Source organism: Trachypithecus francoisi, unplaced genomic scaffold, assembly GCF_009764315.1.
Source record: "Trachypithecus francoisi isolate TF-2019V2 unplaced genomic scaffold, Tfra_2.0 Lachesis_group8, whole genome shotgun sequence".
NCBI classification, from domain to species: domain Eukaryota; kingdom Metazoa; phylum Chordata; class Mammalia; order Primates; family Cercopithecidae; genus Trachypithecus; species Trachypithecus francoisi.
In genome coordinates this window covers 15,629,741-15,690,688 of record NW_022681473.1, presented here as the reverse complement: position 1 = coordinate 15,690,688, position 60,948 = coordinate 15,629,741, and the positions used below count along the sequence as shown (strand labels likewise).

Genomic DNA, 60,948 nt, shown 5'->3' with positions numbered 1-60,948 from the left:
ATGCTAGGTACTCTCCTAAGTGCTTTGGTTATTAACACGTTTAATTTTTGCAACTACCTAATGAGGTAGGTAACCTTACTGCCATTTTATGATGGGGTAATTGAGGCACAGAGTAGTTAAAATGCCTCACCCAAGATCACACTGCTAGAAAATTTCAGTAGAAACTCCAAGTTAAGCAGTCTGGCTTGAACCTGCACTCACAAGTCCCAAACTCACTGCCTCTATTCTATCTCCTTTACTCCAGTGATCTAGTTACACGCCGGACACTTCTACCAGGAAGCTCCACTTTGAAGGTACCACTGTCACAGTGGCACTGGTGTCAACCACAGTCCCATCTGGATACAGCAAACGCAGCAGTTGGGTCTGGCCTCCATGTTATTGCTCTGCTTGTGTGACCTCCAGCAAGCAACTTACTTTTTTTTTTTTTTTTTTTTGAGACGGAGGCTTGCTCTGTCGCCCAGGCTGGAGTGCAGTGGCCGGATCTCAGCTCACTGCAAGCTCCGCCTCCCAGGTTTACGCCATTCTCCTGCCTCAGCCTCCCGAGTAGCTGGGACTATAGGCGCCCGCCACCTCGCCCGGCTAGTTTTTTGTATTTTTTAGTAGAGACGGGGTTTCACTGTGTTAGCCAGGATGGTCTCGATCTCCTGACCTTGTGATCCGCCCATCTCGGCCTCCCAAAGTGCTGGGATTACAGGCTTGAGCCACGGCGCCCGGCCCGCAACTTACTTCTTAAATCCTCAGCTTCCTCATCTGTAAAACAGGATTAATCAGGGGGCTAACCCTATTTAACAGATCCGGAAGCTAAAGCACACAAAAGTGACAGGTGCAGGGCCACACAAAAAGCGGCAGACAGCAGGCATACCTAAGCTGTCTTACTTTTTTTTTGAGATGGAGTCTCGCTGTCACCCAGGCTGGAGTACAGTGGCACAATCCCGGCTTATGCAACCTCCGCCTCCTGGGTTCAAGCGATTCTCCTGCCTCAGCTTCCTGAGTAGCTGGGATTACAAGCACCCGCCACTACACCCAGCTAATTTTTGTATTTTTAGTAGAGACGGGGTTTTGCCATGTTGGCCAGGCTGGTCTTGAACTCCTGACCTCAAGTGATCCACCCACTTCAGCCTCCCAAAGTGCTGGGATTACAGGTGTGAGCCACTGTGACTGGCCTGTCTTACTCTTAAACACTACACTAGTCTCCCTCTGCTGGTAGGGGCTGTGTCTGTTTTCTTTACTCTCAAATGCCACGCACACTGCTTTGTACATAATAGGTGTCAACAAACTTGTTTTAATATATATATACATACATACACACACAGTCACATTCCAGTGTGACAAATACTCCTTCACCAGGAGAGAGCGCTACCACTCCAGGATCTTGAAGACTCGCAACAGAGAGCTTAGCCCTGGCAGTCTTCACAGATGACACCCAACAGAGAACACTTTTATTAAAGTGGGAAGGGGTGGGGTGTACCCCAGGGTGTATACTGACACGGACCTCATGCGGGCCCAGAGCTCTGCTGCACCCTCTTCATCAGCTCTTCATCCTGCATAGACAACTCTGTCAACTTTTTGCCCATTCGTTCATGGATGTCCAAGTACTTAGAGACACATCGGTCCAGGCACACAGACTCGCCCTTGGAGAGCTCTGCTTCCTTGTAGTGAGGAGGCACACACTTCCGGTGGCAGGCACTGGTCATTCTGGAGGGAGGGAGGGGCAAGGTCATGTCAGCAGCATCCTGTGACATCCCAGGAACCCTCAACCATTCCAGCCCTGCTATATTGATTTCACCTTCCCCAAGAAAGCAGTGTAAATTCTTAGTTTATACCTCAACCACTGGAAGGTCCTTGTAAGTAGGAAACTTGCCTGAGCCCATGTATATGACTAATTAAGTAGAAACAATTTGTTAAGGACTGGCTATGTGCCAGGCATCATGCTAAGTGCTTTACCTGCATTCTGTTATGCAATGCTTACAATAACCCCAAGAGATACTTATCCCCATTTTACAGATGAGAAAATTAAGGTAAACAGAAGCTCAGTAATTTTCTAAGAATCACATAGAGCTGGGATATGAACCCAGGTCATCTGACCTCACAGTCTACACTTAACAATCCTTCTAATTTATAGCCATCAGGATAAACCAACTAATCAAGAGAGCTTAAGCCAATAAAAAATAGCAGACATTTCACTGTTACTAAGTGTTGGGCTTGAGGCTAAGGACTTTCATATATTTTTAGATTTAATATTTATGATGCCCTATGAGGTAGGTATCATTATGTCTTTTTCATAATGAGGAAACCAATTGTCAAACAGTGCAAGTAACATGTCCAAGTATACTGCTGGTGACTGGTGGAGCCAGGATTTGTTCCCAAATGTGCCAAATGGTTATGAGCACTAGTTGCAGAACCAGACTGAGGTGCTGGTTCTGGCATTGTTACCCACCAGCTGTGGACCCTAAGGAAGTTACTTAACCTCTAGCAGCATCAATTTCCTCATTTTAAGATGGGACTAATAAAATTAACCCACTGGATTATTTTGAAGATTAACAAGAGCCTGACACAGAATAAAGGGTTTTAAAATGTTAACTACTAAATTGGCTGGCTATGAGCTATTTATCAAGAGGCAAATACTCAGCTTTTCTTGGAACCTAACCAGAGCCTGGACTGGAGTTTCTCTTCCTGCTTGGCTCCTGCACTCCCAGGTCCATCCCCATCTAAATGCCCAACTCATTCTAATGACTGCACCTACATTAGGATCAACCTTGGAGGTGGGTATGGGGAGGGTAAGCATGGGCCTCAGACTCCCCTACATTCAGGAAGGAATTTGTTGTAAGTCATTCACCTTCGATATGGGTGACCAAGACTTATTTTCCAAGACAGGGTAGCACATAGCCCTCTTTACCTGTTGTACATATCAGCCATCATCTCCACCTCCAGCTCCGCAGCCAGCTGTTGGGCCCTGAGAGGATCCATCTCAGCCTAGCACCGTGGAAGGTATCTCCTTCTGGCCTCCTAATCGTGGGAGCAGACATCACCATCAGCACCCACCGCCGCCGTTCACTCTCCTACCCCTGGGACTAGAGGATACAGAGGACTCACAGACCACCACGGGCCACTAACCTCAGTGAGCTTAACCACCCCATTTCACGGATGTGGAAACTGAGGCCTCGCCCAAGGTCGCACAGGACGTCCATGGCGAGCCTGGAAATCGAGCCCCGGATCTCTGATGCCCCAGTCCCTGGAGGTCACCTCTATTCAGAAGATCGAGGACCGAGGCAGAACGCTCTAACCCATGAGCCTGAACCTCCAGGGCCCTGGGAATGAGATCGTAGGCTGAACAGAGGCGCCCAGGACGCAGCCCAAAGGCCGCACCTCTGAAATGGCGACGCCATAATCAGGGCCACATTGAATTTAGAGGTCATGGGTCACTCACCACTGCCTGGGACGGATCACAATGCTCACGGAGACCCCAACTTCTGACAAAAACTATAACGTTACCCGCCTCCCGAGAAGGCGCCAGCGGAAGCACGTGGGTTACTTCCGGGAGGGAAGTCCAGCCTCTCCTCTGATTCAAACTCGCTTCCGGAACTAAATACCAACGAGACGGCGCCGGGAACTCGGCGATCATAGAGAGTTAGCTGCCGGCGCCGGACGAAGAGGAAGGCGACTTGTCAATGCTAGAGGGGACGCCAAAGTACCATTGGGGCTTGGGCGGGGTGCAGAGCGTCTACAGCCCGTTTATAATTCAAGTCCCTTGGGATGTCACAGAGCCGCTTCAGTTTATTGGTCTGCAGGAAGAGGCGTGGCGACAGATATCAGTGAACCTCATCCCGGTTCCGGACAGCCGACTCCTGAGCGCAAATCAGGCGTGGAGAAGGAAGAACGCCCCCAAACAGCGATTGTGTTTTTGTTTCGCGTTAAAATCCCCGGAACGTTTTTAAACGTCCCAGTGCCCAGGACTCACCTCATTTCAATTAAATCAGAATCTCTGGGAGTAGGACCCAGGCATCAATACAATTTAAAATTCCCCAGGTGATTGGTATGTACAGCCAAATTTGAGAAGCAGTGCTCCATGGGACGTTGTGCGATTACTACTGTGTGTAGGTCACACTAAGCCCCTTCTGGGGTTGCAACGATAAGCGAGATAGGCTTCCTGCTCGTAGAAAGACAAGACGTGTAAAATACGTTTTCTTCAACAGTCAGAGGTCCTGAGCCACAAAGAGATTAATAAAAGCAATTTCGGCTGCCACCGGGGCTAATCTTGGGTAAGGGAGAAGGAGGATACTGGTGAACTTTTCAACTTTCAAGAGTTAATGTGTTCTTCAAACTGTACCATTCACTCATTCCCCACTAAAAAGAAGGAAACAACACTCAGTCCCTTGATTTGTCACGCAATTTCCTAGTAAAATAAATTTACAAGATGTAAATTGATGACGCAAGGGCACATTGGCCATTGGAAAAGGTGGGCTAGACATTTGATATGTGTGGTCATCATACGCTTCCCTAATTGTCCAAGACCATCCTGATTTTAAACAATTGACCTTTCTGCTTTGAAGACTCATCTTTGTGAAACCTTGTGCCCTGAATTTTAAAGACTGAGGTATAATATTCATAAAGTGCATAAAATACACGTGAATCTCAAGCTTAATTAAATATATATGTGTATATATACATTTGTATAACCACCACCCAGATCAAGATATAAAATACTTCCTGCACCCCAAAAAGTCATCTCGTGTTCCTTCCCCATCAATACTCCCTCTTGAAGTTAACCACTATTCTGACCTCTATCACCATCAATTCGTTTTCCTTGTTCTTGAACTTCATGTAAATGGAATTACACATTATTTTCTATTTTGTGCCTGACTTCTTTAGCTCAATGTACCTGTAAGAGTTCCTCCATATTATTGTGTGCATCTGTTATTCCTTCTGTTTTATTGCTGTCTAGTGTTTGATTGTATGAGTATGCCACAATTCATTTATCCATTCTCCTGTTGATGGATGTTTGGATTGTTTCCAGTTTTTGCCTATTATGCAATAATGCTGCTATGATACTCTTGTACAGATGGACATATCTTGCCTTGGTTTGCTTTTGAAAATATAGTCAACATTTGTCAGGTGTGGTGGCGTCCCAGCACTTTGGAAGGCTGAGGCAGGTGGATGACCTGAGGTCAGGAGTTCGAGATCAGCCTGGCCAACATGGTGAAACCCCATCTCTACTAAAAATACAAAAGAAGTAGCCCAGTGTGGTGGCGGATGTTTGTAATCCCAGCTACTCAGGAGGCTAAGCAGGAGGCTAAGGCAGGAGAATCGCTTGAACCTGGGAGGCAGAGCTTACAGTGAGCCAAGATCACACCATTGCATTCTAGCCTGGGCAAACAAGAGTGAAACTCTGATCCCCCTGCAAAAAAGAAAAAATATAGGCAACGTTATGGAAAGTTAAGAAACTGCGTGGGAAAAGGAGATGGGTTCTTACAAGAGGAATCTTGCAATATGTACTGGACCTTATGAAAGGTTACATACTCAGAGAGGTTTTCCATGACCTTCAATTCCTCTCCATCATTTCAGCCAAATCTGCCTCCCAGGTTCATACGATTTCACTTAAGTAAGATTCTCAAAATCACAAAATTATAGAGATGCAGAAGAGATTTCTGATTGCCTAGTGTTAGGGTTGATGGGGAGATAGAAGTGTACCTATAAAGGGTAGCACAAGAGAGATCTTTGTGTTGCTGGATAATTCTGTATCCTGATTGTGGTGGTGGTTACAAGAATCTACACAGGTGATAAGATGTCATAGAACTGGCTGGGCGCAGTGGCTCATGCCTGTAATCTCAGCACTTTGGGAGGCCGAGGCGGGCGAATCACGAGGGTAGGAATTCGAGACCAGCCTGGCCAACATGGTGAAACTCCATCTCTACTAAAAATACAAAAAATTAGCTGGGTGTAGTGGCAGGCAACTGTAACCCCAGTGACTTGGGAGGCTGAGGCAGGAGAATCGCTTGAACCTGGGAGGTGGAGGCTGCAGTGAGCCGAGATTGTGCCACTGCACTCCAGCCCAGGCGACAGAGTGAGACTCTGTCTCAAAAAAAAAAAAAAAAAAAAAGTCATAGAACTACTACACACACACATTATACCAATGTTAATTACCTGGCTTTGATATTGAATATAGTTATGTGAGATTTAACCTTTAGTGGAAGTTGCTAAAGGGTGTACAGGACCTCTCTGTACTATTAATGCAACTTCCTGTGAACCTATAATTATTTCTAAATAAAAAGTTTTAAAAATCACTACAAAAAAGAAAACAAATCACTGTCTGCACTATTACTGTTTCCCATCACTTCTTCTCACCTCCATGGCTGACATTGTGGTCCAAGCCACCACCATCCTGCACCAGGGTCATTGAGTTTATCTCCTGACTGCTCTCCCCACTTCTATCTATGCTTCTTCACTTTTTTCTCAAAACAGCACCCATCCAGAGTGTATCTGCCCAAGACTGGTGAGTTCTTCTACATCTCTCTCTGGCTTACTGGTTTTTTGTTTAAATTCATTTCTCTTGTCCTACTGTCATTAAATATTGAAAAGAACAAAATACGCTGGGCGTGGTGGCCCATGCCTATAATCCCAGCCGGGTTTCAAGTATTACTAGAGCCAGCTGGCAACCATTCATATTGAACTATTTAATCACTAGTACCCAAACGCAGATGCACAAAAAGATCTCTCTTTCAGATCATCCGGGCAAGACCTCCAAGTTCCTGTCATATTTCTCTTAATTAGTTATTTCCTTCAATATGTATTTATCAAGTACCTACTATGAGCCAGGCAATTCTGCTAGGCTCTGGGCATACAGCCACGAGCATGGTAGATAAAATCCCTGCCCTCATGGAGCTTAAAGCCTAGTGAGAGAGACAGATAATAAGGAAATGAATAAGGTAATTTTAGATTTAGTATTATGAGGACAATACAAACAGTATTATGAGGACAATAAAAATAGCTGAAATGATGGAGAGGAATTGAAGGTCATGGAAAACCTCTCTGAGGGAATGAAATTTCAGCTGAGTCCAGAAGAGTGAGAGGGAGCCAGTCTTACAAAGAGTAGAAGGAAAACCGGTCCTGAGTCTGAAAAGGGATGGATTTATTTAAGGAATAGGAAGGAGGCCACTGTGGCCCAGTGGTGGGGCTTCGGTAGGAGGACTGGGGGGTCCCAAGCTTCGTAGTAGTAAGAGTGTCCCCTGCGCCCATTCTCCAAAAGCAGTGCCTTTCTTAGATCATAAAACACACAGAGAAAGTGAAGTCTTTTTTTTGAGATGGAGTCTCAGTCACCCAGGCTGGAGTGCAGTGTGACTTGCTGCAACCTCTGCCTCCCAGGTTCAAGTGATTCTTGTGCCTCAGCCTCCCAAATAGCTGAGATTACAGGCATGCGCCACCACGCCTGGCTAATTTTTGTATTTTTAGTAGAGACAGAGTTTCACCCTGTTGGCCATGCTGTTCTTGAACTCCTGGCTTCAAGTGATCCACTCGCCTCGGCCGCAAGTGATCCACCTGCCTCGGCCGCCCAAAGTGCTGGAATTACTGGCATGAGCCACCGAGCCCAGGCTTGTTTTGTTTTTTTCTTAGCAAAATGTGCTAAAATACTCAATTTTTTCTTAGTATAAAAATGTGTTCGGAGCCTAATGTGTACCTGTCACTTCAGCTCAAAATAGAACTCAGGAGTTTTGTATTTTCCAGGCTCCATCCAGTGATCTGTCAGCTTGTCCCATCACTTTTGCTCTCTCTGCCCCTCCCCCTCCAAATCTCTCAGTCAGCTGTGAGCCCCGAGACACATCCCCTGTGTTGGCAGCTGCCCCACTCATCCCCTCCTTAGCCCAGCCTTAAGCAGCTGCTTTTGTCTGAGGACGAGGGAAAGGGCCTATGTAAGGAACGTGGCAGGGGCGGGTGTGAAGAGAGCACAGGAGGCCTGGCATGGGCTCTGGCTGAGCAGCGGAGGCCAGGGCCATGTTCCAAATGGGTCCTGAAGATGGTTGTCAAGGTCCCTATGGTTAGGAGAGTACATAGGGAAGAAAGGTGACCACAGGACGGATGCTGCCAGGCTCAGGGCGGGAGGGACGTGCCGTGATTGAAAGGTGCCACCTGTCAGATCTTCCACGGGAAATCCGAGCCTCCCAGTCTAAGGGAAAGTGTTGTACCAACAGGCCAGTAAACAATGCTCTTCAGGCAGCCCAAGCCTCTTGAAGTGGGGGTGGGGTGGGGTGGAAGAGGGAGAGGAAGGGGGGAGGCGGGACCAAAGAGCTAGGGGCTAGAGGCCACTGGGGCTTAAAGGCAGCCTAGGAGTGAGGCCGCTCAGCTGGAAGAAAGACAGCTCCTGAGCCACAAGCAGAAGCCCCACAGGTAGGAGAAGCCCTGGGCCTCTTTCTAAGGGCCCCTCCCCCATCTGCCAATTCTCACTCCCACCTTTCAAGGGCCAGAGCCTCCCAGGAGGGCCTCCCAGCTGGAGAAATCCAGGCTCCTTTCTAATTCTCTCCACCACGATATCTACTCTCTTTAGATACCAAGGGTCTCAGCCCTGCACCAGAGCACCTACAGAGCAGACTGCCAGTGACCATCCATGAGGAGGCCTCAGAGCAGGGGAGGGGACCTTGGGAGTCTGGAGAGTCAAGCTGGGTTGGGGGGTAGACTGTCTAAGCCAAGCCGGTCCAGCCCATGGGCTACCTGCAGCCCAGGATGGCTTTGAATGTGGCCCAATATGAATTCCTAAACTGTCTTAAAACATTATGAGATTTTTGTTTTTTTTTTTTTTTTTTTTTTGCAATTTTTGTTTTAGCTCATCCGCTATCATTAGTGTTAACGTATTTTACATGTGGCCCAAGACACTTCTACTTCTACCAGTGTGGTCTAGGGAAGCCAAAAGATTGGGCACTCCTAGACTAAGCAATTGAGATCGGCCTCTCCAAGGGAGGGCCCCTGGCTGAGTGGGGAAGGTGGAAGCCTTAGGACAACGAGATGACAGAAGAGGCTGCAGTGGGTGGCGGACACATCACAGAACATCCAGCGTTTATTCTACTGGGGGCTTGGTTCTTGGGCTCCTGGGTCCCTTTCCTCCTGGTCTGCCAGAAGAAACAGGAAGAGAGAGGGAGGGGAGATATCTGCACTGCTGCTTTGGACACAAAACAGGGATGGTCTGGAGGCTTCCTGGGGAAGGAAGGAGGAAGGAAAGTAGAGAAAGATAGGAGGGGCGGAGAAACTTTCATGAAGGGCCTACTGTGCACCTAGAAGAAAGAGAGAGAAACTCCTCCGCTGAATCTGATTGCCCTTCCCAACTGGTGGGGTGCCCCAACTCTGGGCCGGGGCCTTTGGAGGGACACTGGGCTGAGGAGCTAGTGGGAGCATATATTTGGTGTGAGCTCTGGAGTGGAAGTTGGGACACTTGGATTCTAGATAGGGCCAGGCCATTGGTCCTATAACTTTAGCCACGGGACTTCAATTCCCTGAGCATCAAATTCCTATTGGCTCCCTAATGGGCCCAATAACCTATTCTGAAGGATCACAGCAAGAAACGACCAAGAGAAAGCAGGGGCTCTGCAGCGTAAGATGTAAACTACAGTAGGGCTATGAATGCTGGGGTTGGGTGGTGGCGTCCTGATTTCTCAGCACTCTGAGCATCTTCACTGCTTTTCTATTTGTGACAAGCCTGGAGGGTGGAAAGCTGAGGTGATAAACATGCAGGATAGCCGAGGTGTGTGTGCATATGTGTGTGCATGTGTGTGCATCTACCCTTCCCCTCTACCACCCTAAGTATGCAGCATGTAGACAGAAGGAAAGATGGTTAGAGCTGCCAGGCTCAGTGGCTCATGCCTATAAACCCAGCACTTTAGGAGGCCGAGGCAGGAGGATCGCTTGAGGCCAAGAGTTTGAGACCAGCCTGGGAAACATAGTGAGACCCCATCTCTATAAAAAAAAAAAAAAAAATTAGCCAGGTGTGATGACGCACACCTGTGGTCACAGCTCCTCGGGAGGCTGAGGTGGGAAGATTCCTTGAGTCCAGGGGGTCGAGGTCACAGGGAGCTATGATTGAACCACTGCACTCCAGCCTGGGCAGCAGAGTAAGACCCTGTCTCTTAAAAAAAAAAAAAAAAGCACTGGAGCACTTACCTATGTCTTAGCCAAATAGTGTCACACTTCGTGGTATAAAAAGGGCTTGTTATCATCCTACTGGCATTCAGGTCTCTCAGCCTTGACTCACTGATAAATGCCCTCGAGGCTGGGTCAGGACCTTGCCCTGGTCCAGGGCTGGTCACAGCCAACCTACACCATACGAGATGATGGGTGCTGAGTACTCATTCATGCCAAGCATGCCTCCGAATCCTGTTTTGTTTTGTTTTCTTAAGAGCTGAGGTCTCACTTTGTTGCCCAGGCCGGAGTGTAGTGGCTATTCACAGGCATCATTATAGTGCACTGCAGGCTTGACCTTCTGGCCTCAGGTGATCCTCCTGCCTCAGCCTCCCAATTAGCTGGACCACAGGCATGTGCCACCACGCCTGGCTCCAAATGTTTTCCAAGAACGGGCTGCCTTAATCCTCCAAATATTTTCTAAGCATGGGCTTCCTTAATCCTCCAAATATTTTCTAAGCATGGGCTTCCTTAATCCTCCACCATCCCTATGGGATGGGATCTACTGTTATCTGCAGAAATCAAAACACAGAGAGGATGGATAGCTTGCTCAAGGTTAACACAATTAGTAACCCATGGCAGCTGGGATCCCGTCACAGGAAGACACAAGAATCAATGATTTTCACCACTAGTCCATGTCACCTTCCAAACAAGAGCAGAGAGCAGGAGGGGAACGGATTGTGTTAGACCAGCATTTGCCATGCTTTCTTCTGCTGCTAGAGATGGCAGTAGATGCTCCTCAGGAAAAACAAAGCAAAAAGAAAAGAAAACAAAGGGAGGGGGAAAAAAGTCATGGTCAAATAGGTTTGGAGAAAAGTGAGTTAAATGAAATATAAGCAAGGTTAAGGTTTCTTGACTATCTGGTTTCTAAAATCTACTTAATTGCTAATGAAGTTGTGTATCTGTTTTTGTTTTATTTTGTTTAATTTTATTTTCTTTACTATAGAGACAGAATTTCGTATGTTGCCTAGGCTGGTCTTGAACTCTTGGGCTTAAGTACTCCTCCCACCTCGGCAGCCCAAAATGCTAACATTACAGGCGTGAGCTACTGCGCCTGGCTGAAACGGTGTATCTCTAAGAGGGTAAAGAGTAGGCTTTTCTGTGGAGCAACCTTAGCCAGAGAATACTCTTTCTCCCAACCCCACAGAAAACCCTCTCCATGTCACGGGAGACCCTAGTTTTCCACGGAACACAGTGGGGAGAACCTGACCCAAATGAACCCCATCATTGTCAGTTGAAACTGAGGCCCAGAGAGGGAAAAGGACTTGCTCAGGTCTCAGTCAGGACTGGAAGATGCAGGTCACAGCCAGTTCCACAACTTCCCGGCTCCCAGCATATCTGCTGATGTACATCCATCGCCCTGGCTCAACTTCCCTCTTTTTTTTCTTTAGACAGAGTCTCGCTCTGTCACCCAGGCAGGAATGCGGTGACGCGAACTCGGCTCACTGCAACCTCCGCCTCCCAAGTTCAAGCGATTCTCCTGCCTCAGCCTCCCAAGTAGCCAGGATTACAGGCGTCCGTCACCACACCCAGCTAATTTTTGTATTTTTAGTAGAGATGGGGTTTCACCATATTGGCCAGGCTGGTCTCGAACTCCTGACCTTGTAATCTGCCTGCCGCGGGCTCCCAAAGTGCTGAGATTACAGGCGTGAGCCACCATGCCTGGTGTCATCTTCTCTCTTACTTTAAGACATTGCTGGAGCCACTGAACCAGGAAGGGGGCTCTAGCAGGAGTCATAGGACAGTGTGAGCATCTTTACAAATCCCAGCCTACTTTTAGGAAACAGTGAGGGCATCGAATTCAGGAACCCCAGGACTCTAGGTAAGACCCAAGTGGGTAGTGGGAACAGAGCCCTGTCCGTCTTCTTGCCTCCTGTCCTCTGCCCATTTACCCAGGTGCCCTCGGTACTATCACTGAGAAAGATGGTACTGCCAAGGGCAAGGGGTATTTTTAGTGCGTGACAGGAGTGTCCACTTTTCTTACCGCCTGAGTCATGCCCTGAGCCCTATTTGGGGATTGTTTTCTTTGTAACTACACCCCCCAAGAAGGGCAGGGGCATGAAGGAGCTAACCCGAGGCCCCTACACACCTGTTTTGTAGATCCTCCAGTATATACAGTACTTAAATAGGAAACTCCGAGTTAAGATGTCATGATCTACCCCCATGCTTTCTGGGGGCAGTAGGAGGGTCAGGTTGCCAAGCAGAGGCCAGGGAGAGTACAGCTTCATTCTTCACTCAAGGAAACATTTCTTTGCCCAGGTCCACCTTTTCCGAAAACCATAGGCTGGCAGAGCTGGCAAGGCTCCAGAGCCCAGAACCCCTGGGGTTCCTAAATTTCAGCCATTTTTATATACCACCTTTATGATTTTGCTACATCTGCACCATCTATATTCCAGTTTCCTGAATGACTTCCTTTGAATCAACTTATTTTTAAATTCAGTAAATGTATTTTTGAAAGACACTGTATCACTGTTGGAAATGGAAACTCAATATCACTTACCAGAAATAGAAAGTAACTGTAAAAATAAATACAATGGAAACAAAATGGTGTTATTCAATTCTATCTAGATACTTCTGCTTGCCTAGGCTCTCAGGGGAGAGTAGCAATTGTTCCACAGGTGTTCTAGGATGCCAGTATAAAATTGTGACCAGGCGCTGCTCATGCCTGTAATCCCAGAACCTTGGGAGGCCGAGGCAGGTAGATCGCTTGAGCTCAGGAGTTCGAGACCAGCCTGGGCAACATGGCAAAACCCCGTCTCTACAAAAAAATACAAAAATTAGCCAAGTGTGGTGGTGAGCACCTGTAGTCCCAGCTACTTGGCAGGCTGAGGTTGGAGGATCACCTGACCCCAGGAGGCAGAGGTTGCAGTGACCTGAGATTGTACTCCTGTACTCCAGCCTGGATGACAGAGCAAGACTCCCTCTCAAAAAATAAATAATACAATAAAATTGTGACCACCTCAGTGGCTTCATCAAAAAGAGGCAACATGACTGAAAAGGCATTATGTAATTCAATGTTCTTTAAAGCCAAAGCCAGAACCTACAGAGGGGCATCAGGTGAACACCATCCAACATCATGTCAATGTAGCCCAACCATCCCAGCTTTGGGCAAGCACTTCTCTGTCCTTCATGCCTGGGTCTCATATCCAAGTAGGAGCCAAGACTGAACCACGGACTTCCTGACTCCCAGACCAGAGCTCTCTGAGGAGGGGGTCTTCACCTCATGCTGGCATGGGGCATGACCAGGTCTGTTTGTCTTCTCTTTCCAGAGATGGAGCAGAAGGAAGGGAAGCCCTCTGAGGATGGGAACACCGTCTCCCCAGTTGTAGACAACCCTGAGATGTCAGGAGGTGGAGCCCCTGCAGAGGAGACCAAAGGCACAGCTGGAAAGGCCATCAATGAGGGGCCTCCTGCCGAGGCAGGAAAGCAGGAAAAGGCACCAGCTGAGGATGGCATTTCAGCGGAACTCAATGGATTAGATGAGGTCAAGGTGGAATCTCAGAGGGAGGCTGGTGGGAAAGAGGACGCTGAGGCTGAACTTAAAGAGGAGAACGGTGAGAAGGAAGAGACCACTGCGGCTTCTCAGGAGATGACTGGCAGGAAAGAAGAGACCAAATCCGAACTCAAGGAGGCTGAGGAAAAGGAGGAGAGCGTGCTGGCCTCTGAGAAGCAGAAGGCGGAGGAGAAAGAGGCCAAACCTGAATCTGGGCAGAAAGCCGATGCCAACAACAGAGAAAAGCCTGAACCTAAGGCAACTGTTGAGGAGGAGGAGGCCAAGACAGCCTCTCAGGAGGAGACAGGCCAGAGGGAGGAGCGCAGCACTGAACCCAAGGAGAAGGCTACTGACGAAGAGGCCAAGGCTGAATCGCAGAAGAAGGCTGTTGTGGAGGATGAGGCTAAGGCTGAACCCAAGGAGTCCGATGGGAAAGAGGAGGCCAAACATGATACAACAAAGGAGGCTGATGCAAAGGAGGAGGTGGAGGAGGCGGAGGAGGCAGTGAGTGAGGCAGGAAAGGGGGAAGGAGGCTCTGTCATCTCCTGCTCCTGGAAACAAGTCCCCTCTGCTTCAGTCGGTTGGCAAAGTCTGGTCTTCCTCCCGATGATTTCCAGAGCCCAGGGCGGGGGAGGGGGGACAAGGGGTGCAGCACCGTAGTCCCAGACTGCCTTTCAGATCTTTCGGAAGTCCTCGAAGCCAGGGCAGGTGCTGTGTGGCCATGAGCTCACAGATCATGCTCATTCCAGGAGCCAGGCAGTCCCAGTGAAGAGCAGGAGCAGGACGTGGAAAAAGAGCCAGAGGGAGGGGCAGAGGTGCTTCCCAGCTCCCCAGAGGAGTGGCCTGAGAGCCCCACGGGGGAGGGGCACAACCTCAGCACAGGTGAGTGAGAACCCAGAGCCCACAGGATGCCGCAGGGGCACCTGCGGGAGGGAGCAAGGAACGTGTCATGGATAGCCCCAGCTTCCCTCCCTCCTTTCCCTTTCCTCCAGATGGGTTGGGTCCAGACTCGGTAGCTTCTGGAGAGACCAGTCCTTCAGCCAGGTAATGTCAAACTCTGGGGCTCCAGCTCCAATTTCCCCGACCTCCTGCTTCTCTCAGCATCCACTATCACCTCAGTCTGGGCTCCCCCAGCACCTGATTTCAAGATATTCCAGGATTCCTGGCATTCAGCTTCCTATCCCAGGGCAGAGCCCAGGAAACCAAAGAAGCCAGGGGCATAGCGGGGCACAGTGGCTCATGCCTGTAATCCTGGCACTTTTGGAGGTCAAGGTGGGCAGATCACCTGAGGTCAGGAGTTTGAGACCAGCCTGGCCAACATGGTGAAACCCTGTCTCTACCAAAAATACAAAAATTAGCTGAGCATGGTGTTGGGTGCCTGTAATCCCATCTACTTGGGAGGCTGAGGCAGGATAACTACTTGAACCCGGGAGGCGGAGGTTGCAGTGAGCCGAGATCGTGCCATTGCACTCCAGCCTGGGTGACAAAGCAAGATATTCTAAAAAAACAAAAAAAAAAAAAACCAAAAAACACCAGAGGCAGAAAGGAACATGAAGGATACCTGGTCCACTTCCCATGCCATGGCTGACGTCTGCCCTGCGTCATCCCTGACACTTCACAGGATCTCCTTATCTTTCAGCTGAACATGTTTCCATGGTGCCAGTCACCCAAAAAGCATGATCAGAAAGCCTGAGTTGGGACAGTGATTCTGCCATGTACCAGCTGTGTGACCTTGGCCATGTCACTGAACCTCTTCTCATCTGTGAAGTGGGCGTACCAATTGTATCTACCTCGTAGGATTCTTCTCAGGCATCAATGAGTAACAAGTGCAAAGCACTTTAGCCCAGTGACTGGTCCGTGGCAGGTGCTGGATACAATAAGGCTTATGCTTGCCATTGCACAACTTCAGTCATTAGAGGAATTATATGGAGCTGAAATCTGCCTCCTTGTCCTCCCTTTTTTTATTTTTATTTTTTGAGATAGAGTCTTGCTCTATAGCCAGGATGGAGTGCAATGGCGCGATCTCAGGTCACTGCAAACTCTGCCTCCTGGGTTCAAGCGATTCTCCTGCCTCAGCGTGCTGAGTAGCTGGGATTACATGCGCTTGCCACCACGCCCGGCTAATTTTTGTAGTTTTACTAGAGGCGGGGTTTCACCATGTTGGCCAGGTTGGTTTTGAACTCCTGACCTCAGGTGATCCACCCACCTTGGCCTCCCAAAGTGCTGGGATTACAGGCATGAGCCACCATGCCCGGCCTCCTTGTCCCTTTCTTAGAGAAAGATAACCAGTGAATAGTCACTGAGCAGGCACCACTGGATGCTTTACATTCACCTTCTTACATAGGACAGGTAGGTATTCTTGTCCTCATTTTACAGATGAGGAAGCTAAGGCTCAAACGATGTGACAGTCCCAAAATCACACAGCAAATAAGAGGCAAAGCTGTGCCGAGTGCGGTGGCGCTCACCTGTAATCCCAGCACTTTAGGAGGCTGAGGTGGGCAGATCACCTGAGGTCAGGAGTTTGAGACCAGCCTGGCCAACATGGCGCAATCCCATCTCTACTAATAATACAAAAATTAGCTGGGTGTGGTGGCGGGCACCTGTAATACCAGCTACTTGGGAGGTTGAGGGAGGAGAATTGCTTGAACCCGGAAGGCAGAGGTTGCAGTGAGCCAAGATCATGCCACTGCACTCCAGCCTGGGCAACAAGAGCAAAGCTCTGTATCAAAAAAAAAAAAAAAAAAAAAAGCAGCAAAGCCAGGTTCCACACTCAGGTCAGACCTCAGAGGTGTCCTAGCTCTACCCACATGTCCTCACCAGACCACATGCTCCTCCAGGTTAGACCGAGACTCACGATTCCTTCTCAATGTCCTCCCAGTGCTGGGCACAGAAAAAATGTGTGTAACAACTGCACACACCCCTTTAGACTGCAGTGCCGCCCACCCTCCAGCCCCACAGCCCCCTCCCTGCGTCCTGCAGTGCTGGTCCCAGCCTCTCTCATGCTTCTTTGGACTTCTCCATATAGTGAGTCTTCACCCAGCGATGTGCCCCAGAGTCCCCCCGAGTCCCCTCCCTCAGGGGAGAAGAAGGAGAAGGCACCAGAGCGCAGGGTATCAGCCCCTGCTCGGCCCCGGGGACCCCGAGCACAGAACCGCAAAGCCATCGTGGACAAGTTTGGCGGGTAGGACACAGGCCGGCGCTGAACTGGGTTTTCCCGTAGGAACCCTAGGTTGGTGGGAGGGTAGCCTCAGGGGCTGTGGGAACAGCCCAGACCAAGGCAGGAGGAATGACACCTGAGGGCTGGGGATCCTCCCAGTGGGGCCCTTCATGGCCTCCTGCCTCTCTGGCTTGGCACCCCTCTCCCCTCACAGGGCAGCGTCTGGCCCTACAGCCCTGTTCCGGAACACTAAGGCAGCCGGGGCAGCCATTGGTGGTGTCAAGAACATGCTCTTGGAGTGGTGCCGAGCCATGACAAAAAAATACGAGGTGGGCATGGGACAGAGCTGCATGGGTGAGGCAGGGGTCCGGGGAGGGTTCGAGTGGTGCAAACCCCAAAGGGTGGGAGGGTGGGAAGGGGGCCAAGTCCAGACCATCTGGCTGAGGCTCACTGAGGCCTCCTCTGTGCCCTGCCTGCCATAGCACGTGGACATCCAGAACTTCTCCTCCAGCTGGAGCAGCGGCATGGCCTTCTGTGCCCTCATCCACAAGTTCTTCCCCGACGCCTTTGACTACGCAGAGCTGGACCCCACGAAGCGCCGGCACAACTTCACCCTGGCCTTCTCCACAGCAGAGTAAGCCACAGCCATGGGCTGGCAGAGCTGGATGGGATCCTAGACGAGGACTGGATTCACAGGGGTTGAGTAGTGAGGCAGTTACACTGATGCTGGTGCCACACATTCATGTACCCAACAGACATTTTTTGAGGGCCAGGCACTGTTTCAGGCTCTGGGGATACAGCAGTGGGTGAAACAGACAAAAATCTCTGCTTGGGTCAAGCGCAGTGGCTTACTTGTATAATCCCAGCACTTTGGGAGGCTGAGGCAGGAGAATCGCTTGAGGCCAGGAGTTCAAGACCAGCCAGGGCAACATAGTGAGACCCCCATCTCTACAAAAAATCAAAGAATTAGCTGGGCATGGTAGTGGATACCTGTGGTCCCAGCTGCTCGGGAGACTGAGATGGGAGGATCACTTGGGCTCAGGAAGTCAAGGCTGCAGTGAGCCATGATTGAGTCACTGCACTCTAGCTTGGGTGACAGAGCAAGACCTTGTCTCAAAAAAAAACTACAATTTTAAAAAATGAAAGGGAAACTTGCAGTATGGATTTACAACTCTAAGTGAAGATCAGAAGGGCAGGCAGCTCTGCTCTGACCAAGTGCTCCTGAACTGCAGGCTGTGAACCACTGTCCTGCTCCTGTAGCTGCCTGGACTCTGGTTCTGAGCCAGGCAGAGCCGCTGGAAGGTGGGAGGAGTCATCAGATGACAATGACAGGCCGACAGGAGGCATCAGGCAGCTGAAAGCCCAGGAGGTCATGGGGATGTGTGGAGAAGGAGGGAGGAGAATAGAAGCTGAGGTGCCTGGGTTTGAATCCTGCCTCCTCCTCCCTAGCTCTGTGACTCTCACCAGCTGTCTTAACCTCTCTAGAGGCCCCACATCACAGGGCTTGCTGTAAAGATTCAGTGTGAAGAGGAAACAGTGTTTGCCACAGCCATCACACCCCACTGCCTGTTCCAGAACTCTCCTCCGATTCCCATGGAGTCCGGGGATGAGGGGAGGGAGTGGCCAATGCCGAAGCCCCCCGTGGCGGAGCCCTTCCCCACCCACTCCCCAGGCTCAGTGGGAATGAAGGTTTTGCCTCTCCCACACAGAGGGACAGCATCCTAACCCACAACCATGGGGCACTGCATTGGTTGCAGGGAGTTTGTCCCGTTGTCCAAAATCCTCCAGTGTGTGTCCTTCCCACGGCTCCCAGTCCAGCGTGGATTTTGGCCCTGCAGTCTCAGCCCCAAGGGAGGATTTCCACTGGGGCCCTGGTTTTCTCCTATGCCAGCACCTATGGCTGTTTGGTAGGCAGGGACTGCTGAGACCCAGCTTCACAGTAAGGATGCCAGAGGTGTCAGACAGGCCCCCGGGGTTGTGTTGCTCACTTTGGCCTGAGGCAAACCACCAAAACACTCTGAGTCTCCGCTTCCTCTTCTGCTGGCTGAGGATGGAGGGAAGGGGTCTATGAGAACGTTCAGGGGGAAGCGTCTGATAAAGCATGAGACTGGCGTGAGGCCTCAACACTGATTCGCTCAGATTATCGGACTCAGCAAAGCCAGTGGTGTCACAGAGCCCCAAAGGACAGCTGCGAAGTTAGAAAAAGAGGACTTGTTGCCAAGTGCCAGCAGCTCCTGAAACAACAGCTCCCAGAGCCCCTGCACCTGCTGTTTCCTCTGCCTGGACTCCCTTCCCCAGATGTGCATATGACTTACTCTAAGAGGCCTACCCTGAGCACCCTATTAAAAAATACCACAGCTGGGTGCGGTGGTTCACACCTGTAATCCCAGCACTTTAGGAGGCCGAGGCATGTGGATCACTTGAGGTCAGGAGTTTGAGATCAGCCTGGCCAACATGGTGAAACCTTGTCTCTACTAAAAATACAAAAATTCGCCGGGCGTGGTGGCTCACACCTGTAATCCCAGCTACTTGGGAGGCTGAGGCAGGAGAATCGCTTGAACCCGGGAAGCAGAGGTTGCAGTGAGCCGAAATCTCCCCACTGCACTCCAGCCTGGGCAACAGAGCAAGACTCCATCTGAAAAATAAATAAATACATTAAAAATAAATAAAAAATACCAGATCTCCTCCAACATAAGAACATACCCTGTGTCCCTTTCCTGCCTTATTTTCCTCCTTAGCACCTCTCACCATCTGATGTACCACCTTCTTTGTGTGTTGCTTACTGTCTCCCGCCACAAGAATTTCCACGCCATGACAGTGCGGAAGTTTTGGTTTTATTCACTGACGAATTCTCAGAGCCTGGAAGAGGGCCTGGCACATAATACGCTCCTGATAAATACATAGAGACTGAATGAATGATGCTCCTGGAGATGCTGCAGCTGCAAGCCAGGACTCTGGCTAGGATTTGGTTTCTGTCCTTTATCTTTTTTTTTTTTTCTTTTTCTTTTTTGAAACAGAGTGTCACTCGGTCGCCTAGGCTAGAGTGCAGTGGTATGATCTCAACTTACTGCAACCTCCACCTCCTGGGTTTGAGTGATTCTCATGCCTCAGCCTCCCGAGTAGCTGGGATTACAGGTGCCCACCACCATGCCCAGCTAATTTTTAATTTTTTTAGAGATGGACTTTCACCATGTTAGCCAGGCTGGTCTCGAACTCCTGACCTCAGGTGATCCACCTGCTTTAGCCTCCCAAAGTGCTGGGATTACAGGCATGGGCCCCCGCACCCGGCCCCTTTAAGTTCTTCCTGAGGGGCCTGGCCTAACAGAAGTTCCCCGGTTCCAGAGGACAGATACACACGCATGTGAAAGTGGTGGGTTAATGTAGAACTAGATACCAGAGGGTCCTGCTCCCAGGTGAGGACAAGAAGGGCAATGAAAATGTGGGTTTTGGAATCAGACCCAGCTGGGTTTGAGTTTTCTATTATTTTAATTTTGTTTTTTTTTTTTGAGAAGCTCCCATTCTCCAAAAAGGTCTCACTAGGTTGTCCAGGCTGGTCTCGAACTACTGAGCTCAAGGGATCCTCCCGCATTGGCCTCCCAAAGTGCTGGGATTACAGGTGTGAGCCACTATGCCTGGCCTCAAACTCATTATTGAAGTATTCACTGGGGTTGGCTTTGGCATTACCTGTCTACATCCTGTGACCCACCTATAGGAGTATCACAGCTAAAGGAAGCCACAGCATCTGGCCTGGGTTTGTCTTAACTCTGCTGTGGCCTCAGTTATCTCACCTATATAATGGGATGATTGGCGTAGATGATCTCCCAGCTCCAACATCCCAGCCCATTCTATGAGCTTCATCGTTGCTGGGCTGCCCGCATCCATCCCCTTAGCATCCATTTCCTTCACCTTTGACCTTCTGCTCCTCATTCTGCCCCAATCCTTAGGAAACTGGCTGACTGTGCTCAGCTGCTGGACGTGGATGACATGGTGCGGTTGGCTGTGCCTGACTCCAAGTGCGTCTACACCTACATCCAGGAGCTGTACCGCAGCCTCGTGCAGAAAGGACTGGTGAAGACCAAGAAGAAATGAGGAGGTGACTGGCTCTGTGGGCAGAGATGGGCAGGGTGCCCAGCTCACCAGCTGTGGCCCGGGGACTCCCTTCTGCTCCATGGAGGCACCAGAGCCAGGGGCTCAGGCAAGGGCATGTGGCGTTGGTTTTAACTGCATTAAAAGTACTTTTGTAAAATCCTCTCTGGCCCCTCAGTGCCCTCTCCATACTTGGCCCAGGAACGTCTGCACTCTGGGATGATAAACTCTGGACACAGGGGTTTCCTCACCTGCTGAGGTATCAATAACTGTGCAAGGTGTCTGAGAAAGGGCAATGGCCTGGGTCTCACCACTAACCAGCTGTGTGACACTGGGCCATACAGTTAACCTCTCTGGGCCTCAGTTTACAGGCTGAAAGGGGATAATGGGAGTTGCAACCTTATGAAGGTGTTGCGAGAGTCAAATGAGATAATGAAAAGGGCAAAAAGCTTTGCCCCGTCCTGCCACTCAAGTGTTCAGTAAGCGGTCGCCAAAAATAAAAAACAAACTTACATTTTGACTCTGGTGGCACTCCTGGTTCTATTCCCCTCTTTCCACACTTCTCAGGTAAGGGGACTGCAGGGCAAGAGCTGGAGAAGATTCTCTAGAAACAAGTGGGATCTGGGTGACTTCCTTGACTCAAATCACCCCATATTCTGTCTCTGGAAAGCCAGCAGTATTCCAGGAGCTTACAACAGTTACAACCAGAAAGTTCTTCCTCTGGGTTAAGTTAATCCCTCTATCTGGCTGAAGTGTTGGCTTGTTTTTGCTTTTCCATTGCTCATGAGATACAGACCCCTGAGCTGGTTACAATTTCCTGCTAACTATCCAGTCTGGTTTTATCAGCCATTTGGGGCATGTGTGCTGATAAAAGCAGCTCATGAAAAATACAGAAAACAAAATACATCCCAGCCACAACCCTGGCTCACCTGCAGGGGTATGGACTGGCAGAGTGGACCCCAGCAATCCACTGAAGTGCTCTGTGCCTCAATTGCCTCATCTTTAAAACGGGGATATTGGCTGGGCGTGGTGGCTCACACCTGTAATCCCAGCACTTTGGGAGGCCAAGACAGCTGGATCACCTGAGGTCAGGAGTTCGAGACCAGCCTGGCCAATATGGTGAAACCCTATCTTTACTAAAATTACAAAAATTAGCCAGTCGTGGTGGCAGGCATCTGTAATCCCAGCTACTCAAGAGACTGAGGCAGGAGAATCGCTTGAATTCAGGAGGCGGAGGTTGCAGTGAGCCGAGATCACACTGCTGCACTCTAGCCTGGGTGACAGAGTGAGACTCTCTCTCAAATAAAAAAAAATGAAATGGGGACGTCATCCCTGTGTACCTTCTGAAACCACCTCTGTCCAAGGATGGCCTATTTTTCCATGGCCAACATTCCTTATGATGTTTGGGGAACATCCAAGGGAAGCAAGGTCAGAAATGTATGCTTAAATCCCTAGTCCTCTCTGGTCCTGATGAAAGCACCCCATCGCCTCATCAAAGACTCAGCTGCACTCCAGAATTCATCTCTGACTTTAATGGCTTAAGCAAGAACACAGTTTCTGTGGCTCCCCCTGGACTGGATGCTGGAGGACACACACTTCACAGTCTGAGGCCTGGTCCCAGGAACTGGCAATCTAACAGGATGGCAAGTGGTTTTGAAACATACAGATTTTCAGGATGGAAGTTTGATTTTTCAGATTGTGACTCATCTGTGGAAAATAAACGGTTTCGCACCTAAATCTGTAGATTCCCATCAGTGGCTCCGCTGACTCAGGTGTAAATAGGGTACCCTCCATATGTCTCCCACCCATACGCTCCACTGTCCCCAGGCCCTCAGTGCCTGAGCCCTAGGGGAATTCGAGTTGGCTGCTGGGCTTATTTCCTGCAAGCGGGCCTGCAAGATGACCTGTCTCTCTAAGATGGAGAGCTGGAGAACCGGCCTGTAACTCTGCAAACTTAAACTCCCTTAGCTCTGGGGGATGCAAAGGCTGTGGGAAGGGTGTACCTGTGGCCAGGTGAACCCGGGAGTGAGTCCACACACAACACACACACTCACAGCTCCCTTCCCTCCACCACATACACACACAAACGAATGACTAACAACCTAAGAAAGAAAAAATGAGTGGGGAATCGGCCATAGGGGGCTCTGGCCTCAGTCCATGAGGTGTGTCCACCACCATGCCAAGGATCCAGTGCACAGAGGGTCAGAACATGAGTTAGGAGGGCCGGTCCACTCCATACTGGAGGGTGAACTCTTCAGCATTCTTTCTGAACAGCTCCGGATTCTCTGTCAGCAGGTCAGCGAGGTCCATCCGCAGGGGCTCCCTGATATTCGGTCTATTCACTAGCACATTCAGGGCCTCCAGGACTGGGGAGAGACAGGCCAGGACATCAGGGCAGAGGGAAGGGGGGCATGGCTGCCCACTCCCAATGCCTTGATACTCCACACCCACTCCTTGGAGGAAAGGTTCCATCTCTTAGGATGACTCTACGACCAGATCAAACACCCTGCTCATTCTTGGTTGGTGACACCCAAGACCTTGACTGATTACATCAGTGGTTTTCAAACAACTACATTCCATGGCTTCAGAGAAGCTCTTCATCATGGGAGCCACTGAAATAAGTGAGGTTTCTGGGTCTTATCCCCATTTCAACAAAAACTACTCTGTTTTCCTCCATTGTATGGATAGTCCAAATAAACTTTTCCTTGGGCAAAAGGGGTCTAAGGCTAAAGACTGAAAACCACCTTGGCCCCCTGGCTCTTCATCTTTCACAGATGCCTTTGGGAACCTGGTGAAGGTAGCAGCCCATCTCCTGAGACAGATGCACACTCCACGTGCAAAACAGACAGTTCCCAGACCCCTTGAAGCTCATCTAAGGACCACTCCTCTCCCTGCTCCCACTCCCACCAACCTAAGGACTTTTGTTTCCTGAGTTAAAAACTCCTGAGGTGGTCCAGGTGGAGGACTGCACACTGACTCAGTCACAGGCTCTAGAGCTGCGTCGTTCAATATGGTAACCATTAGCCACATGCAGGCATCTAAATTTAAATGAATCAAAATCAGGCTGGGCACGGTGGCTCACGCCTGTGGTCCCAGCACTTTGGGAGGCCAAGATGGGTGGATGGCTTGAACTCATGAGTTTGAGACCAGCCTGGGCAACATGGCAAAACCTGGTCTCTACAAAACATACAAAAATTAGCCAGGTGTAGTGGCATGCTCCTGTAGTCCCAGTTACTCGGGTGGCTGAGGTGGGAGGATGGCTTGAGCCCAGGAGGCAGAGGTTGCAGTGAGCCAAGATCGCACCATTGAACTAACTGCCTGGGCAGTAGAGACAGACTGTGTCTCAAAAGAAAAAAAAAAAAAATTAAAATTAAGTACAATTAAGAATTGAGTTCCAGCCAGGCGCAGTGACTCACACCTGTAATCCCAGAACTCTGGGAGGCCGAGATAGGCAGATCACCTGAGGTCAGGAGTTCGAGACCAGCCTGGCTAACATGGCAAAACCCCTCTCTACTAAAAGTACAAAATTAGCTGGATGTGGTGGCACACGCCTGTACTTCCAGCTACTCGAGAAGCTGAGGCCGGAGAATCGCCTGAACCCGGGAGGCAGAGGTTGCAGTGAGCCGAGATCGCACCACTGCACTCCAGCCTAGGTGACAGAGTGAGACTCCGTCTTAAAAAAGAAAAGAATTGAGTTCCTCAGTTGCAACAGTCACATGTGGCTCGCGACGCAGCCAAGTGCTGCCGTTTGCCACCTGTATGACCTTAGGCAACCACTTCGCCTCTCACATGCCTCAAATGTCCGGGTCTATTCAACAAGGCTAACGACAACATTACCTCACAGGGTTGTGGAGGAAATGAAAATGAAGTCCGCACGTGATGTTCTTAGCACAGCGCTGAAAGTGCTCAGTCAAGTGACAGCTATCGTCATTATGAGGCCAGTTCCCTCCACTGTCATTTAGGACACCGAGTCCCAGAAAGGAACGAAAACTTGCCCAAAGTCCACAGAGGGAACAGCGGGCTTTCTTATCCCGAGCCCTTCCCTGTACAACCAAGCTGCCTGTCTCGTGGACCACAGCAATGTCCCTCTGTCACAACTGCCCAGGTATAGGAACAGAGGCAGGAGGAGGTCAGTCTGTCCAGGAAGCATCCCTTCTATCTCATAGTAAAGTTCAGCCAAGACTCACAATTTTTACCTTCTCTCTTCAGGGCTTTTCAAGCTCAGAATAAGTCTGTGAACCCCCCTTCCAGTAATCTCTACCCAGTATCAGTCCCTCCCCCGGGCAAAGCCCAGCCCCACCTTGGCAAGTCTTGGTGCAAGGCTTCCAATTCTCACTGCTGATGATGGGCAGGCAAACATATCCGCTCTCGTCCACGTTGGGGTGGTAGATCTTGGTTGTGAATTTGATCGTGGGAGGCCTGAACGGATACTCAGGCGGGAAGCTGATGCACAGGTTGAAGGCTTTGAGGTGGTAGGGAGGTTGGTCCTGTGCAGAGAGAAAAGGGTTCAAGTTCTGGTCTGGTTTTCTTCCCTTCCTGCCCCCATCCCAGGGTCCTAGGCATCCTCTGCTTCACGCCCAGGGGGAAACACGAGCCAGGACACGCATAGCACCAGCATTCATTTGACAACTGAGTCATGGATTAGTGAAAATGTGAAATCACCAAAGGGCACTGGCCTGGGAGGCAGAGAAGTCTGATCCTGGCTCTTGCTGTGTGACCACGGTTGAGCCACTTCCCACCTCTAGGCCTCAGTTTCCTCATTTGTAAAGTGGATAAAGATGGACTAGATGAGCTCGAAGGACCATCTCAGCTTTCAAGAATTTCTGAGATTATGGCAGAAAAGGATGGAACATCCTTTCTTAGAACATTAGAATGGGGGTGAGGAAATGGAGAAAATGAGGAAATCCTAAGAACTCAGGAACTTCGGAAAATACAATGGTGCAGCTGCAGTGGAAAACAGTATGGCCATTTCTCCGAAGATTAGACACTGAATCACCATATGATCCGGCAGTTCTACTTCTGGGTAGATACCCAAAGAACTGAAAGCAAACAGGTATTTGTATACCAATGTTTCTAGCAGCCAAAAGGTGAAAGCAAACCAAGTGGATCAATCAACAAAATGTGGCATATACACACAATGGAGTATTATTTAGCCTTAAAAGGAAAGAAATTCTGATATATGCTACAACCTGGATGAACCTTGAAGACACTATGCTAAGGGAAATAAGCTAGACAAAAAAGGACAGAAATTGCAAGATATCACTGAAGTGCAGCACCTAGAATAGTCAGATTCACAGAAACGAAATAGTAAAGTGGTCACCAGGTGCTGGGGAAAGAAAGGAATGGGGAGTTACTGAAGGGCACAGAGTTTCAGTACAGGTAGACAAAAAGTTCTAGAGATGAACGGTGGTGATGGTTGTGCAACCATGGTGGCTTGTTTGTTTCCTAAGCAGGGCCTCGCTCTGTCATCCAGGCTGGAGTGCAGTGGCATTATCACTGCTCACTGTAATCTCAAACTTCTGGGCTCCAGTGATCCTCCCACCTCAGCCTCCTGAGTAGCTGGTACTGCAGGAGCCCACCACTACACCTGGATAATTTTAAAAATTTTTTGATAGGGTCTCACTATGTTGCCAGGGCTGGTCTTGAACTCCTGGCCTCAAGCGATCCTTCCACCTTGGCCTCCCAAAGTGCTGGAATTACAGGCATGAGTCCCCATGCCCAGCTGTCATCCTATTTAATGACACTGAACTATATACTTAAAAACGGTTAAGATAGTAAATTGTGTTATGTGTATTTTACCACGATTAAAAAGAAACAAACTCAGGGGCTGGAGTGACCGAGGGGTTGGGAGCTGCAAGGAGCCAAGAGAAGACCCTCTAGACTTTGAGCGACCTGAACACTTTTCTGAGCGCCTATCTGTGCTGTCCTGTGCTAAGGACTTGACGTGCATTCGCCTGGGCAACAGAGTATGGGGGTCACACAGACTCCGGAGCCACCGTGCCTGGGTGTGACTCGGCTCTGACACTCACTAGCAATGTGATCTTGAGCAAGTAACTTCACCTCTCCATGCTTCCATATGACAATAATAATAAACTTCTTCATAAGGCATATGGGAGGATGAGATGATTTAATTTATGCCAAGGATTTAGAACAGCGCCTGGCACATGGCAAGTACTACATAGGTGTCAGTTACTACAATAGGTATAAAAACTCACAATTATTGGCGTCTCTATTTACAGAGGAGAAAACTCAAGTTCAGTGTATGTAAGTAACTCACCTAGGACCACAGCAGCCTTGCAGGGATGGGAACCCGGCACTGTCAACCCTACACCTTTACACAAGATGACTACTCACAGCCCTAGGAGGGAGAAACCCCAGAGCCTGGGTGACCCCAGTGCAGAACAAAGGGGCCTTCTGGTTGGTTCCAAATTACCAAATCTTTTCAGAGCCTTTGTTATTGAAAAGACAGAGCAAAGACAGCAAGAATGGCATACGTGGTTAAGCAGAGAGTCAAGATTTTCAGAGCTCCTCCTCCTTAATGGGCAAAACAGAAATCATGGTGACCTTGAGCGCACTGAGGTAAGAGATGGAGTAACTAGGCTGGGCGCGGTGGCTCATGCTCATAATCCCAGCACTTTGGGAGTGCAAGGTGGGTGGATCACCTGAGGTCGGCAGTTCGAGACCAGCCTGACCAACATGGAGAAACCCTGTCTCTACTAAAAATACAAAATTAGCTGCGCATGGTGGCGTGTGCCTATAATACCTGCTACACAGGAGGCGGAGGCAGGAACCAAGAAGTGGAAGTTGAACCTGGGAGGCTGACGTTGTGGTGAGCAGAGATCACAGCCTTGCACTCCAGCCTGGGTAATAAGAGTAAAACTCCGTCTCAAAAAAAAAAAAAAAAAAAGATGGAGTATAAAAGAGTAGGAAGATAAAGAGAAAATATCTCATCTTTTATGGTCTCAAGAAGAAAAGGCTGGGCCTATCAGTCAGAGAAGGCCAATGGCTGAGGCCTCAGAGCAGGATGGGAGGGTGCTGTGGTTGGATGTTTGTCTCCTCAAATCTCAGGTTGAAATTTTATCCCCAAGACTGGCACGGTGGTGGCTCATGCCTGTAATCCTAGCACTTTGGGAAGCTGAGGCAGGTGGACTGCCTGGGCTCAGGAGTTTGAGATCAGCCTGGGCAACATGATGAAATCCCATCTCCACTAAAATACAAAAAAGTAGCTGGGCGTGGTAGCGTGCACCTGTAGTCCCAGCTGCTCAGGAGGCTGAGGCATGAGAATTGCTTGAACCTGGGAGGCAGAGGTTGCAGTGAGTCTCACTCTGCACTCCAGAGTGATCTCCAGTGTTGGAGGTGGGGCCTAGTAGGAGGTGTATAGGTCCTGGGGGCAGATCCCTCATGAATGGCTCAGTGCCATCCTCACAGTAATAAGAGAGTTCTTACTCTATTACTTACTGAAAAAGCTGGTTGTTTAGAAGATCCTGGCACCCCTCTCTCTCTCTCTCTCTCTCTCTCTCACTCACTCTTGCCATGTGATCTGTACATGTGGCTCCCATTTGCCATCCACCATGAGTGGAAGCTTCCTGAGGCCTCACCAGAAGCAGATGCTGGTGCCATGCTTCCTTTTTTTTTTTTTTTTTTTTTTTTGAGATGGAGTTTCACTCTCGTTGCCCAGGTTGGAGTGCAATGGCATGATCTCGGCTCACCGCAACCTCTGCCTCCAGGTGCAAGCGATTCTCCTGCCTCAGCCTCCTAACTAGGTGGGATTACAGGCATGCACCACTACAGCTGGCTAATTTTCTATTTTTAGTACAGACGGGGTTTCTCCCTGTTGGTCAGGCTGGTCTTGAACTCCCGACCTCAGGTGATCCGCCTGCCTCGGCCTCCCAAAGTGCTGGGATTATAGGGATGAGCCACTGCGCCTGGCGCCATGCTTCTTATACAGCCTGCAGAAGCTTGAGCCAAATAAACCTTTCTCTATATATTATGCAGCCTCAGGTATTCCTTTACAGCAACACAAATGGACTAAGACAGGGGTATCAGTGTGTCCTGCCTGAAAGGGCTTCTTTCTGGGCTTAACAGAGGAAGGAGGTAGCAGAGTCATGGAGCTGAGAGCTCTGAGGACCTGTCCCAGCTCTGCCTCAGGCTTGCTGTGTGACTAAGCTTTCTCTGAGGATAAGTTTCCGTGTTTGTAAAATGGAGAAGTTGGACCAGAGGATTCCATACTGTATCTTACAGTCAATTGAGAAAGTCCTACTACCTTCTAAGTTCTAGGTTAAATAAAGTATTTTGCTACTTTTTGTTGTTGCTTTTTTGAGACAGAGTTTCACTCTTGTCATCCAGGCTGGAGTGCGATGGCCCATTCTCAGCTCACTGCAACCTCCGCCTCCCAGGTTCAAGAGATCCTCGTGCCTCAGCCTCCTGAGTAGCTGGGATTATAGGTGCCCACAACCATGCCCAGCTAATTTTTGTATTTTTACTAGAGACAAGGTTTAACCATGTTGGCCAGGCTGGTCTCAAACTTCTGACCCCTGGTGATCCACCCACCTCAGCCTCTCAAAGTGCTGGGATTACAGGTGTGAGCCACCGTGCCCAGCCTGCTACTTTTTAAAAAATTTTGAAAACTATTCATTTTTCATGGAGTGGTTAAAAGGGAAGACCCTGGAGTCTGCTGAACTCCACTCCTGCTACCTTACTCTGAGTGACCACAGACCAGTTACTTAACCTCCTTGGTTTCTATCTCCGCAATTTTAAGAGGAAGACAACCTTCCTCACTGGATGGTTGAGAAGATGCAATATGACCTCATATGTCGTGTGCTTAAAACAGCACTTGGTCTACAGGAGACTCTCAAGGAATGACAATTCTTACTATTAGCTTCAAAAGGCTGATCGAGCTGAAACCTTCCGTGACCAAGATGTGACACGTGGGGCCACTTTGGTGAACACATAAACTGAGACCGAGTCTTTGAGGAGGAATTTGTCTGCTATTCCAAAAGACCTTTCCTGGTTCTCCTTCCTCTGCCAGTCAACCATCCCCTCCTTTATGGCCTCACCAGGAACCTTCAGGCCTCCTTAGCTGATGACTTACATCAAGCTTTGGTCCTCCAGTTCTGGGATTCCTCCCAAGTATCATGTTTCTTCAGGACACCTATATGGGTGGAAGGTCTGTGGCCAGTTCCTGGGGCCCACTTAACCACCTTGGTCTTGCCAACCATTGAGGTCCTCTGACTTCATTTTAGTATTCTGCTAAACGAGACCTTTCCTAGGTTTTCCTATCACCCCCGCTTTACTTTCATCATCTCAAAGTTGGTCTCCTTGGAGATATAATCAGTCCCTGGAGCTCCTTTGAGCATCTTCTCCTGGCACCCGAGGCCTAGAACAGGTGTCCTCACTCTAAGCCAGGTAAGTGGATCACTTCAACACAGTAACCCAAGGGACTTGACAGATTCCTATGGTGACCTGACTCAGGCCTTTCCCTACTTTTCTGGACTACAGCAGAGTTTAAAGAGAAGACGACACAACCCAGGCCACTGCATTGTCAATAAAAAGTAAACTCTGTCGAGTGCGGTGGCTCCCAACTGTAATCCCAGCACTTTGGGAGGCCGAGGGGGGCAAACCACTTGAGGCCAGGGGTTTGAGACCAGCCTGGCCAACATGGCAAAACCCTGTCTCCACTAAAAATACAAAAATTAGCCAGGCATAGTGACACATGCCTGTAGTCGCAGCTACTCAGGAGGCTGAGGCAGGAGAATCGCTTGAACCCGGGAAGTGGAGGTTGCAAGGAACTGACATCGTACCACTGCACTCCAGCCTGGGCAACACAGTGAGACTCTGTCTCAAAAAAAAAAAAAAAAAAGTCCAAATCCTAAATAATAAGATGAATTATTCCCTTGACATTCCAAAGAGCTGTGACTAACCAAAAGTTCAATGCCTTCAATTTTATTTCCAAGTAACGAAAAGCGTAGATTAATTTCTCAAAGTATCTTTAGTCACTAATAATCGGATGAAAAAAAGAGACATCTGCACTCTGATAACTGTTTTGGAATACGGCTTTCAGAGAGACTTTATCAAAAAAATACCAAATAATAAACAGAGAAAAATAAGAACAGTAGAAATGAGCATTTATGTTTTCATATGTAACAATTTTCTGAAATAAGACTAAAGAAAAACAAACTATAATTTAAGTTTGCGGGAGCAAATTCTACCAACGGTGGGAGCCTGGAAGTTTATCCCTACCCCTTGACAAAGGTCCAAGAGATCTTTATTTCTTCTTCTTTTTGATGCTGTTTGTCTCCTGAAGTTCTGTGGTGGGCTTGGTGGCTACTGATTTAAGGAAGGAGTCTCCTACTAAGTCCAAAAGTCCTTTGGCATCTTTATTGGAAGATGAACCTCAGAAGTATCTGGATCTCAGAAGCAATCAGTTCAGAGAGAGGACCCCTCCAGCAATGAAACCTCCAGTAAAAGGATCCCCAAGGCAGGGAAAATTCTTACCTAGTCCTAACCCTCCCTGCCCATGTCCCTGGCCTAAGGTGTCCCCAATCCAAAGCCATGGTCCCCATGGATACTCACAGGTAGGAGGAGAGCGTGCCACACCAGGACATTGGCATCACTGCTGGACAGGTTCCGCAGGTACGGGGGAGGCTTCTTCTGAAGATCCTCCAGCTCCTGCAGGGGACACAAGTGAGTGGGCAGTTTGCTTAGTCCTCTCTATTTCAGCCCCCTCCCCCTGTCCCAGCAGCAAGCTGTCCCAAGTCCAAAACTGGCCATCTTAGGGGCAGAAGCCGGTCAAGTCAGAACCTGCCTTTACTGAGCACTGAGTATGTATCAGGCACAGTGTTGGTACTTTTTCTTTTTTCTTTTTTCTTTTTTTTTGAGATGGAGTCTCGCTCTATCGCCCAGGCTGGAGTGCAGTGGCACCATCTCGGCTCACTGCAAGCTCCGCCTCCCGGGTTCATGCCATTCTCCTGCCTCAGCCTCCCGAGTAGCTGGGACTACAGGCGCCGCCACCACGCCCGGCTAATTTTTTGTATTTTTAGTAGCGACGGGGTTTCACCATGTTAGCCAGGATGGTCTCCATCTCCTGACCTCGTGATCCACCGCCTCGGCCTCCCAAAGTGCTGGGATTACAGGCGTGAGCCACCGCGCCCGGCCGGTGCTGGTGTTTAAGTGAATTTTCTGACTGTGGCCTCACCACAACTCTGGTACACCTAGATACTAGGTGCAGGGAAAAATAGATCACTTCTCCCAGATATTAAAACTTGGGAGTAAGTGCTCTTAGGAGGCTTTTCTCTTGAAAGCAGGGTACTTAACCTCTGCTCTCTAGCCTTCTTCCTAGAAAGTCACTAGGTTCTAATTCCCTGCCTCTCTTCCTTTCTTCCTTCCATCAGCATCTACTGAGCATCTACAGCAAAGACATAACCCCACCGCTTCAAACTCTGCCACAGCAGGGCTGGAGAAAGCAAATGACTCCAGAAGACCACAGCAGAGAAGAACTCCAAGCAGGGAAACAAAGGAGCAAGGAGTGACTCACCTTCCCAGCACTGTGGCCCAAGCACCTGAATAGCCCTTTTGAATTCTCCCAACAGCTATTACTGAGCATTCTCTACTGGCATGTAACTGAGACAGGACTCAGTCCTCAAGAATTTCAGTAGAGTCATGGACAAAACATGGATGTGATTATGTGAATGTGTATGGATATACAGTAGGGAAGGAGATGAGAGGGGAGAAAGAAGGCTTCATAGAGGGTACACTCTGTGAGCTGGGCCTTGCAGAATGAGCAGGAAACCATGCAGAGAAGGGGAGAAGCACCAGGGTAGAGGGCCCAGATGGGGCAAATGTGTGCAGTATGTCCTGCAGAAGGTAAATAGGGAGTACAGGAAAAGCGTTCCAAGGTCAAGTACATTTGGGAAATCTAGGCTAAAGAGATTTCTTCACTGTAGAACTTCTCCGAGCCTTTAATATGCTATTGTGTATGGTGATTGACCAAGATATGGGCCCACAGCATGCAGTACTTCTCAAATGTATTTGACAAAGCAATGCTGCCCCTCTTTTAGGGTCCGTCTTGTGGGACTACAGGCCTTTTCTTGTTGGAGAAGATAAAAAGACACTCAAGGGCAGGTCACATTTCTCTGGAATAATGAATTGGTACAAACCAGTGGTTCTCAACCAGGGGCAATTTTATCTAACTAGGGACATTTGGTAGTATCTGGGAACATTTTTCCATTTGCACCAATTGGGAGAGTGGGTAGAGGCCAGAGATGCTGATAAACATCCTAACAAAGCATTATTAGGCCCAACAAGAGGGGAGACTGCTGCCCTGCAGGGTGAGTCTCAGACCTGATCACATTCACCACAAGCTGACTGAAGGGCCTTCGGACCTTAGGCGAACATCAGCAGTAGTACCCTGGCAGTACTCCTCATAGACCCGTGGTGGTGGTGGACAAGGGGAGAGACTCCCATATCTGGGGAAAGGGGAGGGAAGAGTGGGAAGGACTGTGTCCTGTGGTTTCGGTGCCAGCTTAATTGCAGTAGAACAGAGCACCAGGTAAATTTCTAAGGTTTCCGACTGCAGGCCCTGGCCCGTGGACAGCAACTGTGGACCTGTCTGGGGCCCAGCAGCGAGCTAACTGCCCTAAAGGGAAGGACACAACCCTGACTGGCTTCACCACCTGCTGATTGTAGAGCCCTAGGGCCTTGAGCGAACATAGGGCATAGCCAGGTAGTGATTACAGCGGGCCTTGGGCAAAACCAAGTGTTATGTTGGCTTCAGGCCTGACCTAGTGCAGTCCCAGTTCTAGTGACCATGGGGATGCTTGTGTCACACCTCGCCCAGCTCCAGGGAGCTCAGCACAGAGAGTAAGATTCCATTTGTTTGGGAGAAAGTAAGGGAAGAAAATGAGAGTCTCTACCTGGTAATCCAGAGAATTCTTCCTGATGTTATCCAAAACCACCAAGGTAGTGCCCTCTAAGAGGCTGCAAGAGCTACAGTGTTACTAGGCTTAGAGTGCCCCCTAATGTAGACATGGCTGCAGTGACCAAAAATTAGATCACATCTAATTAAACTAAAGAGCTTTTGCACAGCTAAAGAAACTACATCAGAGTGAACAGACAACCTACAGAATGGGAGAACATTTTTGCAACCTACTCATCTGACAAAGGGCTAATATCCAGAATCTACAAAGAACTCAAACAAATATACAAAAAAAAACAAACAACCCCATCAAAAAGTGGGGAAAGGATATGAACAGACATTTCTCAAAAGAAGACATCCATACAGCCAACAGACACATGAAAAAATGCTCATCATCACTCGCTATCAGAGAAATGCAAATCAAAACCACAATGAGATACCATCTCACACCAGTTAGAATGGCAATCATTAAGAAGTCAGGAAACAACAGCTGTTGGAGAAGATGTGGAGAAATAGGAACACTTTTACACTGTTGGTGGGATTGTAAACTAGTTCAACCATTATGGAAAACAGTATGGCGATTCCTCAAGGATCTAGAACTAGATGTACCATATGACCCAGCCATCCCACTACTGGGTATATACCCAAAGGATTATAAATTACTCTACTACAAAGACACATGCACACGTATGTTTATTGCGGCACTATTCACAATAGCAAAGACTTGGAATCAACCCAAATGTCCATCTGTGACAGACTGGATTAAGAAAATGTGGCACATATACACCATGGAATACTATGCAGCCATAAAAAAGGATGAGTTTGCGTCCTTTGTAGGGACATGGATGCAGCTGGAAACCATCATTCTTAGCAAACTATCACAAGAAGAGAAAACCAAACACCGCATGTTCTCACTCATAGGTGGGAACTGAACAATGAGATCACTTGGACTCGGGAAGGGGAACATCACACACTGGGGCCTATCATGGGGAGGGGGGAGGAGGGAGGGATTGCTTTGGGGAGTTATACATGATATAAACGTCATGCACATGTACCCTAGAACTTAAAGTATAATAAAAAAAAAAAAAAATTAGATCACAACAGCCAAGCCCTTCGAATACCTAGAAAGCCTTCCCAAGAATGATGAGTACAAATGAGCCCAGACTACAAAGACTATAAAAAATACCTAACTCCTCAGTGCCCAGACACCAACAAACATCCACAAGCTTCAAGACGATCCAGGAAAATACAGCCTCACCAAACGAACTAAATAAGGCACAAGGGGCCAAGTCCAGAGAAACAGAGATATGTGACCTTTCAGACAGAGAAATCAAAATAGCTGTTTTGAGGAAACTCAAAGAAATTAAATATTTCCTCCACAGAGAAGGAATTCAGAATCCCGTCAACAAATTTAACCAAAAAAAATTGAAATAATTAAAAAGAATCAAGCAGAAATCCCGGAGTCAAAAAATGCAATTGAGGCCGCATGCAGTGGCTCACGCCTGTAATCCCAGCACTTTAGGAGGCCAAGGCGGGCAGATCACCTGAGGTCAGGAGTTCAAGACCAGCCTGGCCAACATGGTGAAACCCCCGTTTCTACTAAAAATACAAAAATTAGCCAGGCATGGTGGCACATGCCTGTAATCCCAGATATTTGGGAGGCTGAGGCAGGAGAATTGGAGAGGCAGAGGTTGCAGTGAGCCGAGATCACACCATTGCACTCTAATCTGCGCAATAAGAGCGAAACTCTGTCTCAAAAAAAAAAGAAAAGAAAAAATGCAATTAACATACTAAAATGCATCAGAGCCTTTTAATAGCAGAATTGATCAAGCAGAAGAATTAGAGTGTTTAAAGACAGGGTATTTGAAAATACAGTCAGATGAAGCAAAAGAATAAAAGAATAAACAAAGACTTTGGGAGGCCGAGGTTGGCGGATCACGAGGTCAGGAGATCGAGACCATCCTGGCTAACACAGTGAAACCCCATCTCTACTAAAAATACTAAAAGAAAAAAAAATTAGCTGGGCGTGGTAGTGGTCCCAGCTACCCGGGAGGCTGAGGCAGGAGAATGGCTTGAACCCAGGAGGTGGAGCTTGCAGTGAGCCAAGATCGCTCCACTGCACTCCAGCCTGGGTGACAGAGCGAGACTACGTCTCAAAAAAAAAAAGAAGAATAAACAAAGAATGAAGTATGCCTGCAGGATCTAGACAAGGGCCTCAAAAGGACAAATCTAAGAGTTACTGGCCTTCAATAGCAGGTAGGGAGAGAGACAGGGCTAGAAAGTTTATTGAAACGGATAGTAACAGAGAACTTCCCAAATCTAGAGAAAGATATCAATATCCAAATATGAGAAGGTTATAGAACACCATGCAGACTTAACCCAAAGAAGACCACCTCAAAGACATTTAATAATCAATCTTCCAGAGGTCAGGGATAAAGAAAGGGTCCTGGCCGGGCGCGGTGGCTCAAGCCTGTAATCCCAGCACTTTGGGAGGCCGAGACGGGCGGATCACGAGGTCAGGAGATCGAGACCATCCTGGCTAACACAGTGAAACCTCGTCTCTACTAAAAATACAAAAAAAACTAGCCAGGCGAGGTGGCCGGCGCCTGTAGTCCCAGCTACTCGGGAGGCTGAGGCAGGAGAATGACGTAAACCCGGGAGGCGGAGCTTGCAGTGAGCTGAGATCCGGCCACCGCACTCCAGCCCGGGCGACAGAGCCAGACTCCGTCTCAAAAAAAAAAAAAAAAAAAAAAAAGGGGTCCTAACAGCAGCAAGAGAAAATAAACAACACACAATGGAGTTCCAAGATGTCTGGCAGCAGACTTTTCAGTGGAAATCTTACAGGCCAAGGGAGAATGGTATGACATATTTAAATAAAATATGACTGAGGGAAAAAACTTTTACCATAGAATAGTATATCCAGTGAAAATATCCTTCAAACATGAAGGAGAAATAAAGACTTTCCCAGACAAACAAAAGCTGAGAGATGTCATCAACACGAGATCTGTCCTACAAGAAATGCTAAAAAGGAGTTCTTCAATCAGAAATTTTAAAAAAAATTTAATGAGCAATAAAAAATCATCTGGGCTGGGCCCGGTGGCTCACGTCTGTAATCCCAGCACTTTAGGAGGGTGAGGTGGGTGGATCACCTGAGGTCAGGAATTCAAGATCAGCCTGGACAACATGGCGAAACCCCGTCTCTACTAAAAATACAAAATTAGCGAGGCGTGGTGGTACATGCCTATAATCCCAGCTACTTGGGAAGCTGAGGCAGGAGAATTACCTGAACCCTGGAGGTTGAGGTTATAGTGAGGCGAGATTACACTATTGCACCCCAGCCTAGGCAACAAGAGGGAAACTCTGAAGAAAGGAAAGAAGAAAGAAAGAAAAGAAAGAAAAAAAGAAAAAGAAAGAAAGAAAGGAAAAGAAAGAAGAAAGCAAGCAAGCAGGGAGGGAGGGAGGGAAGAAAGAAAGAAGGAAGGAAAGAAAGAAAGAAGGAAGGAAGGAAGGAAGGAAGGGAGGAAGGAAAGAAAGAACAAAAGAAAAGAAATCAGCTGAAGGTACAAAACTCACTGGTTATAGTAAGTGCACAGAAAAACAGATTAGGGCTGGGCACAGTGGCTACGCCTGTAATCCCAGCACTTTGGGAGGCTGAAGCCGGTGGATTACCTAAGGTCAAGAGTTCAAGACCAGCCTGGCTAACATGGTGAAACCCCACCGCTACTAAAATACAAAAATTAGCTGGACGTGGTGGCGGGCGCCTATAATCCCAGCTACTCGGGAGGCTGAGGTAGGCGAATTGAACTCGGGAGGCGGAGGTTGCGGTGAGCCAAGATTGCACCATTGCACTCCAGCCTGGGCAACAAGAGCAAAACTCTGAAGAAAAGAAAAGAGAAGAGAAGAGAAAGAGAAAGAGAAAGAGAAAGGAGGAGAGAGAGGAGAGAAAGAAAGAGAAAGAAAGAAAGAAGGAAGAAAGAAAGAGAGAGAAAGAAAGAAAGAAAGGAAAGAAAGAAAAGAAAGAAAGAAAGAAAGAAGAAAGAAAGAGAAAAGAAAGAAAGAAAGAAGTTAAAAAGTGGAAAGATGAAGTTAAAGTGTACAGTTTGTATTAGGTTTTTGTTTTGTTTTTTGGTTTTTGGTTTTTTTTTTTTTGAGACAGTGCCTCACTCTGTCACCCAGACTAGAGTGCAGTGGCACAATCACAGCTCACTGCAAGCCTCAACCTCCCGGGCTCAGGTGATCCTGCCACCTCAGCCTCCCAAGTAGCTGGGACTACAGCAGTGTGCTACTATGCCCGGCTAATTTTGGTACTTTTTGTAGAGACAAGGTTTGGCTATGTTACCCAAGCTGGAACTCCTGGGCTCATGCAATGCGCCCGTGTTACCCAGGCTGGTCTCAAACTCCTGGGCTCAAGCAATCCGCCAACCTCAGCCTCTCAAAGTGCTGATATTACAGGAGTGAGACACCACGCCTGGCCTTTATTAGTTTTCATTTTGCTTGTTTGTTTGTTTATGCAATCAGTATTAACTTGTCATTAGTTTAAAATAACAAGTTATAAGATATTATTTACAAACCTTGCAGTAACCTTAAATCTAAAAACATACAATGGATACATAAGAGTTATCTGACCCAAAATGTCAGCAGTGATGAGGTTGAGAAACAGAAGCTCTCCAAACCCAGTCCACAGTTGAGGAGGGGTCCTTTAACACTGGGGACCATTTGAACTTTCTCTGCCTTCTTCCCACCCCCAACATATAATATAAACACATCCCATGCCCCCCTCCTATCTCTCAGTCTACCTTCCATCTCTGTTCAACCAATAAGCTGTTTCTGGTGCCTCTCACCCAGAGTCAATAGCCCCTCATTTATCTTTACCCCAAACTAGAAGCATCTGCACTCCTAAGAGTTTCTCTATCATCTGTGACTCTTTGGCAAGAACAAAGCCCAAGGCTGACCAGAGAAGAACTGGAATAAACATTTCTCTGACTTTACTATAACTGGGCACACTTGGACTTTATCTATTTAGGGTGAGTCCTGCCAAAACTTTCCCAAAGCCTGAGGAAGCTGAAACCCAACTTAAAACACACAGTTCTTTCCTACTGCCTAATAGGAAATCACCTGACTAACAGGAACAGAAAATGAAAGTAGAAAGACCATTGAAAGAGCCTGCAGGCTGGAGGCCTGTGGACCTGGCTTCCTATTCCTGTCCCATTGCTCCTTACTGAAAGACTCTGGACAAGCAAGTTATTTTCTCTGTGCCTCAATTTCCTCATTTGTAAAATGCAGGTATATATTACTCATCTTACAGAACTGCTGTGAGAATTAGATGAAATAACCATGTAAACTGTTTGGCATGTAATGGTTCCAGTGCAGTAAATTCTGGCTCCCATCTCTCTTCCACTTGGCTGGAAAGACCCTCTTCCTCATTTTGCTGCCAACCTCCAGATTTAGGATCTAGGCCAAGCCTGCTCTGGGCGTCCCGGTCTGAGGCCATTTTCTTCTCAGAGGCTGCGGGTAGCAGGCACCCTCTTCCTCCCCTAGAGCCTGCCCCTCCACCCTGCAGACTGGAAGGGGCACTTCTGAGAGACTTGCGGTGCCATACTCACTTCACCAGGATCACCTTCCTCCCTAATCCATCTCCAACACCCTGGGTTTTCCCACCTTCTGGAGGGAACTGCCCCCTCCCCATCCTTCCAGATCTTATTGTGTCCCTGATAGGAATAAAATTCAACAAGGGCCGGATTTGTGTTCATCTCTGCCCGCCCCACCCCGCCACCTCCTAGAACAGGGCCAGCACATGTAGGCATTCAACACTTGTAGAACTCACGAATGCAAGCCACCTACTCCAGGAGGCCTTCCAGGTCCACCTCCGCATCTTTTCTCCAGAGAATACCCAGGGAACTTTGCCCCAAATTCTAATCAGCATTCCGTGTTTCTCAGGACTCTAGTAATACAGGCATCAAATTATGGGATGGGCCATGGGCTTATTCCAAGGCAAGGACTTCATCCTGGTCATCTGTGTTCATAACCCACCACCAGCAGTAGCAGAATGCCTGGCACCAAGATGCCAAGGACGTTTCCTGCACTGGAGATGCACCAGTTATTATCCCAAGTCTCAGGCAGGAAAAGCGAAATTGAAGCCAGTTTTGGGGGAGCTAGCTCATCTTCACCACGCAAACGGCTCAAGCAGAGGTCCCCAAAGCCCCAAAACTCCAACTCTGGCCACTCTTGCAGGTCAGTCCTCCTCTGAGTAGAGGGCGGGAAGGACAGGGATTCAGCCAGCCCTGGTGCCCAGACAAATAAATGAATGTGCTCGGAGAGCCGAGGAGGGGATGGAGAGAGGAGGGAATGCCGGGGGCTAGGGGAGCCAAGAGAAAGGGGTCATCCTATATGCGGTTACCTTCGCCACTCGCACGCTCGCCATCTCGGGACCGAGTGTGTGCCAGTGGCAGCCTCCAGCAGGACCGAGCACCGACCCGCGACACAGCGCGCCCCGCCCCGGGGGCCCCACCCCCCGGCAGCTCCGCCCACCCCTCCTGCCGTGGTCCCTGCGTGGACCTCCGGGCATCCGCTCCGGCGGGGCCAGAAGGCCGCCGAGGGACAATGCGCCGGGCAACCGCCCGGTCCCTGCGCGGAGGGCTCGGACCCAGGGCTCACGGTCTTTGTGGGGAGACCTGCCTCCCGCGGGGGGCGTCGTGCACCGGCAGGGAGCGCTCAGGGGCGCTGGGGGGCGCTCATAGGGGTTCTAGCCTTCGGTCCGCCGGCGGCGGCGGAAGCTCTCCGGTCTTGGTCAGCACCCCCGCGCGCCGCCCCAAATACACACTCGCCCTGAATGAAGAAGGGATGCTCGCTGTGCGGACGCGGCTCCGTGACAGTTGTCGGTGGCCTCCACCATCAGACTTCCGCCCTGAGCCCCTGCCCCAGCGAGCTTCCGGAGCCGCCGAGCCTGCCGCCTTCCCTCCATGGACCCAGCGCTCCTTCTCCGAAACTGCGTGAGGGACGGCGTAGACCTGTGTGCCCTCCGAGCACCGCTGCCCGGCAGTCGGGAATCCTTTATGCTATCCAGCGTTCGGCGCGGGCTGCAACGTTTCTCCCCGTGGCTTGGGGCAGAGCACCTCAAGGAGGCGCTGTTGGACCCTTTCTCTTTTGCTTTGGGGGTTCGGTCTACCATCATTCAGTCCTTTACTAGGCTTAGTATTTACCAAGTGCCTACTGTATACTAATTTGGGAAACAGTTGGCTGGGGGAAGCCCTAAGACGGACTCAGGCGCCTCCTTTCCAAGAGAGCGTCTGCTTCGCCTCCCTTACTTTACATCTGGTCCATTACAAGCTATGGGCCTAGTGTGCGCCCCCATGCACAGCTGGAGTCCCCACCCCTCTGTGCAAAGACAGAGTACTTGCAGCCCCTGAGCCCCGAGCCGCATCTGGGGAAGATGAGACTTGTTGGGAGGGCCGATCCCCTCCTTCTCACCCTTCCCTACCCTCCTTTAGTCCAGACAAGAAAGGAAATCGGTATATTTTGAGCACTAGTTTGTGATCTCAGTACCTCACAGGTTTTTTGTTTCCTGTTTTTCTGACACAGTTTCGCTGTCACCCTGGCTGGAGTTCAGTGGCGATATCGGCTCACTGCAACCTCTGCCTCTCGGTTCAAGCTGTTCTCGTGCCTCAGCCTCCTGAGTAGCTGAGATTTACAGGCGCGCGCCACCACGACCGGCTCATTTCTGTATTTTTAGTAGTCAGGGTCTCGAGCCCCTGGTTTCAAGTAATTTGCCTGCCTCGGCCTCCCAAAGTGTTGGAATTACAGGCGTGAGCCACCTTAATGTTTTTATCTAAGTATTTTGAAACCAAATGACTTCTCTGCTCAGATTTTGCAGAATGATTGTTACATTCAATTCAATACACTTTAACAGCATCTTCTATATGCCCGAAATGAGTAGGACACTCCATAATCCCTTAACAGGGGTAGAGATGAGGGAACAAAGACATTCGAACCTGTCTGTGATCAATAGTCTCAGTCAACAAGCACCTACTACTGAGTGGCAGGCATTGCCAATAGGAAACACCAGGATGAAAAAGGGGAGTCCTCACCCCTGAGGAGCTCCCAGACTACTGGGACAGAGGGAGAGAATGCAGCCCCTGATTTTTAATGATAATGCTATAGAGAATCACCTGGTACTCTGGGAGTATGAGGAGGGTCACTTTTTCCCTCTTCAGAGAGGGGCAGAGGTTTCCTGGAAGAGAGAAAAATCCAAGTGTATTGTGAAACATGATGAGTCAGCGAGAGTAAGAGCGTGGGATGAAGATGTTCTAACAGGAGGGAACAGCAGGAGCAAATGGGGCAGTGTCTATGGAAACTGGAGCAAAAGCATCTGTCCACGCATCGTAGCTCTCCTTTTCTTTTCTTTTCTTTTCTTACAGGAACGCTGCATCCCGAGATGAATTCACAGCCATGGATTTAGCTGGGTCCCAAGTCCCCACAGGTGTGACTTTCATGTCCTTTCACAATGCAGACCTTTGTGTGTCAGAACAAGCCCCAGGGAGACCTGGGCTCTACTTCCACATCTGCTCCTACGTGCAGTATGGCCTAGGGTGGTCCGTGGAAACTCCTGTCTGCTTCCCAGGACCATTGTGAAGCTAAGCTGAGGGAAGTGGAGGAACTTTGAAAATTGTTAAGTCCAAGGTCGGGCGTGGTGGCTCGCGCCTATAATCCCGGCACTTCGGGAGGCCGAGGTGGGCGGATTACCTGAGGTCAGGAGCTGGAGACGGGCCTGGCTAACATGGCGATACCTCGTCTCTAATAAAAATACAAAAATTACCCGGGCGTAGTGGCGGGCGCCTGTAATCCCAGCTACTGGGGAGGCTGAGGCAGGAGAATCACTTGAACCCGGAAGGCGTGAGCCGAGACCGCGCCATTGCACTCCAGCCTGGGCAACAAGAGCGAAACTCCATCTCAAAAAGATAAAAAGAGAAAATTGTAAGGGCAGGATATAAATAATCAGGTTTGAATCCCAGCTCCACTATTTTTGGCTAAATAACCTTGGGCAAATTACTTAACTAGTCTGTACCTCCATTTCCTCATCTGTTAAATGAAACTCATAATAGTGGATGTGAGGAACAATGATTTGATATTTGCAAAGAACTTTAACTTTGAACGGTGGACAATAAGTGACAGTTATAATAATGATAACATAATAAATATTAAAATGATGTCAGGTGCCTGCGCAGGAGTGGATGTACCAGGCTGTAGGAACAGATACCTGAGCTTGCTCCCTTAGAACAATGGCAACACTATCCTCTCCAGTAGGCCACCCTGTTTTACTTCTCTCTGATCTGGTCACTGGCATTATTCATCCATCTACAAAATTTATTGAGCACCTACTTACACAAGGCCCTGTATGGGGTACTCTATGGGACTCAGGCATGGGTTAGGCTGGCTTGTCTTCACCACTGAGAGGAAAAGACACCCATCTGTGTGATGACAAAAGGTGGTGGGAGAAAGGCCTCTTAAGTGACATGCACATATAAGGTACATCTCTTCCAAGACTGAGCTCTGCCAACTGTAAGGCTTGCCAGTCTCTTATGAGGATAAAATGAGATGGTATATGTTAGGAGACACCTTGGAGGTGCGAAAGTATGTTATCTGTTTATAATGCCTCTAGAGTTCTGGGCAAGAGGTTCAGGTTTTCAAATGCCTCCAAGAACCTTCAGTGCATCTTCAAGGGAGGAATTTGGGTCAGGAAGGATCAGTTGATTTCCTTCCATGCCCATTTCTTGGGCTTGTTCCTATTTGGACTAGGGATGGTTAATCTCAGAACTACCCCGGCAATCCCTATCTTCCTAGAGCTTAAAGAAGTTCCCGGGCTGGGCGCGATGGCTCATGCCTATAATCCCAGCTGTTTGGGAGGCCAAGGCAGGTGGATCACCTGAAGTCGGGAGTTCAAGACCAGCCTGACCAACATGGAGAAACCGCCGTCTCTACTAAAAATACAAAATTAACCAGGTGTAGTGGCGCATGCCTGTGATCCCAGCTACTCGGGAGACTGAGGCAGGAGAATCACTTGAACCTGGGAGGCAGAGAGGTTGCAGTGAGCCGAGATCGAATCATTACACTCCAGCCTGGGCAACAAGAGTGAAACTCTGTCTCCAAAAAAAAAAATAAAATAAATAAAAGAAAAGAAAAAGAAGAAGAAGTTCCCAGGAACCAGAGACAGAAGAGAATTTCCTGCTTCTTTTGATCAGGGAAGGAACCTCCTCCTGCTTACCCCACAGCTCCCCTTCCTCTGGGTTAGTCTCACACACACACACACACACACACACACACACACACCCCTCCTGTACCATAAGCCCTGCCCTTGTGGTTGAGGTGGAGGGATGGATAGAGGCAATCATGGAGACAGGGAGTCCCAGGAGGGGACTAGAGGGATTCCTGCCTCAAGAGCAGGAAGGTGGCCTGATGAGTGAAGGACCTGCTTCCTCAGCTGGGCTCAGCCACTCACTGACTTCCTTGTTGTGGGACTTTGGACATGAGAAGTAACAGTAACAACAGATAACAACAATAACTAATGTATATTGGATGTGCAAGGATGTATTAGCACCTTGGGCTGCTATCACAAAATACCACAGGTCAAATGGCTTTAACAACAGGTTTTATTTTCTCACAGTTCTGGAGGCTGGAAGTCCAAGATTAAGATTCCAACTGAATTGATTTCTGATGAGGGCTCTCTTCCCAGCTTACGGACGGCTGCCTTCTTGCTATGTCCTCACATGGCCTTTCCTCAGGTGCTTGTGCAGGCAATGTGGGTATTAGAGAAAGTGAGCTCTCCAGTGTCTCCTCTCACATGGACACGAATTCTGTCCGATCAGGGCCCCACCCTGATTACTTTATTTAATCTGAATTACTCTTTAGAGGCCCCATGTCCAAATACAACCACACTGGAGGTTACAGCTTCAACATGTGAATTTTGAGGGACACAAACATTTAGTCCATAACATAGGTTTGTGCTAAGTGCTTGACATGCAGTATCATAATTGATCCATTCAGTAATGCTTGCTTAATTTTCTCTCTAACTTCCTAAAATAGGTTATTTTAGGCCGGGCGCGGTGGCTCAAGCCTGTAATCCCAGCACTTTGGGAGGCCGAGACGGGCGGATCACGAGGTCAGGAGATCCAGACCATCCTGGCTAACACGGTGAAACCCCGTCTCTACTAAAAAAAATACAAAAAACTAGCCGGGCAAGGTAGCGGGCGCCTGTAGTCCCAGCTACTCAGGAGGCTGAGGCAGGAGAATGGTGTGAACCCGGGAGGCGGAGCTTCTCCAGCCTGGGCCACAGAGCGAGACTCCGTCTCAAAAAAAAAAAAAAAAAAAATAGGTTATTTTATTGTTACCAGATTTTTTTTTTTTTGAAACAGAATCTCACTCTCACCCAGGCTGGAGGGCAGTGACATGATCATTACTCTCCACAGCCTCAACCTCGCAGGCTTAAGTGATCCTTCCAGCTCAGTCCCCCAAGTAGCTGGGACTACAGGCATGTACCACCATGCCTGGCTAATTTTTGTATTTTTGTAGAGACAGAGTTTCACCGTGTTGCTCAGGCTGATCTCAAACCCCTGGACTTGATTGATCCTCCTGCCTTGGCCTCCCAAAGTGCTGGGATTATAGGCATGAGCCACTGTACCCAGCCTTGTCTCCATTTTATAGGTAAAGAAACGGAGGTTAGGTGACTACTGGCCCAAGGTCACACAGCTGTTCACTCTCTAAGCTGGAACTTAAACCCGGAACTACTGACTTTGTGCTTATTAACTGCCACGTCTGTCTGGGCCTTAAGTTTTTCATGTTAAAAATGAGGATGAGAAGGCCAGGCATGGTGGCTCACACCTGTAATCCCAGCACTTTGGGAGGCCAAGGCAGGCAGATCATCTGAGGGCAAGAGTTTGAGACCAGCCTGGCCAACATAGTGAAACCCTGTTTCTACTAAAAATACAAAAACATGAGCCTGGTATGGGAGCATGTACCTGTAGTCCTAGTTACTTGGGAGGCTGAGGCAGGAGAATCGCTTGAACCCAGGCGGTGGAGGTTGCAGCGAGCCAATATTGCGCCATTTCACTCACACTTGGGCAACAAGAGTAAAACTCTGTCTCAAAAAAAAAAAAGGGGGGGGGGCGGTGAGAATCTCTGCCCTGTCTACTTCATGTGGTTTTACCTGGAAGACTTTGATTCCAGGAAAGTGATGTGCACGTATAAGTTGTTTTCCTTAAGCAGAAAATATCCAGTGATAGAAGTGTTCTAAAATGTGGCTGTCCCAGGTCATTAAAATTAGCCCCCCTTAATCTCAGAACCGGAAGGGAACTTTGAGATCATCTACACTTGATGCTTGAATAATGCGGGGGTTAGGGGCATTGACCCCCGTGCTCAGTTGAAAATCCACAGATAACTTTTCACACCCCCAGAACTTAACTACTAATAGTCTACTGTTGAACAGAAGCCTTACTGAGAACATAAAGTTGATTGACATATATTTTGTATGTTACAGAGATTATATACTGCGTTCTTAAAGTAAGCTGGAGAAAAGAAAATGTTATTAAGGAAATCGTAGGGAAGAGGAAATATATTTACTATTCATGAAGTGGAAGTGGATCATCATAATGTTTTTCCATGTTTGTTGTCTTCATGCTGACAAGGCTCAGGAGGAGGAGGAAGAGGAGGGGTTGGTCTTGCAGTCTCAGGAGTGGCAGAGGCAGAACGAAATCTACCTGTAATTGGACCTGCGCAGTTCGAGCTCATGTTCAAGGGTCAACTGCAGTGTTATATAACCACTCCCCACCACATCCCACCGGGTGGGATAAGAACCCAGATAGGGGAAATGCCTTGCCCCAGGCCACGGATTAGAACTCAGGGAAACAGTCCTGGTCTACTTACTGCTCCACAGGTTCTTCTCAACAGGCTCAGCCTCAGTCTCATCCATGAATTCTTCCAAACTGGGCCATTTGGTGGGAGCAGCGGGGTTCCACCTCACTGCTGGATTGCCATAAGGGACAGTTGGTATTCAGGAAGCATCCCCTTGTCCTGAACCAGGATATGGTGAGCGCCATGGTCACAGCTGCATGAGTCTGGCCCATGCAATTTATAGCCTCCCTACCTTGGTTTTCCAATCCATTTTCCTATGACTACTAGCAAGTACAGGTGGCAAACTGTTGGCTCAGAAACAAGTTTGATTTTGCAGGCTTTTTGTGGCTTATACATGTTTTAAAATATGATGTCATAGGGGAACAAAAATACCTTCTTCACTACCCTTCATCGTTCTTAGTTGGGGCAGACCCCTGTAACAAAAGACAGATTAAGAGAAAAACAAGTTTGTTAACATATACACTTTATGGATACATGGGAGATACTGAGGGAAATGAGTAAATCTCCAAGAGGTGCCCTAAATACCCTTGCCTGCTGAAGCAAAGAAGAAAAGTGAGGTGGCCAGGAAAAACACCATAAACAAGGGTAAGATTTGTTATGCAGATTTGAGTCCCTGCTTTTTGCCTTCATGAGAGTTTCTAGTGATAGAAGCGTATTTTGGGATGACATATTCTGGTCATATTAGAGTAGCATATCCTGAACCCCATCAATGCAACATTTTTAGAAATGAGGGAACTGGTCAGGTATGGTGGCTCATGCTTGTAATCCCAGCACTTTGGGAGGGCGAGGTGGGTGGATCTCTTGAGGTTAGGAGTTCAAGACCAGCCTGGGCCACACGGTGAAACCCCGTCGCTACTAAAAATACAAAAATTAGCCGGGCGTGCTGGCACATGCCTGTAACATGCCTGTAATCCCAGCTACTCAAGAGGCTGAGGCACGAGACTTGCTTGAACCCAGGAGGCAAAGGTTGCAGTGAGCCGAGATCATGCCTCTGCATTCCAGTCTTGGCAACAGAGTGAGACTCCATCTCAAAAAAAAAAAAAAATTAGCCATGAGCAGTGGTGCATGCCTGTAGTCCTAACTATTCTGGAGGCTGACATGGGAAGATTGCTTGAGCCTGGGAGGTTGAGACTGCAGTGAGCCATGATTATGCCATCTAACTCTAGCCTCAGTGCAAAGTGAAACCATATCTCAAAAAATCATAATAATAATAATAAAAAAGCAACCGAAGTACCAATCTAGGAAACTTATTCCAAGCAGCAAAGGATTAATCTCCCTAATATGTAAAGAGCACCTACAAATGAATAAAAATATCAACAGCTCTTGGGAGGCCAAGGTGGGGGGATCATCTGAGGTCAGGAGTTTGAGACCAGCCTGGCCAACATGGTAAAACCCCATCTCTACTAAAAATACAAAAGTTAACTGGGTGTGGTGGTGCATGCCTATAGTCCCACCTACTCAGGAAACTGAGGCAGGGGAATTGCTTGAACCCGGAAGGCAGAGGTCGCAGTGAGCCGAAATCATACCACTGCACTCCAGCCTGGAGACAGAGCGAGACTCTGTCTCAAAAAAAAAAAAAAAAAAGAAGAAGAAGAAGGGCCAGGTGTGTTGGCTCATGCCTGTAATCCCAGCACTTTGGGAGGCCGAGGTGGGCAGATCACCTGAGGTCAGGAGTTCAAGACCAGCCTGGTCAACATGGTGAAACTCTATCTCTACTAAAAATACAAAAATTAGCCGGGTGTGGTAGCACATGCTTGTAGTCCCAGCTACTTGGGAGGCTGAGGCAGGAGAATTGCTTGAACCCAGGGGGCAGAGGTTGCATTGAGCTGAGATCAAGCCACTGCACTCCAGCCTGGACAAGAAAGCAAGACTCCATCTCAAAAAAAAAAAAAAAAAAAGAAAACAAAGCATGTAAAAGATAATTCAATGAAAAGAACATATGAATTGTTCTTAAACGTGTGAAAAGATCATCAGGCCGGGCGCAGTGGCTCAAGACTGTAATCCCAGCACTTTGGGAGGCTGAGACGGGCGGATCACGAGGTCAGGAGATCGAGACCATCCTGGCTAACATGGTGAAACCCCGTCTCTACTAAAAAAAAAAAATACAAAAAACTAGCCGGGCAAGGTGGCAGGCGCCTGTAGTCCCAGCTACTTGGGAGGCTGAGGCAGGAGCCTGACCAACATGGTGAAACCCTGTCTGTACTAAAAATACAAAAGTTAGCCAGGCAATAGTGGCACATGACTGTAATTCCAACTACTCGGGAGGCTGAGGCAGGAGAGTTGTTTAAGCCTAGGAGGCGGAGGTTGCAGTGAGCAGAAATCGTGTTGAGCGAGACAGTGAGACTCTGTCTCAAAAAAAAAAAAAGATAACATTTCAATTAAATATAAAGATTCTCTTTTTAACCCAAAAAATGTTTGCATTAAAATGTCTATTTCTTTGCTATCCTAAAAAGAAAAACGTTTTTTAAAAGAAAGTAAAATATTTATTTCTGGTTTCTCTTGAAAAATTAAGTCCAGGCGTGGTGGTTCATGCCAATCTATATTCCCAGTGCTTTGGGAGGCCAAGGCGGGAAGATGACTTGAGGCTAGGAGTTTGAGATCTGCCTGGGTAATATAGGGAGACCTGTCTCTATAAAACTAAAAAAAAAAAAATTAGCCAGGCATGGAGGCACATGCCTATATTTCTAGCTACTTGGGAGGCTGAGGTAGGAGGATTGCTTGAGCCCAGGAGTTGGAGGCTGCAGTGAGCCATGATTGTGCCACTGCACACCATCCTGGAGGACAGATCAAAATTCTGTCTCAAAAAAAATAAAAGAAAAGAAAACCATGAGGCTCTTAGCAATACAGGGCCAACATTCTCTCAGGGCAGTCCTTGGCTGGAGCTTAGCAGGGCTGCCACTCTACACCAGGAATGCATACCCCTGTGTGCTACAGCCTTCATCACCTCCTGTTTTTTCTGGCCTAGCCAGCATCACCTGTTTTTTCTTTTTTCTTTTTTCTTTTTTTTTTTTTTTTTTTTGCCATTTGGCCTTGTAAGGTAACAGGTGTTCTGGAGTCTCTTTTCACTTGTTTACCTCCTACCTCTGATTCTTTCCTTTCCTTAGGGTCAGGGTTTCTTCTGCTCCACGACATCTGTGGCCTTTGCAGGCACAGTTGTGCACCTGTCCTAGAAGGTGTGGCAGTGGCTGGTTGCTGCTCAGGTCTCTCTCAGGTACTTCATGGGGGAGAATTATTGTCATCTACCACTTCTGAATGAGACAAACTTTTTTTTTTTTTGAGGTGGGGTCTCACTGTGTTGCCCAGGTTGGCGTGCAGCAGCTATTCACAGGCACACAGGCATAACCAGAGCACCCTACAGCCTTGAACTCTTGACCTCAAGCAATCTTCCTACCTTAGCCTCCAGGATAACTGGGACTACAAATGCAGGCCACCATGCCTGGCTACAAACATCTTTTTTCACAGCTCTGTCTGGACTGGAGGAGGCTCAATTACAGAGTTGGAGAGAATCTTAGAGACTTTCTAAAAAAAGTCAAGAAATATATTAATAAATTGGGGGGGGAGGGAGGCTTTTCAGACACTGTAGATGGCATGGCACCATACCTGTGTGTTCAAAGATAACAGCATAGGCTGGGCACAATGGGTCGTACCTATAATCCCAGCACTTTGAGAGGTCGAGGTACGAGGATTGCTTGAGACCAGGAGTTCCAGACCAGCCTAGGCTACACAGTGAGACCCTGTCTCTAAAAAAATTTTTTTAATTAGCCAGGTATAGTGGCCTATAATCCCAGCTATAATCCCAGCTATTTGAGAGGCTGAGGTGAGAGGATCACTTGATCCTGGCAGGTCGAGGCTGCAGTCTGCCGTAATCGTGTCACTGTACTCCAGCCTGGGTGACAGAGCAGGACCTTGTTTAAAAAACTAAGCAAGGCCAGGTGCGGTGGCTCACGCTTGTAATCTCAGCACTTTGGGAGGCCAAGGCGGGCAGATCATGAGTTCAGGAGTTCAAGACCAGCCTGGCCAACATGGTGAAACCCCCATCTCTACCAAAAATACAAAAATTAGCTGGGTGTGGTGGCACGCGCCTGTAATCCCAGCTACTCAGGAGGCTGAGGCAGGAGAATTGCTTGAACTGGGACCCAGGAGGTAGAGGTTGCAGTGAGGCGAGATTGCCCCACTGCACTCCAGCCTGGCGACAGAGCAAGAGTCCATCTCAGAAAAACAAACAACAACAACAAAATAAAAAACTCCTACAATATATTTATGTTTGCATGTTAGAAACTAACCTGGAAAGATACCTAAATACCTGATAGAGTGGTTATCGATTTGGGAGGAAAACAATTTTGTCTACATACAGCATATCCTTTCATGTCTGCCTTTCACTGTCTCTAAGTTATTACAGAGGCTTCATTGACTTACTTCCCCTCACCCCATGGAAGAACCAATTTGCCTTTATTTATGTATTCATCTCAATGCTCTTGATCTATAAATGTGTCTGTTTTCAGAATCTCTTTTGATTCTAACATCTCTTTGATTCTAACATTTGTCTGGTTCTCTCATTGATAAAAGAGTAGAATGAAATCTTTAACAAGTGTCCGTATTGTATCTATATGAGAGTCATTATTTTACCTTTTTCTGAAACTTATCTTTGAACAATTATAGTCTAACTTGCAAAGATGCTTAAGAAATGGATGAGTGATTTATCAGTTTGAAGAGGGAAACCAGGTGGTCTAGGGATGGAGTAGAAAGGAGACTTACTTTCCACTGTTTTGCACATTAAATTTTTCATACTACAAAATTTAAATAGAAATTTTCTTTTCTTTTCTTTTCTTTTTTTTTTTTTGAGAAGGAGTCTCGCTCTGTCGCCTAGGCTGGAAGGCAGTGGCGCCATCTCAGCTCACTGCAACCTCCGCCTCCCAGATTTAAGCAATTCAAGTAATTCTCCTACCTTAGCGTCCCGAGTAGCTGGGACTACAGGTTCATGCCACTACGCCCAGCTAATTTTTGTATTTTTAGTAGAGACAGGGTTTCACCACGTTGGCCAGGCTGGTCTCAAACTCCTGACCTCAAGTGGTCCACCTGCCTCGGCCTCCCAAAGTGCTGGGATTACAGGTGTAAGCCACCGTGCCCAGCAAAAATTTGAATATAAATTTTCAATAGAGGCCGGGCGCGGTGGCTCAAGCCTGTAATCCCAGCACTTTGGGAGGCCGAGGCAGGGGGATCACGAAGTCAGGAGATCGAGACCATCCTGGCTAACCCGGTGAAACCCCGTCTCTACTAAAAAATACACACAAAAAAACTAGCCGGGCATGGCGGTGGGCGCCTGTAGACCCAGCTACTCCGGAGGCTGAGGCAGGAGAATGCCGTGAACCCAGGGGAGGCGGAGCTTGCAGTGAGCTGAGATCCAGCCACTGCACTTCAGCCTGGGCAACAGAGCGAGACTCCGTCTCAAAAAAAAAAAAAAGAAATTTTCAATAGAATAAGTATCCATTCAAAACTATAAACAAGTACAATTTTTATATTTTTTTCAAAGAAGTAATTAAAAATAAAACTAATTGAATGGAGGAAACTAAAAATAGGAACCATAACCTCGTGAGTAAAAATATGGGATTTAAGGTCAGCCAAAGTTGGATTTAAGGCTCTGACATTTTCTTTCTTTTTTGGTGGGAGACAGTTTCCCTCTTGTTGCCCAGGCTGGAGTGCAGTGGGGCAATCTCGGCTCACTGCAACCTCTGCCTCCCGGGTTCAAGGGATTCTACTGCCTCAGCCTCCCCAATAGCTGGGATTACAGGCACCCACCACACACCCAGCTAATTTTTGTATTTTTAGCAGAGACGGGGTTTCACCATGTTGTCCAGGCTGGTCTCGAACTCCTAACCTCAGGTGTTCCACCTCCCAAAGTGCTGGGATTACAAGCGTGAGCCATCACACCGAGCCCTAAAGGTCTGACATTTTCTAAGTGACTTTGGGCAAATTGCTTAACCTCTTTAAGCTGTAGTTTATTCGTTAAATGGAGATAATGATACCTTGTTTCCAATGTCACTGTAAGGAAAAAATGAGATTTGCATATTAAATTTTTCAGCCCAGGGGCTGGCATATAGTAAACACATCAAACCTGGACCACAATCATATAATAGACATAACTGTCATTGTCATCATCATCAAATCCAGTGTCTCCCAAGCACAGGATGGATCCACCAAAGGGGTGTCAAGCAATTTTAGGTGATATTAAATAACAACAACAACAACAAAATCACAGATTGAGAACGTTTTTTCTTTTTCAGTTTCTTTTGATCCTCTTTGATTTCTCAAGGACTAAGTGTCAGTTTAATGCTCTTCATTCTTTAATACCTAACACATGCTAACTCCATTTTTAACACGAAGGAGGAGGCTTTACTACAGAGATGTCAGCAGGCAGAATTAGCTAGAATTTAGTAATATCATTCTGTTTTCACTGCGTTTATTTTACAGTTTCATTCATTCCAGGGCTGCATTTGGACTTTCATGGGCCCTAAGCATTTTTGCCTTGGTGAATCTTTTTCTCCATAGTGAGACCCCATCTCTAAAAATAATTAATTATTAATTAATTAATTAATTAAAAATTAACTATATGTCGTGGCATGTACCTGTAGTCCCAGCTACTCAGGAGACTGAGGCAAGAGGATTGCTTGAGCCCAGGAGGTCGAGAGTGCAGTAAGCTGTGATTATGCTATTGCACTCCAGCCTGGGCAACAGAGTGAGACTCCTGCCTAAAAGTTTTTTTTTGTGATGGAGTCTCACTCTGTCACCCAAGCTGGAGTGCAGTGGCGTGATCTCGGCTTGCTGTAACCTCCGCCTCCTGGGTTCAAGCGATTTTCCTGCCTTGGCCTCCTACACTGAGTAGCTGAGGTTACAGGTGCGTATCACCACGCTCAGCTAATTTTTATATTTATAGTAGAGACGAGGTTACACCACGTCAGGTTACACCTGACCTCAGGTGATCGGCCCGCCTTGGCCTCCCAAAGTGCTGGGATTACAGGTATAAGCCACTGTGCCCAGCCAAAAAAATTGTTTAAAATTATATCTTATGATTGCATTGGTATAAATAGAATATAATCCTGGCTACATTCATTATTATTATTATTATTATTATTTTAGAGAGAGTTTCACTCTGTCACCCAGGCTGGAGTGCAGTGGTGCAATCTCAGCTCACTGCAACCTCCGCCTCCTGGGTTCAAGCTATTCTCCTGCCTCAGCCTCCCGAGTAGCTGGGATTACAGGTGTCCACTACCACGCCCGGCTAATTTTTTGTATTTTTAGTAGCGACGGGGCTTCACCATGTTGGCCAGGCTGGTTTTGAACTCCTGACTTCAAGTGATCCACCCGCCTCAGCCTCCCAAAGTGCTAGGATTACAGGCGTAAGCCACCATGCCCAGCCTTATTTTTATTTTATTTTATTATTTATTTATTTTTTTTGAGACAAGGTCTCACTCTGTTGCCCAGGCTGGAGTGCAGCGGCGCGATCTTGGCTCATTGCAACCTTCACCTCCCAGGTTCAAGCAATTCTCGTGCCTCAGCCTCCTGACTAGCTGGGATTACAGGCGCCCACCACAACATCTGGCTAATTTTTGTATTTTTAGTAGAGACACGGTTTCACCATGTTGGCCAGGCTGAACTCAAACTCCTGAGCTCAAGTGATCCATGCTCTTGGTCTCCCAAAGTGCTGGGATTACAGGTGTGAGCCACCGCACCAGGCCTTATTATTTATGCATTGCTATTATATTTATTTTTTTCCTCCTAATTTGAAAGGAAATTACAATGAAAACATTTCCATTGGTCCCCGAAAAGCCAATAGACTCAAGGTCCTGTGCCTGGTTGGCCCTGATCCATTCTATTTATGAAGAGTGCTGCCAGTTCTCCATTTACAGGGAGACATCGTTTCCTTTGTATGTGTATTCAAGTAAACAAAAATGAGTCCATTAAACAACATGAAACTCAATAATAGTACAAGGGGTGGTAATAATATGGCAAAAATGAAAGCCCTTGGTTTTACAGAGAAGAGACTGAGGTCTAGGGATATAACACCTTGTGGAGGCGGGACAGAAATTCCTAGGCTGTCCGGACCCTTCAGGACACTTTGCAGCTCCCCGAGCACATTCCTGGGAATGAGACGATCCCTCCCTAGCAGGCAGGGACCAACCCCACAGTGATGCGGGAAGCTCCCATGTTACCCCACAGCCTGCCCTTGCCAAGACCTAGGGCCTAGGCAGTCAGCTTCCTGGAGGACCCTCGGAGAAAACTACTTCAGAATTGGGTTTTGCTCCCATCAGAACACGCTTTAAAACCATTCGAAGGCCAACAAAGGACAAAGTTCCTTTAAATCCAAGCGGACTCACCTTGTTAAAAAAAAGAAAAAGAAAAAGAAAAAAATGAGGGAGCTTTGAAGAAGCGTAAATTAGCATTCAAACTAGGGGGCTTCTTCAAAGGCCTGAAGACTGACTCCTGTCACCCAGGTAACCACGTCCTGATCAGAGGACACATCTCCGAGGTAGAAAGCAGGGCCTGTGACTTCCCCATCCCCGCCCCGGGGTTTTCCTTCTCGCCTACTCTTCTATTTTAACCTCACGGAGAAGAGGCTGAAGAAAAAGTCCAGAGGCCTAGCGGGAGAGCTGGAATCCACCAATGGGTGCGCTTTCCGGGTCAGCTTTCCAGGTCAGCTATCTGGATGGCAAATTAGAATGGCAGTGGGAGATGAAAGTGTCCTCTTTGAAAATGCGGACAGAGGAAAAAGTCCTGTGAGTGAAGAGCTTTGCCACTAGTCTAAGCTGCTCTGTAGCCTGAAGCAGAACCCAGAAAGGTCCTACGAAGCTTCTGACTACATGAAAAGACCCAGCCAGGTTGGAATCCTAAATGAACACTAAACTGAGCAAGTAAACCTGGGATGAAGTTAAGCAATGACGGAATACAACTGGGGGCTGGAGAGAGAGCATCGGTCTGGCTCTGTGTGTCAAGGTGGTTTTTAAAGCAATTTTTGCCAAAAGATCATTCTGTTGTAGCACTCACATAAATGTAGGCAACTCATGTGTTTACATTTTCTGTATCTATTTGATAAACTGGTGTGGAAAATGAAAATAACCCAAGACGAGAAGTTATAATGATCAGATGACTGAAGTACACTGGGGTGGGGGCCGTGGAGTCCAAAACATGCCTTCAATCTGAAGTGTTAATATTCTCCTGGCGCAGCTGTTTCTCTGGAATTTGGGGGAGGTCCTGCTCTCCCTGCTCCATCCCCATCTCCCCGCAATATCTTTGTGTCTCTTCTCTCTTTTTCTTTTTCTTATCAGTTACCTAGAGGAGGTAACAAGCACCATCAGTCTCCTGGCAGCAGCTGCTAGAAGAGGCTGTAGAAATGCGTAGTGTATAGGAGAAAATAACTGCTAGAAGGCACAGTTGGACCATTTAATCTGTGTCCTTGATAGCCAATATCAAAGGACCTTGCTCATTCAATCATTCAACAAATATCTATTGAGTTTCTGCTGTGTGCCAGCTGGTGGGCTGAAAGGAAGTTGCACAGACCAGAAATGGAATCTGAGCCTCCCACAAGGCAGGCAAGAATTCTGACCCTGAACCACAATGCACATCCCCATGAGTGCCACACAGTAGCCCCCAGCCACAGCAGAAGTTAGCAGGTGGCACCAGTGTGCACAGCCTGCTTCTTTTAACACCCCACTCTTCCTGATTTTTGGTATTCTTCTTCCTTTCACTAACTCAGATGAAGGAGGGAGACATATTAGAAAGATGGAATTGTTAGGGGGCCAACAGATGGGCCTCTCAAGTGGCCTCTGACTAGGTGAGGAACTTTTTTTGTGCTGGGTTGATTCTCAATTAATTCACCCATCCCCTCTCTCAGACATACACATCATCATTACTAATCATTATGCACAATCACTTGAGACTCTTGGAAGATTTCTTGTGGCCTTTGTCAGGGATCCCTGTGCTCCAACTTCTGTCTTCTGGTTTAGGCAAGGTATATACATTCATTTAACAAACATTTATGATATATCTTATAGGGTGGACGCAGAGACTCATGCCTGTAATTCCAGCACTTTGGGAGGCCAAGGTGGGCGGATCACTTGAGGTCAGGAGTTTGAGACCAGCCTGGGCAACATGGCGAAACCTCGTCTCTAGAAAGAATACAAATATTAGCCAGAAGTGGTGGTGTGTGCCTGTAGTCCCAGCTACTCAGAAGGCTGAGGTGGGAGGATCATTTGAGCCTAGGAAGTTGAGGGTGCAGTGAGCTGAGATTGCACCATTGCACTCCAGCCTGGGTGACAGAGAGAGACCCTGTCTAATATATATATGTGTGTGTGTGTGTGTGTGTGTGTGTGTGTGTGTGTGCATGTACTTTCTAGATGGTAAGCACAGTACCATGTGCCAAGGATACAATGGTAAATAAGGCAGACATCTGTGGCTCACAGTCTGGTGAAGAAGACAATAATCCAGCAAAGAGCAAATGAGCAAATGAAATGATTGTACCTCTTGTGATCAATGTGATTTGGAAAACCAAAGAGACATGATGGTAGAGAATAAGGAGAGTTGTCAGAAAGGTTTCTCTGCAGAGAAACTTTTAAAGATCCCAACCTGTGGAGGGGAAATGTGGGGTTGGAGCCCCCACACAGAGTCCCCACTGGCACAGTGGCTCACGCCTGTAATCCCAACACTTTGAGAGGCTGAGGTGGGTGTATTGCTTGAGCCCAGGAGTTTGAGAGCAGCCTGGGCAACATGGTGAAACCCCGGCTCTACAAAAAATGTTAAAAGTTAGCCAGGCATGAGGGCACATACCTGTAGTCCCAGCTACTCTGTGGCCTGAGGTGGGAGAATTGCTTGAGCCTGGGAAGTGGAGGTTGCAGTGAGCGTAGGTGGTGCCACTGCACTCCAACCTGGGGCACAGAGGAGACCCTGTCTCAAAGAAAAAAAAAGAAAAAAGAAAGAGAGAAAGTTGCTGAAAGAGCAGTCCTGTCACAGAGAACAGCAAAGGTATTGATATGGTTTGACTCTGTGTCCCCACCCAAATCTCATGTCGAATTGTAATCCTCTGTGTTGAGGGAGGGACCTGGTGGGAGGTGATTGGATCATGGTGGCAGATTTCCCCCTTGCTGGTCTCATGATAGTGAGTAAGTTCTTACAAGATCTGATAGTTTGAAAGTGTGTGGCACTTCCCTCTTGTCTAGCTTTCTCTCCTGCCACCATATGAAAACAGGCTTGCCTCCCTTTTGCCCTTCTGCCATGAAGGGCTTTAGCTCAGGCAATTGCTTCAAAGGGTTGCAAGCCCCAAGCCTTCGCAGCTTCCATGTCATGTTGGGCCTGTGGATGCGCAGAAGGCAAGAGTTGCAGTTTGGGAGCCTCCACTTAGATTTCAGAGGATGTATGGAAACGCCTGGTGCCCAGGCAGAAGTCTTCTGCAGGGGCACAGCCCTCCTGGAGATCCTCTACTAGGGTAGTGTGGAGGGGAAATGTGGAATTGGAGCCCTTACACAGAGTCCCCACTAGGGCACTGCCTAGTGGAGCTGTGAGAAGAGGACCACCATCCTCCAGACTCCAGAATGGTAGACCCACCAACAGCTTGCACTGTGTGCCTAGAAAAGCCACAGGCACTCAACATCAGCCCGTGAAAGCAGCCACGGGAGCTGTACCCTGCAGAGCCACAGGGGTGGAGCTGCCAAAGGCCTTAGGAGCCCACCCTTTGCATCAGCATGCCCTGGATGTGAGACATGGAGTCAAAGGAGATTATTTTGGAGCTTTAAGATTTAATAACTGCCTGCTGGATTTTGGATGTGCATGAGGCCTGTAGCCTCTTTGTTTTGGCCAATTTCTCTCATTTGGAATGGAAGCATTTACCCAATGCCTGTAACTCCATTGTATCTTGGAAGTAACTAACTTGTTTTTGATTTTACAGGCTCATAGGTGGAAGGGACTTGACCTGTCTCAGATGAGACTTTGAACTTAGACTTTTTTGTTTTGTTTTGTTTTTTTATTTGAATTCTCTCAACCCCTGCAGAGGACTTGGACATTTGAGTTAATGCTGGAATGAGTTAAGACTTTGGGGGACCATTGGGAAGACATGATTGTGTTTTGAACTATGAGAAGGACATGACATTTGGGAGGGGTCAGGGCAGAATGATATGCTTTGACGCTGTGTCTCCACCCTAATCTCCTGTTGAATATAATCCCCAGTGTTGGGGGAGGGACCTGGTGAGAAGTGATTGGATCACAGAGGCAGATTTCCCCCTTGCTGTTCTATGATAGTGAGTTCTCATGAGATCTGATGGTTTAAAAGTGTGTGGTACTTCCCCCTTCACTTGCTCTCTCTCCTGCTGCAATGTGAAGACACGATTGCCTCCCCTTCGCCCTTCTGCCATGATTGTAGGTTTTTTGAGGCCTCTCCAGTCAATGCCTCCTGTACAGCTTGTGGAACTATGAGTCAATTAAACCTCTTTTCTTTATAAATTACCCAGTCTCAGGCAGTTCTTTACAGCAATGTGAGAAAGGACTAATATAGGTATTCTAGAAACTTTCAGAAAGCCAGGCACTAGATGTAATAAGAGGAGTTGAGTAATACAGGCAGAGGTTGGACAGGGAGGCAGAGGTCAGCTTGGACCTAGTCTTGTAGGCCAGGGTCGAAAGTTTAGATTTTATTATAAGAGTGAAGAGAAAGGCTCATAAATGACTTAACATAAGAATGGTCTCCTGGCTGGGTGCAGTAGCTCACCTGTAATCCCAGCACTTTGGGAGGCTGAGGTGGGTGGATCACCTGAAGTCGGGAGTTCGAGACCAGCCTTGCCAACTCCAGTTCTACTAAAAAATAAAAAATTAGCCTGGCATGGTGGTGAGCAAGCACCTGTAATCCCAGCTACTTGGGAGGCTGAAGCATGAGAATTGCTTGAACCCAGGAGGCGGAAGTTGCAGTGAGCTGAGATTGTGCCACTGCACTCCAGCCTCAGCAATTGATCAAGACCCTGTCTCCAAAAAAAAAAAAAAAAAAAAATGATCCCCCATGGAAAACCAATGTATATTGGTTATCATGTATTATATTATATTTGTTATTATAATTCTGTCTGTGGATTGAAGAATATCTGGAAGGGATAGAGTGGAAACATGGAAACCAGGCAGGAGGCTATTCAGTGGCCCAGGTGGAGAGATGGCTGTGGCTAGACTGGGGTTGTGGCCCCAACGATGGAGAGAACTGAGTGGATTCAGGATACATTTTGAAAATACTACCAAAAGGTCTGATGATGGGCTGGATGTAGGGAAAGATCAATCTCTTCTAGTCCCTCTGGGTGAGAGGCTAATTCAACTTCTACCACCTCCTATGGTGACCTGAGGTGGAGATAAAGGGTTCAAATTAGGACCAAAGATTAAAGACCTAAACCCAATCAAGTTCAAGGAACCTGGAACTGAAAAGTAAATACAAAATCTGAGACTTTTAGGCTGGTGATAAAACTAGGCCTTGTTACATAAAGCAGAGAGAAAATGAGGCCCAAAAATTATTACTTTTTTTTTTTTTTTGAGACGGAGTCTTGCTCTGTTGCCCAGGCTGGAGTGCAGTGGCGTGATCTCAGTTCACTGCAACCTCTGCCTCCCAGGTTCAAGCAATTCTCCTTCCTCAGCTTCCTGAGTAGCTGGGATTACAGGCACACACCACCATGCCTGGCTAATTTTTGTATTTTTAGCAGAAACGGGGTTTCACCATGTTGGCCAGGCTAGTCGCAAACTCCTGACCTCGTGATCTGCCCGCCTCGGCCTCCCAAAGTGCTGGGATTACAGGCATGAGCCACTGTGCCCTGCCACAAAAATGATTTTTTAATGATATAGATTGAACTAAAATATACACTGTGTTCAGTAGCCGAAAAAAAAAATCAAGATCCTGGGAATAAAATAAACAAAAATAGGTGGAATACATCTTCAGAGCAAACTATATAACTGTATTAGTCTGTTTTCACACTGCTCAAGACTGGGTAATTTCGAAAGGAAAGAGGTTTAGTTGATTCACAGTTGTGCATGGCTTGGGAGGCCTCAGGAAACTTACAATCATGGCAGAAGGTGAAGGGGAAGCAAGACACCCTCTTCACAAGGTGGCAGGAAGAAGTGCTGAGCGAAGAGGGAAGAGCCCCTTATAAAACCATCAGATCTGGTGAGAACTCACTCACTATCAGGAGAACAGCATGTGGGAACCTGCCCCCATGATTCAATTACTTCCACCTGGTC

General features: G+C 48.0%; 3 protein-coding genes across 10 annotated transcripts; 1 reads left to right on the top strand and 2 right to left on the bottom strand.

Moving 5' to 3' along the window:
* Window positions 1–1,262: 1,262 nt before the first annotated feature.
* Window positions 1,263–4,082, bottom strand: TIMM10 (translocase of inner mitochondrial membrane 10). Of its 5 annotated transcripts, XM_033205943.1 has the most exons (4): window positions 3,428–4,082; window positions 3,115–3,308; window positions 2,897–3,006; window positions 1,263–1,695 (listed from the first exon to the last, which is right to left on the bottom strand). In XM_033205943.1, the coding sequence occupies exons 3-4, from the start codon at window positions 2,965–2,967 to the stop codon at window positions 1,494–1,496; spliced, it is 273 nt and encodes a 90-aa protein (XP_033061834.1). In that variant the 5' UTR covers window positions 2,968–3,006; window positions 3,115–3,308; window positions 3,428–4,082; the 3' UTR covers window positions 1,263–1,493. The 5 variants fall into 5 exon arrangements, with proteins under 5 accessions (XP_033061834.1, XP_033061833.1, XP_033061832.1 ...); XM_033205942.1 differs by lacking the exon at window positions 3,115–3,308 and having other exon boundaries at window positions 2,897–3,071; XM_033205941.1 differs by lacking the exon at window positions 3,115–3,308 and having other exon boundaries at window positions 2,897–3,012.
* A 4,173-nt stretch (window positions 4,083–8,255) lies between these two features.
* Window positions 8,256–21,056, top strand: SMTNL1 (smoothelin like 1). Of its 2 annotated transcripts, XM_033203864.1 has the most exons (9): window positions 8,257–8,379; window positions 13,428–13,519; window positions 13,574–14,155; window positions 14,401–14,533; window positions 14,644–14,695; window positions 16,677–16,832; window positions 17,023–17,137; window positions 17,291–17,442; window positions 20,753–21,054. In XM_033203864.1, the coding sequence occupies exons 2-9, from the start codon at window positions 13,430–13,432 to the stop codon at window positions 20,895–20,897; spliced, it is 1,425 nt and encodes a 474-aa protein (XP_033059755.1). In that variant the 5' UTR covers window positions 8,257–8,379; window positions 13,428–13,429; the 3' UTR covers window positions 20,898–21,054. The 2 variants fall into 2 exon arrangements, with proteins under 2 accessions (XP_033059754.1, XP_033059755.1); XM_033203863.1 differs by having other exon boundaries at window positions 8,256–8,379; window positions 13,428–14,155; window positions 20,753–21,056.
* UBE2L6 (ubiquitin conjugating enzyme E2 L6) lies at window positions 19,981–40,415 on the bottom strand. 3 transcript variants are annotated; one of them, XR_004435622.1, is made up of 5 exons: window positions 40,205–40,415; window positions 31,467–31,562; window positions 25,195–25,381; window positions 22,914–23,260; window positions 19,981–21,484 (listed from the first exon to the last, which is right to left on the bottom strand). XR_004435622.1 is itself a non-coding variant. In XM_033203866.1 (4 exons), the coding sequence occupies exons 1-4, from the start codon at window positions 40,370–40,372 to the stop codon at window positions 23,109–23,111; spliced, it is 603 nt and encodes a 200-aa protein (XP_033059757.1). In that variant the 5' UTR covers window positions 40,373–40,415; the 3' UTR covers window positions 22,405–23,108. The 3 variants fall into 3 exon arrangements, 2 of the variants coding, with proteins under 2 accessions (XP_033059757.1, XP_033059758.1); XM_033203866.1 differs by lacking the exon at window positions 19,981–21,484 and having other exon boundaries at window positions 22,405–23,260; XM_033203867.1 differs by lacking the exons at window positions 19,981–21,484; window positions 40,205–40,415 and adding an exon at window positions 39,632–39,918 and having other exon boundaries at window positions 22,405–23,260.
* Between the last annotated feature and the right edge of the window lie 20,533 nt (window positions 40,416–60,948).

Bases quoted from the DNA above. Each gene is read 5' to 3' on its own strand.
- TIMM10 (XM_033205943.1), bottom strand. From the start codon at position 2,967: ATGGATCCTCTCAGGGCCCAACAGCTGGCTGCGGAGCTGGAGGTGGAG. The intron at 1,696-2,896 runs GTAAAGAGGGCT...CCCTCCCTCCAG, and splicing joins ATGGCTGATATGTACAACAG to AATGACCAGTGCCTGCCACC.
- SMTNL1 (XM_033203863.1), top strand. From the start codon at position 13,430: ATGGAGCAGAAGGAAGGGAAGCCCTCTGAGGATGGGAACACCGTCTCC. The intron at 14,156-14,400 runs GTGAGTGAGGCA...TGCTCATTCCAG, and splicing joins TGGAGGAGGCGGAGGAGGCA to GAGCCAGGCAGTCCCAGTGA. The intron at 14,534-14,643 runs GTGAGTGAGAAC...CCTTTCCTCCAG, and splicing joins GGGGCACAACCTCAGCACAG to ATGGGTTGGGTCCAGACTCG.
- UBE2L6 (XM_033203866.1), bottom strand. From the start codon at position 40,372: ATGCCCGGAGGTCCACGCAGGGACCACGGCAGGAGGGGTGGGCGGAGC. The intron at 25,382-31,466 runs GTGAGTATCCAT...CTCTCTGCACAG, and splicing joins GGCACGCTCTCCTCCTACCT to GACCAACCTCCCTACCACCT. The intron at 23,261-25,194 runs GTGGGGCTGGGC...GTCTCTCCCCAG, and splicing joins TTGCACCAAGACTTGCCAAG to TCCTGGAGGCCCTGAATGTG.